Genomic DNA, 65,728 nt, shown 5'->3' on the forward strand with positions numbered 1-65,728 from the left:
ATAAAATAGAAAAAAAGGGGGGCTATATTTTTTATTGGAAAATCAGAGGAGTTATTTGACAATCTTTTCCTTTACACGTGGTTTTCATCCCATTACCCCTTTAGGTCCCCTTCCTTTGAATCTTTGGATGACATTAATCTTGAATCCTTTCTGGCGTAGCTTTTTCTCTCGTGCAGACATGATGCAATGGGCCAATCAAATGGAATCCAAGCAAAGTTTGGATGAATGTATTGCTCATCGGTGTATTTGGCTTTGAAGAAATAATGGGATCTTCAATGGTGCCAATACTTGGCATTAGCAGATCAAGATAGGAAGCTATGTCAAATTAAAGTCCTTGGGACGTATGGAATTTATGTTGGAATGAAAGGATGCAGATTTTCTATCAAAAAGTGAAGGGGAAGTTACTGTTCATATTGGAAATACACGTTAGATGACTAAAATTCACCATAAATAATTTTTTATGTGAAGTTTAAGATATTTTATTAACGTTATCATGGTCAGTTGCTCATTTTTGTTTCCCAATACTTTCTCTATTTTTATTCTACCAGTGCATCTAATAAAAAACTGTTCTTATTTCTTTTCCTATCTTCTATGTATATTTCAAATTACAAATCCTATTCTACTCTCTTTTATATTCCCATTTTCATTCTATTAAAAATCTTTGCATTCAACCAACCACGGACGTGTTGTTCAATCATCTATAATTGATTTTCCGCTTTTGACAGGTTGATTGCAGTTTTATTTATCACACCATGTCATGCTTCCGTTGTGTTTCAATTTTAATTTTGTTTTAGTGAGTTTTGTTTCAATTTTAATGCCTGTAGCTGTAATTAACTTATTTCCAATCACCATTCACCTTCCCACCTGATTGATTGATTCTGCAGTCTTATTAATGATATCATCTACAAATAATATCAGTTGCCTCTGTAGGGTTTGCTGCGAAGGGCGCTGCGAGGCGGCAATGAAAGGTAGAATTGGAGGTATTTTTGTCGGTGTATTTTGGCTTTGGAAACCTTCATCCTATATGCCAAACATGGCTTTCATGTTAGAAAGATCTGGGATATGGCTCGTGTCTTTCCATAAAAAATGGATGAATCTTCGCTTCTCAGGTTGGAAATACTAGTAAAATGACTAATCCATCCTAATTTTTTAATATCAAGTTTAAGATATTTTTCATTATTTTTTATTGAGGTTATTATGGTCAGTTGTTCTTTTTAATTCCCATTACCTCTCTATTTTTATCCTATCAATCAAATATATAATAAAAAATATTTTTATTTTTTTTCTTATTTACCAAATATATTTTAAATTGTAAAATTCTATCCTATTCTCATTTTCGCTCCATTAAATGTGATTTCTAGCCTTTGTGGCCTTGCTTGTTTGATTGCTGTATTTTTCGTGATATCTTATCATATTAAATCATATGCATAACAAAAATTATAAATATTGAATTCATCTCAATTTTAGAAACCAGTAACAATGCAAATTTAATGGCCGAGAATATTTGTATTAGTAATTTATCAATTATATTTACATTTTTTTATCATCCAATTATATTGATCGGCACTGCTTATGCGTGACGAAAGTCGAAAGCACGAGGCGCGCTACGTGACTGCAATGCAGGGACTCTTGTCGCGGATGTGATGCAATGGGCCAACTAATGGAATCCAAGCAAAGGTAAAATGAAAAGAATTGAGCAGGGGGTCACTCTTGCAATTATTTGTCAGTGTATCTGGCCTTTGAATAAATAACAATGGAGTCTTCTATCGTGCCCATACTAGCAAATCGGAGGCTCTGTCGGATTAAGGCCGAAGCTATCAATGGAAGCTTAGACTGGAGACACAAGTGGGATATAGTCTCGGCGGCTGCCGTGGGATAGTCCGAAACCATGAGGACAACATGACACGGAGATTCTGTGTTATTTATCACGCTAAATTGATTATAATTCTTAAGAATTTGATTGAATCCCCTTTTTATTGTCCCTCTTTTCAGTCTTCTGGGACCAATAGATAATATTTGTGTCGACGTTGGGGCTTAATTTACAGATGACCGTTCAGAAATCAGAAATATATCAGCGAACATGGAAAATAGTTATTTTAATATATTCAATCGTAGACTTGTATTCTTCTAAATTATAAGATTTTAATATTGATTAAAATATATTTTCAGCTAAATTTTAGCTCTAATTCTTTAAAATTTATCTAAAATTTTATGAATTATTTTTTTAATTTGTTTATTAAAACATCATTTAATTTTATCAAAAAAACTTTTGCATTAAATTTTTAAATATTAACTAAATATTATGAAATATTAATATATTAAGTTTATTTTTTAAAATAATAATGATTGACAAAAATAATTATTTAAAATCAATAATATTTGAATTAAAGGATTGAAAATATATTTTATAAGATTAAAAATAAAATCTTTTTAAGCATCAAAAATCAAAATACACTAAAATAAAATCTTTTTAAGCATCAAAAATAAATTATTTTTTTTCAAGCATCAATAATATGTGAATCCAGAGTTGCTGAGTTTGGAAGAGAAGCGAAACGTTGCTGTCCCCTCGGCTGCCAGCACCTTTCTCACTTGGGATTGAGAGGAAGCGACGGAAGAGGGAAGAGAGGGAAGAAACGACTACAAATTGACGATGGCGGTGGGGAAGGAAGAGGTAGAGATTTTTAAAGCTCGCTCGGACAAGAGGGATTACAGAAGGATTGTTCTACGGAATTCGCTTGAAGTGCTTCTCATCAGCGATTCCGATGCCGATAAGGTTGAATCATCTCCCGACGCTGTTTTCTGTTTTGAATTCAAGTCTTTTTTAAAATATCTGTTTCTGTTATTTTTCCAGTGTGCTGCTTCCATGGACGTTGGTGTCGGCTCCTTCAATGATCCAGACGGTCTTGAAGGCCTTGCCCATTTCCTGGGTATAGTTTGACATTTTGAGGCGGTCATCGTGTTTTGTTACGTTTTTTATACTTTGAACGACTTCGATTAGGGGAGGGGGCCTCTCCCTTTCCTTACCTCCTTTTTCGACAAGGAAAAAGAGAGGCAACTCTCCCCTTCGATTACTTTACCCCCGCCTCCCGGGGGGCGGCGCGGCTTGACTACTACTTTGATAGCTTTTCAGTTTTGAATATTTTTATTTTGCTAGCTGCATTGGTAAAAACTCGATATTGTTGGAGAGTTGCGTGTTCCAATATACTTTAAAATTAAAATTACTTTTTACATGAATAATCAATGATTGGCTTCCAGCTATTGTCAAGTTGACTTTAACAATAGATGGCTTACCACCGAAGGGGAGACAAGAAACAAGGAAAACGATAGACCTGATCTGGTTACCAAGAATTCAATTTATATTTTAACATTAGATTACTCACCTTAAGGGCGCTTTATCTGAGGATGTGATTGGAATGTTACTTATTTGAAAAATTATTACGTGATGATCAGTTGATTTTTGTTGCTTGCAGAGCACATGCTTTTTTATGCCAGTGAAAAATACCCGGTAGAAGATAGCTACTCCAAGTATATTACCGAGGTAAATGCTGCTATTATTTTTTTGACTAACGCCAGGTGAGCAGGACCACTGGTGCCCACTCAAGTATTGGGTTAACGCTGCCATAATTTTCAGATAGCTGAGACTGTTTAATTCCTTGAGCTGCTGTAGAATTTCCTGTTCAGTTTAGTACTTTAGTTCCGCATTTTTTATTTTATTTACAATTGTATGAAATTGGAGAGACTAAAGGAAATCTTTGATCTCTCATAAGGCTTTTGAAAATTACTGGAAAGTTTTTCAGACCTGAGGCAAGTTAGAGCTAGCCTTGATATAGAATGATGAGCTTATTGCATTTCCTTGATCAGCGCATTAAGCTCTAATAATGATTTAAAGTTATAAAATGATGAACTGAAAGGCAAGTTTATGCTTTTAATTGGCGAGTATTAACAATTAACATTTGGTAATTTGGTCAGAGAGGCTCTAATCTCTTGTCAATGACTGCTTCAACTCAAAACTTACGTGATAGTTCATAATTATTTTTAGTAATATGTCTAATTGGTGCCTCTATTTTTGTGTGTGCATGTGTTGGAGTGTTAGGCCTTTTCATCATTTAACTCTTCTATCTAATGACATTTTTATGAGTGGTGGAAATTTCTAGTGTACAGTTCTTCATTATATCATTTGGCAGTTATGTGACTTCACCCTTGATAGTTGTTTCTTCAATTGTTTTCTAATGACTGTTGTTTTGCCATCACTGTGGTTTGTCTTCATGACACAGCATGGAGGAAGCACCAATGCTTTTACATCCTCTGAGCGCACCAACTATCACTTCGATGTTAACACTGATGCTTTTGAAGAGGCTTTAGACAGGTAGATCCCACAGTTTTGGGTTCTTTCATTTATTATTTCTTATGATAACTTTCATATAGAAGATCTGATGTTTGGCCGTGGTTTGCCTGCCAGATTTGCTCAGTTCTTCATTAAACCATTGATGTCTGCTGATGCTACGACAAGGGAAATTAAAGCTGTTGACTCTGGTTAGCCTATATTTTTTTTAATATTGTCCAATGTCTTGAGCTTTCCCCCCTACCTTCTTATCTTTGTACTCTTCCTTTCTCCTTTTGACAGAAAACCAGAAGAACTTGTTATCTGATGCTTGGAGAATGAACCAGGTGACTATTCTTGGCTTTACTGACTGTAGGGTTGCATAGTAGAAAATGGTAGAAAAGCAAAGTCAAAATTTTATTTTATTACGACATTTATCCTTAAATTTTATTCAATTGGAGTGAAATATCTCGTTTGTTTAGGAAAAGAAGCATTATAGTGTTAATGATCATTTCATTTATCAAGGGAGCTCTTCAGGACTAAACATTCTAAATTGATCTAAAATAGCATTAGATTTACCTGCAATGCTTCAAATGTGTTTGGGGCAAGTGGGCAGCAGAAATAATTTTTGCCAATACCTAAATGAGCTCCCATGGATGTGCTTGCTTCTCCAGTTACTTTAGTTGTGCTGCATCAATTAAAAAGCTAAGACGTGAGGTCAGTCCCTTTTTAGTGGTGAATCTATTTTTTCTGATTCTTTGCCTTTAGGATCCGTTTTCTTGAATTTTTCTGGCCGTTGATTTCACTTGTCTTTGTTATCTGGCTAATAGTAATTGCTGAAGTGACTTTAGTTTGTTGTGTCTTGGATTACTATTGGACTGTTTGAGACTGAGTTTGCACTTACTATGCCTTGGGGCCCAACAAAAATCACTTGGACTATGCATTTGTCAAAGAATTGTGGGAGAATTTTTTGGCTTGTATTCTGGGCTGGGTGCCTCCAGCTGGACATGGTTGGGACTTGGGAGGAAACTATTCTCTATAATTGACCATTGGGGATCACCATTTGTAACTCTCAACCTATGCTCTAGATTAATATCGTTTGGCACTTGTTAAAGCTAAAAGAAATTATTCTGATCTATAATTGTTTGTTCATATGTATTTGAGTACTTTAATAGCATCTATTACCCTCTCCCCCCTGCATGAAATTGCAATCTTTTCAGCTTCAGAAGCATCTCAGTTCTGAGGACCATCCATTTCATAAATTCAGTACAGGTTAGTATTTTATTTCTTTTATTTTTAATAGTGCTAAAATTTGAGTAGTTGCTTTTTATTGGGTGCTTTGTTTATAGATAGTTTTTTTTTTTTTTTGGGTTGATTGGCATGTTGAAAACTTTCTTCTCATTGGTAAACTAAAGCACCCAATTGTGTTTTGGTCTTGCCTGTTTCCTAACCGAGAATTCCTATGAAGTAATGCTTCTTCAAATAGGATTAATTTTTCTCCTTTCTTGCTCTCTTTCTGCTTTGTCACGTTTTAAATAGATACATGAGATTCTAATGGTTTCAAAATAATTGTGAGTTACATAGGGAACTGGGACACTTTGGAAGTTCAACCAAAAAACAGAGGATTGGACACAAGAAGTGAGCTTATCAAGTTCTATGAAGAAAACTATTCAGCCAATTTGATGCGTCTAGTTGTATATACAAATGGTACTAGATCTTTTCTTATATCAGATACTGGTTCTGCTTTTCTTCATATGGCTCTGAATACCACTATTTGTGCCTGAGTATTTTCAGAAAGCCTTGATAAAATTCAAAATCTGGTGGAAGAGAAATTCTCAGATATTCGAAATATTGACCGAAGTTATTTCCGTCCTCCTGGTCAGCCATGCAAATCAGACCATCTGCAGGTATAATTATACTATTGCAGATTACGTAGTGTTTGACTGATTCAGGGTTTATGCTAATTCTTGTTTGGCTCGTGTGTGTTAGATTCTTGTCAAAACTGTCCCAATCAAACAAGGTCATAAATTGAGAATTGTATGGCCAGTAACCCCTGAGATTCTTTACTACGCGGAAGGGCCATGCAGGTATCTTGGTCATCTTATCGGCCATGAGGGAGAAGGATCATTATATTACATCTTGAAAACTTTGGGTGGGTTTTATACATCCCTTACATATCTTACAATTAATTTTCCTATAACGTCACCTGGCCTCATTTAAAATAAAGATAAAGAATATTGAGTTAAGGATTGGTGTAAATCATTTTCTGGTAATCCTTTCACTATAGGATGAAAGTGGAACTTAAAGAAAGAGGTGATGCTGGTTTATTGTATGTGGTTTTGATGTCATTAACTTGATATTAATTGTCATAAGTTCTGGTGTTTAATGGAATATTTATATTTATGTTTCATCTTTCTTTGTTTCCTCCTCTAGATCAAGATTTCAACCTTCATTTCTATTCTATCCCTCCCTTTTCAAAAAATAACAATCATCAATGCTTAGGTAAGGAGCAGTGGATTTATCAGATGAACTATCAGGCTCCAGCCTATACATTTGAATTTTTAATTTGTTTGAGAACCATACATGAAGGAACATGTAATATCAACAAAATCAGGCTCTAGTTATCATATTTATATTGATGGTAATTCTTTGTGGTGGTATTTACATTCTATTGGTTCTTTTTTAGGACTGGTTTTGTTTTTCACCTTCTTTTTTCTTGGGAACCACTTTTGTCAAATTGAGTTCAGTGAAAAGTACTATAAAAAAGAAGCGATTTGTGTGCAGCAAAATCATTTGTTAGCTCTTTTATCCATATTATTGCATGGCTAATTTTAACTAATAAATCTCCTTTTACTGACAAATTACTTAAAATAATATGTATATAGATTTGACTCTGTAGTTAATTTTTTGATGGATAAATAATTTTAAATTTTCGTAAGGGTTAACTGTGATTGAGTCAATTTTTTATTTTTCAATCTTATTGAAATGAGGAAAGGGTCAAAATAAGTTTATAGAATGTTTTAATAAAAATAAACACATATATAAAATAAATATATGAAACTAGCTGTGGAAGGGTAAGAGAAGAATTGAGAAAAGAAAGGAGTGAATTTGGCACCTAGTGGAGACTGGGTAAAATAGAATAAGGGATGATATAATAACTAGAAATTTGAGTTAGGGCGTTTTTGTATCTGAAAAGTATGGTTTTTTTTGTGGAGAATCAACAAAATTCTGCTTTGTTTCCACAGTAGAAAAGTTGCTTTTGCTATTACCTAAAAGCAGGTTATGGAAGTTGCTGAGCAGTGAAAAATTGAAATTAGGTATCTTTGGAAAATCAGCAGCTTATTTTAGAAAATATGTGGTTAAACATTGTTCAATTCATATGTAAAGATTTCATCCTGTGGATAGCAGTTTCTTAATTCATTTTAGCTTCTATATCTTGTGAGCTGTGTGATTTTATGAGAAGGATTCTGTTTGCAGGATGGGCAACAGGCTTGTCTGCAGGCGAGTCAGATTGGAATTTGGACTTTTCTTTCTTTAAAGTTGTAATTGATCTTACTGATGCTGGTCATGGTTAGATTTTCTCACTCTTATCTTTACCTCTCTTGCTGTACACATCTTATCTCTTTTGGTATTGTCATGTTCACTTGTAAGTATTCAGAATGTGAAGCTGTCATTTTTTTTTTTCAGATTACTGAACAAATCCTAGGTGCGATGTATGTTGGTTTATGGATTTTGTAAATTTATTGACATCTCTATGTTTGATTTTTAGATCACATACAGGACATTGTAGGGCTGTTATTCAAATATGTTGAGCTTCTACAGCACTCTGGTGTTTGCAAATGGATATTTGATGAGGTATTTGATTTTGATAATGGATGAATATGTACAGTAAAAGTGAAAAAGAATTGGAAGGTAACAATAAAAGTGAAAAAGAAGGAATGAACAATCTAGGGATAGGTCAATTTAGAGGGGATACTATGTATTCTCCAGAAGTCACTGTCTACGTTATGATATTCATTAAGCATCAGAAATATGTGTTGAGATGGCAAGCCCCATTTCCACAACAGCTAGCTTTGCCACATATAAGGTGCTACTTTAAGGAAAGCTTTTTGTAGTACCAACCTCTTTGGTTGCTCCCTTAACAACATAGATAGTCAAATGGTTTCCTACTATTAAATTGTAGAACGAAGTTCAATTTTAAGTATTGTGGGTGTTATGTCAGATGTATCATTATCTACATCATATGGTGATGATCTTTTGCATCTAACCATCTTCCTGATGGTTTAAACCCATTTTGAAATATTCTGATGTAATTGAACGTGTTTTTGAAGCTTTCAGCTATTTGTGAGACCAAGTTCCATTATCAGGACAAGACTCCTCCAATTAGTTATGTAGTTAATATAGCATCAAATATGCAGGTATCCCATCAAATATGTAAATATTTTTCATGAAATACTTTTCATGGAAATATTCTTATTGATGCATTTTGTTACCATGTAGTTATATCCCCCCAAAGATTGGTTGGTAGGGTCATCTCTGCCTTCAAAATTTAGCCCAACTGTTATCCAAATGGTGCTGAACCAGCTTTCTCCAAACAGTGTTCGGTAAGTACACTAGAACTGTGTTAGCATTGTATATTATTCAAACTAATGTCATATCAGATTAATTAAATACACTCAAGTCAAGGGGAAAGATTACTGGGTCTTATGAACTTGGAATTGTTCCATTTATTTGTATGGTGTCAAATTCCTGGTTTAGGAATGCTAAGTGATAATTTATGGACTGTTTATGTTGTGAAAAATGTGTTTTGCATTTCAATATCAATTGTTAACTGTTAATTGAGCTTCTGCATGCTAGCTCTTTGCATTTTTTATTAATGGAAGAAAATTTATGGAAAAAGCAAAGAAGGTTGATCCATATGTGAAAACTGGAAACTATTATGGGGAGAATGATTGATTATTTTGTGATAGAAGACTAAACAAAAGCCCAACACAATGGATATAATTAGGGCATTAGATTCTAAAATAAATTCTATAACTTGATGAAATTCAATCGAACACGGCCTATATTGTGACTGTATGATTTTGATACTAGCTAAATAGTTCGATGATGCTTATTTAGTAATCCATTAAACTTCTGATTGAACTCACTATGCTAGGAAAATATTTTAATTCTTGAATTTTATAAACCAGTTAACCTGTGTTTGCTTCTGCTTGGAGTTAAAATGACAATCTCATTCATTAATGTTTCAGTTGTTGTTGGAAAATATCTTTCTTCTTCATTGTTGTTTGTATTTATGATCATTGTGCTTTTAAGGATGAGGCCGTTATTTTGTTTGGTTGTTGAACTGATTTGTTCTCTTCTGTGCAGAATCTTTTGGGAATCAAAAAACTTTGAAGGGCATACTGATAAGGTGGAGCCTTGGTATGGAACTGCATATTCCATTGAAAGAATTACTAGTTCCACAATCGAGGTCTGTGTTTCTCTGAGCAACTGTGCGAAATTTTTGGAGTAAACTAATTTTATTTTTTTGTTTATTATTCAATGGAGTTCGTTAGGCCTTTTTATGTATTACTGTGTGGAAAATTTGAAGTTGTTTGTCCAATATGATTTTGCACTTGCAGGGGTGGGTGCTTTCTGCTCCTAAGAAAGACCTGTATCTTCCAGCACCTAACATATTCCTTCCTACTGACTTGTCACTTAAGATTGTGCAAGAGAAGGTACAACGTGTATGATCTGATTTAACGTAACATAATTATGATTATTGGTGTCTTAAATTTTGTTGAAAAATATCTTTTGGAACAGGTTAAGTTTCCAATTCTATTAAGCAGGTCGTCATATTCAGCCTTGTGGTACAAGCCAGATACAATGTTTTCCACTCCCAAGGCTTATGTAAAGATAGATTTCAATTGTCCATATGCTGGAAATTCCCCTGAAGCTGAAGTTTTGACTCATATTTTCACGCAATTATTGATGGACTGCTTGAATGAATATGGTTTGTTGGTTTCCTAACAACTGGACCTTGTATAGAGCTTTTTTTCTGCTTGAACTGTTATTCCTAGTTGTTATATAATTCTATAAATGGAAGGAGTTCTCACTGGAGCTCATTTTTCAGCTTACTATGCTCAGGTAGCTGGTTTGTATTACGACATAAGCCACACAGATAGTGGTTTTCAGGTATTATTGTCCAATGTTAATGTTAATTTTGTTTGCTATAGAGAAATTTATTTGCAGAGTACAGTAGCTTTCCTTTCGTTTTGCTAAAATTACAAAGACCTCCTCTTTATTTTCAAAACTTACATTTCAATCCAATTTTTAATACCGTTAGGGATATTCTGTAAAAGATTCTAAGTACTTGATTGTTTAAAATTTTAAAATTATTATTTTGCCCTCATAACCTAATTTTCTACTCTCCTAATTTAAAAAACTTTAAATAATTAAGTTTGCTGATATTTAAATAAACATTTTAAGATTGTATTAAAACTCATAAAATTTTTAAAAAATAAATATAAATTATATTGAGTAATTTATTATATTAAATCATTATTTCATTGATTTATATTGAGTAATTCTTTGTTGAAATATTATTTTAGCCAATTTACGTATTTAAATTTTAGAAAATGTTACTAAATAAATTTGCTTATATAACTGAAAAATTAAAATATAAATAAAAAATTAAAAAATATATTCATTAATTTTTTGCATAATTTGAATGATTTTTAGACAATGTTTACATTTAAATAAGGGGTATTTAGGTCCAACATGTGTGATTTAACAGCTAACTAACGGTTAGATGGAGGGAAATGAAATCTTAAAAATAGAGGGGATGTTTGTGCTTTGTAACAATTTATATTAGGGTAGGTTCATGTAAGTTTCAAAATTAGAAGGGAAGTATTTATAATTAAGGTAAAATGGGCATTGAAATGTGTTAGGAAATCTTGTCTTAGAAGCTAGCTATTGAGATAGGAAAACCATCATAATTATTAAATGCTGTATTCTATATCACTTGATGTGAGACTTAGGGATCCCACATCCATATCAATAGTTCAACCATGGAAAGTCAATGTTTTGATGGTGTGGCACTTCGGTCGACCTTCTTTGGGTCAAAACACTTTGCACGTAGCCTTTTAAGGATGCTAGCCACCAGCTTTGATGCCAAATGATAGGCACCAGGCATATGGGTAAACCATACCCCAAGAACTAACCATTTGAATAGGAGAATCACCCCACTTAAGTACTCACCATTGAGAAGCCATATTGCTTGGATTGTGATTAAAGTTGACGTGCTACCTGGGTCCCTATCCGTATGCTTTTGCAATTTTCTTCTTGAACATGTGCATTTAATTGCAAATTTAGATTTTACACATTATGATCTATGAAAAATAACAGGCATTATTTTGAAGTTTAAAGGTGGTGGGAGAAATAGAAGTGAGGGTTTAATTGCTCAATAACATGATTAAGTAATCAACAATCTGATTAAGAAAGTACATTGTTGAAACGTAATTTGGAAGAGTTTTCGCTCATTCTATTCTGATGGTCAAGATTTCTACCTGCAGAGTATTTATTTATTTATTTATTTATTTATTTTATTGGTAGAACCTGTGGAGGTTAACTAACAAGAAAGTTGAGTGAAGTGTCTTCAAGTAAAGTATTGTGAAGTGTAGCTATTAGGATCTCTACCATTCAAGGTAGAAAAAGATGTATAGTGAGGTACTTAGTTGGGTTGACTTTCTCACATCAGTAGTAAGCTTTTGGGGAAAAATTCCTCATCTCATTTTTGTGCTCACCAACTTTTAATTATAAACATATGAACCGAGGTTACCTGATGTGATCTGAGCCATTTGACGAGCATTACTGGTGCATCCATGCCTATATTTCTTTTTCCATCATGTCTCATGTTTCCTTGCATATCGTTTATATATCATGTTTTTTCAGGTGACCCTCCTTGGTTATAATCACAAACTAAGAATTCTACTTGAAACCATAATTCAAAAGATTGCCACATTCACATTGAAGGAGGACAGGTTCCTAGTTATTAAGGTAAACCTGAGATGCATTTCCCAAATGAGCTTTACTTCAGTAATGTTTTCCCCTAATGGACTTGAACAGAATTTCTATTTTGTTAATCATAGAGGAGTTTGCTTCTACATTTTCTTTAAAAAAAAATGCCTGATTAAGAATTTTATCTAATTATGGAAGAATGTTTCAGTTAGAACTCTTGTTGTTAGTATTTAATTTGGAATTTTAACTATGTGTTGATTTTTGCATTTATTTTTAGACAGATTATGTAGTTACTTTCTTTAACGATTTTATCAGGAAATGGTTACCAAGGAGTACCAGAATTTCAAGTATCGACAACCCTATCAGCAGGCTGTGTACTATTGCTCATTGATACTACAAGATAATACTTGGCCTTGGATAGAAGGGCTTGAAGTACTTCCGCTTCTTCAAGCAGAGGATCTTGTCAAATTTGTACCAGTGATACTCTCAAGGACCTTTTTAGAGTTTTATATAGCAGGTAGTCATGGCTCAAATGTCAATGACTTGTTACCTTTTTTTTTTTTTAAACCAAATTGGATAGAGATCATCTAATCAAACATATCTTTACAGGAAATCTTGAAGACAACGAAGCAGTGTCAATGGTTAGGCACATAGAAGATACTCTCTTTAAATGTGAAAACTCTCCATGCAAACCTTTATTCCCATCTCAGCATTTGACAAAACGGGTTGTTAAGCTTGAAAGTGGCATGAACTTTTTCTACCCTTCAGAATGTCTCAATACGAATGATGAGAATTCTGCTCTTGTGCACTATATACAGGTAAAGTTGCTTGTTTGTAAAAAGCAACTATAGTCGCTACGGCCCTACTTTTCTAACACTCCCTTTCAAGTTGAATATCATTCAAATTTCAATTGTTACAAACAAAAGCCAATTAAAATTTCTCATTGGTAGCAAATTTAAGCTCAGTCTCTTTTCACCTTCCATGGTCCATGCTGCCTCTAATTAACCTCTCCATCATTTAGATGTGAAGAACGAAAATATCCATTATGACTTAGTAGTATAAGTTTTTGTGAAGCAACCACTGGGATTTGTTGCTTTAAGGAAGTCTATCAGTATAGAGTGAATAAATTGTTGTGGAAAAGTAAGAAGCAAGATGTTGTAGCTCAATCTAAGTCAGGAGGCTGGATAGTGTTATAACTTAAATAACATGAACTTTATGTGGGTAAAACATTTGGCATGTCAATTTTTTGGTGTCTTCCAATGGAGTTATTGCGTGACAATCAAGTCACTCTGCATATCTAATCCAGACCTGTTTCATGAGAGAAGGAAAAGCATGTTGAAGCTGATTGTCATATTGTTTGTGAAAAGCATCACCTTACCACATCATATCTGTATAGGAGAACAATTCACGTGTTCACCATAGCCATTAATGGGGCTATGCCATGATACTTTGGATCTCTACAGTCACAAAAAATGACTGCATATAATGCATTTCGGGAAAGAAAAAGGAGAGAATGACTGTAAAGGGAAGTGGATCTCATATTAATCACACTTATTTGTGTCATTTTCTCTATGAATGTCTGATTGTAGATTCACATTGGACTACAATTTTGCTTTTGATCGAGGGTGAGTGTTATGAGTATATGGGCTTTTAGGTTTGGGCTTATGTTATATCATCAATTTATTCTGGAGGCTAGCTAATTACTTCAATATCATTAAAATTCTCACTCCGATGAGACATTTTTTTAGTTGCCAAGGACTTCACAATTTCCATGCATTAAATTCCATGACTGCATTACTGAAGTGACCAAACCATGTTGTAGGTGCTTGTTTCAACTCATACATGGATTTCTTCAATCTGCACACCTTCCCAAAAATATAGACTACTTATTGTGTTACGTTGTTAATTTCTTTTAACACAAAAAGATGTGCTTTCTTTTATTTTTAACTTTTTTATTTTGGACTTGGTTTTCCCCAACCTTTTGGTCTGTTTATTTGATTGGATAAATTGTTTTGAGCTGGTATACCTTAAGTTGATTATGCAACTCTCATGATTAACTTGCAGGTTGGTCGTGATGACTTCAAGATGAATGTTAAACTTCAGCTTTTTGCACTTATTGCAAAGCAACCAGCATTTCACCAGCTTCGATCAGTTGAACAGCTTGGATACATTACTGTGCTCATGCAGAGGTGAGTTGGACTATTCTGTCACTAGTATCCTCCTCAGCATGGAAGAACTACTTTTTTTCACTTTAGTTTTCAAAATGTGTAGGAATGATTCAGGTATACGGGGAGTACAATTTATCATCCAATCCACAGTGAAGGTATATGGAACTAATCTCTGATAATTTATACTACGTGACTTCGTTGATTAATGCTATCATTCTGCTTGGATGACAGGGTCCTGGAGACATTGAGAAAAGAGTTGAGGCGTTTCTCGAGATGTTTGAGAAAAAAGTTCTTGAGATGTCAGTTGAAGAATTCAAGGTTTGATGGATAGGATACACTATCTTTTGTATAGTCTTTGCCTAGTAATAGGACATTTTTATACCCTAATTATTATTGAAGCAAACGTGTTTTATTGTTTTCTATATTTTGGTTAAATATGCCATTGTTACTCCTCGTATTTGAGTTTCAAATTAACCGCTTATGGGGAGGATGAAACAAAGTGGATAACGAGCATGGTAAATGATGTCCTCAAATAGAGTACAGGAGTTTCTGTGCTTTATAAAGAGGGGTTGTTGTCCCATCATAACATTCCTATTCGGCAAGCATTAAACCCACCTTTGCTTACTGAAACTGTGCTCGCCCTCAATTTTGTTGCTGAATCTCAAATCTTCAGTTGATGGATATTTCTTGAATAGAAATTATTTAAGCATAGCAAATCTCTTTTACCAGTAAATATTGCTATTTTCATTGGGTCATTTCACCATTATTTGAATCATAGTGATTGTTGAGTCAAATTTAGGACTATAAAGCTATTGATGATTTGTTTTATATTTTATAAATTTGTTAAATCCTGCTAAGGTCATTTTCCGTATTCATTTTTATTAACTGGATTATTGGATTTTGGGTTGGATTATATATGTTTCTGTAGGTCTTTGGGTTGAACCTTCTGTAATTTTTTCAGTGAACCTTAATTAACAATGATATTGTGTTAGAACTGTAACTGATTTCTGAAATGCTTGTTTAGGAGCATGTAAACGCATTGATTGAGGTGAAGCTTGAGAGACACAAGAACTTGCGAGAGGAGTCAGCATTTTACTGGCGAGAGATTAATGATGGAACTCTGAAGTTTAATAGGAGAGACCTAGAGGTATTATTGGGAGCTTGTATTATGTATATTTATATCTGTTCTTTATTTCTGTTTCCTTATTATCCCAGTTCGCTTTTTTCCCCCACTAAAGTCTAAACAGAAGGGTAGTAAAGAAATGCTTATGGATTTGGTTGAGTTGATTAGTACGCTCATTTAAGTCAAAATCATGAATTTATGGATTTGGGCTGAAAAATGGATATTAGCTATGTGGCATTGCTGAAGTGGTGATTCTCTTGAGTGGTTTTGGAACAGGTTGCAGAATTAAGGCAGCTCACTCTTCAAGAACTTGTGGATTTCTTCAATGAATATATCAAAGTTGGTGCTTCACGAAAGAGTACATTAAGTGTTCGAGTATATGGGAACCTTCATTCTTCGGATTTCAAAGCAGAAGCTTCGGATCCACATTCAGCTAAAATAGATGATATTTTCAGTTTTAGAAAATCCCATCCTCTGTATGGTTCATTTAAAGGACTATCGGGTCAGGTGAAGTTTTAGAAAGTTGTATCAGGACTAGGATTGTGAAACTGCCTTACCTATTATTTTGGTGAGAAGATTCTAGAAGATTGAAAATACCCAGCCTTCTCATGTCAGCATGAAAAAGAAGTTACCTCGTTAGATGCTGTGAGGGCAAAGGCAGCCATGAATAATCTCAAGCTGATAATGGTATGTTAGTTAATTTTTCCCGGTTTAAACGAAATTGCAAGTTTCTTTTTTCTGACAGTTCGCATCTTCTGCATGAAGTATCGTTCAGTCATTTATCTTCTTCCACATTTTGGATCGATAGATCGAATATCTGCTGCATAAAGAGTAGTTTAGTCAAACTTTTTTTTTTTAAACTTAAATTATCTCTTATGGTGTGTATGAGAGTGAAAAGATTATAGAGGGAAAGAATTGAAATGAATATTTAAATTATGCACGATTACTTAATTCGTTTTCAGGATTAGAACACGCCACTATCATTAGTTATAATATCATCGCTGGTGGTCTTCATGTTTCTATGGATAAATGCGATTGTCATTAATGTATGATGTCTCTAATTATCATTCATTTTCAGGATTAAGACGTCATTATTGATTATACCATTAGATGATAATTATCGTTGGTGCTAATTTTAGTATTGTTTCTCAAGGGCTGCTTTATTGACAAAACGCGGTAGCAGACAGGCATTAAGTGCTTGTTCGATGCCCCTAAAACCACATTTTGTCTAACTGGCTATGTTTCTGAATCAACATTGTTGATCCTCCCATGGATATCGAGTCTACATTTTTCTCTTGCTATTTAAAAATTTTACCAGCTCTTTCAAAATATAGGTCTTTTCAGGAGAAAAAATGTTTCATTGTCTCTTTTAAGAGTTCAATGCATAATTTATTGATGTTTTCATTATGTTATTATTTATAATCAATTCAACATTTATAGGCGCACTTCTTTCTTTACTTTCTTCCTATTAATTATAAAAATAATTGAGGACAAATTTGGAGGTATGAAGATAATTTTGCTTTATTTTAGTAATTATATTTCTTAATCTATATTTTTTTTACTTTAATTTACTTATATTTTAAAACAAGAGGATTATTTTGTTACTCAGGATCGATTTTTCTTTAGATATATTTATTATTATTATTAGACTTCTTAAATTTTTTGTTTAAAATATAAACTACATAGTTTATGATAGATCTATAGTTTCAATTGAAAGCTTATGATTTAAATCACGTGTATGATTTTAAACATCATACTCGGTGCCTTGTTTAGCGCATTAAAATTGTTTCAATCACATCAGTCGAAATAACACCTTGCAAGTGGCTGGTAGGTGACTGGGGACACAATTGTGCATGCAATCTGCCCGTTACAAATTGACATGCTTTAAATTTTGAGAAGATGTAAATGTTAATGAAATATTTCAAAATATATAAATGATAATAAGGTGTATGATAATTATTTTAGTTTTTACAAATTTGCTTGACATTTTGATTTTTTGTGAAATGTCATATTTGCCCCCTTGCTGTGTGTCTGTCGCCAGCCCCTTTCCTGTCCCTTCAATATCCTCACTGTCTCCCTTCCATAGTTGTCGCTCCCTAACTTCCTGTCCTCCATACTCTCCAACCTCTATCCCTATCTGCGTCTCTGATTTCAGCGAGCCCTGGTGTGAATCTATTTTGTACATCTACAAATGGTGGTGGTGGAGCAACGAAGCTAGCTGTGGTGTCACAACACACTAGTGCGGCGGCGGCAAGATGTCAAGGGTGCGCTGTAGATAACGATGATACCAGTGTATGTCACTGATGGGCGATGGCTATTAAGATTGCTACGAGATTCGAAAGATCAAAGGTCCTGGTTTTTGTCCTGGGGTTCAAAGGTGAGGTTGAAGACTCAGTTGGAGATTTAAATGCATAAGGTCATTCCCCTTCGCCAAATCCACCTAACAATGCAAACAAAGCAAGCAAGATCTGGTTCTTCACCAGATTTGATATTGGCCTTCCATTTTTTTTATTTTTTGGGGGATTTTCTGACGAATGTGAATGACTTTCACTAGATCTGATGATGGCCTTCCACGCTTCAACAAAGCAAGAATGTGAATTTTCTGTTGACGACCTTCCATTTTTTGGGGTTTTTTTTTTTGAGTTCATTAAAAATTGGAGTCTAGAGTATTATTAATTATCAAAGGGAGAGCAACATGATTGGCATGTTTTTCTTTAACTGGGTTGATAGCGTTGAGCAAGTAAACTTCTTGTTCATATGGAATATTCATTGAACTCGAGTTCCAAATGCTTCTAGTTATAATTTGGGTGGTTTGTATTTTTAATGATTGGGTTCGATTGGGCCTGGTGCCCTCTTTTTCTCATGAGAGTAAAATAGTTTTTTTACATTTTTTTTTTTGGTCAAATAGTCTTTCCACATTAAAATTAAGTAACGTACAAGTTCTTAAAGACTAAAAAAGAATTATCGCGGTATTTTATTGTTATTTGAGTATTTTAAAGGTATTTTTTTTATCATTATTCCTTAAATTTTTTATTTTATCTCTTACAGACAACACAGAAAATTTGATTTTATTCTATTCTAGTATTGAAAATTCATTTTTTATTTAGTTCGAGGTGGAACTTTTCAAAATTAAGCCACAAGTTAAAACTTAAGGACTTTACCGTCAATAACATCACATTATATTACCATATCAAAAAAATCTTCAATATTGGTTCGTTCCCAAGTACACATGAATCAATTGTGATAATTCATCAGCATCAATAATATACTCGAGAGATACATTCTCATCCTTACCTGTTCAATGTTTTGTTTTTTAGATGTATATGATAGACATGGACAATGAGGATAACAAGAAATGATCCAATCCGTTTTAAAGGCTGTTGAGATTATGTATATGTACTGTCGTTTCCCTTCATCTACATTACTATTCATAACCATGCTTCGTAATATACCGAGATTTAGTATATTTTGTATGGTATGTATGTTGGCATTCTTGAGTCTTCGCGAATATATGATAATCCTTGAACGGCTACCTACATACGTGTGTGTGTGTGTGTGTGTGTGGATATATAAGCCGCCAGCCCGCTTCTGTCTAGCTAATTATGACAACCTTATTCTGCTATCTGCCAACAAAATTACAGAAGACGAACAAAAGAGAATTGTCCTGAGCTAAGAATGGTATCATCAGGCAGCGCAGCCATCTAGCATCAGCTATTAAACAAATCAATATAAAATCATACTACAAGGAAAAAGGACTTGGGGTAGTATTAATACGTACCTTGTAAATATAGGGGTCATGACGCCCACCTGAGCCTGATCTTTTCACCGCTTGCAGCCTCAGCAGCCTTCACACAATCCATATACATTTTTATCAGGGCGTGACAGTATATATGCCAGGTAGATCCCCGGATTAAAAGTAAGAGAATTTGTATGTGCACACACATGCTCATTTTGACTCCAATGAAAGTACTTCGGGGGGTTATGAAACTAATCACTAGGCTAAAGCCAATTCTTTCTTGATTTAAAACAAGTTCCATAATTCACTAAATTTTCTATGAACAACCATGGGTTAAAAAAATAAATTATCATGAGATGTCAGGTCCAAATTTCCTTTTCTCAAATGAGAGCCGGACTGAATTTTGTTCCTTGTCAATGTGGAGTAAATATACGACGTACAAACATACTGATGTGTGTACATACGACGTACAAATATACATACATACATATATATATAGAGAGGGGGGGGGGGAGCTTACATTCGGAGAGCTTTGCTGGTGTCAGGGCTGTCGCCGAGGAGTTGGCGGATCCTCACTTCAGAGGAATCTCCACCAGAAAGCAACTTCAAAATGGCTTCAGCTCGGCGGCGCATATAGGCGGAGCCGGCAACGTGCTTCTGCTTTGCATGCTGCGCGTGATTGCGTTTCAGCATTCCAACCATTTTCCCGCGCTTGGTTCGATTTATATAGCGCAAGCTTCGCGCGCTAGAGGTACCGCTGGAACCGCTTGACAAACAGGAGGAGGCGTCAGCTGTATAATCGGACAACTTCGATGCCATACTGGTGTTTGGTTTCGGGAGGTCATCGTTGGAGACCCACGTGATCTTCGATCGACTCTTCCTCGCAATCTTAGATAGTAATTCAAAGAACCTCAGTGTGCACATATTAAAGAGTGTAATCTAATCTTGCAAATTCTAAAAATTACAAATAAGGGCTTCGTGACGAATTTTGCTGTCACCGAAAATCCGAACGCTATGTAATGGGAAGTATTTGACACATAACTTGTGCAGGGAAAGCCGTATTCGACTATGCATGTGCATTAAAATTTCGAAATTCAGGAAGTAGGATTATATTTATATGAAAAGGGAACCGACAGGTTAATGATACTGAATCAGTTGCAGAAAAACTAGTCTTATTTGCAGCAATCAAATATTACGTAAGGCAAAGAGAAGAGGTTCTGCGACAAAACCAGGCATATATCTCTCATAAGCTACTAATTGCAATGTCTTAAAGGTAAACAAAAAGTAAAAAGCACTTGACGGTGGGAAAAATGAAGCTCATAATTATTCAGCCAGGACAGAAAAGTCAGATCAGACTATTCAATAAATTGTTCTGCCTACCTGGAAATAGAAGTAAAATCTTCACAACGCACAGAAAACTTATCAGAGCAGAGAATGAATGAGAATTCTACGGAAGCAATAAATATAAATCCGAAACCAAAGCTCAGGACCTTGAACTTCATCTGACGATAACGAGCAACGGCGGAGAAGAACCTGATCCTACGACCTATGATCTGCTCCGAGGATCCATCCTCGCCAAAGAGCGGCGACGACGACGACTTGGAACCACTCGACACGAAGCTATCATCTCTGCAACTCTTGTTTCTGCTTCTCTCTGGCGTCGAATCGCTGGGATCAGTATCAAACCTGTAAAGCAAAAAGAACTCAATGCAGAAGCAAAAAGCAAGAACACATTGGATTGAAATAAAATGCAGAAGCATAAAGCAAGAACACATTGGATTGAAAATAGAATTGGAGATCCGTATGTAGCTTGACTACCTTGTAGGAGAAAGAGAGGGAGAGGAAGACGGAGGAGGGACAGAGAGAAGAAGCAGAGCAGAAGCAACTGTTCGTTCTTGCGAACTCGGGAACGGTGACAATGACATTGTTCGTTTCAGTAGCTCAATGCTTCTGTTTTCCAATTTTAATTTGGCGGGTTTATTTAACTCTTTTCAAATTTCTCACTCTCCTCTACACACACAGTCTTACACACTCAGCGGTTCTCTGATGCGTGTGTGGCGTGAATGTGGAACCTGGGGGTTTGTATGGAAAGGAATGGCTGTTGTAGTCCGATACGAATAATGAAATGGAGGAAATTGAATTGGGCAAAGCGTCAGCCCGATCCATAATTAAGAGCAGCTTAAGCCGCTTGAGCATCAATGTTGGACCCATCACAAAAATTTGAGTAAGAAGCGTGGCATAAATCTCATTAATACTTAAAAATTATTAACATATATTTTTGAAAAAAAAAAATTAAAACAACCCTTATGATGCTGCGTCTTCCCCCCAAACATTTGAAATTAGGTGTTTTCTAATATTATACAATAAAATTTCTTACAAATATTCAATTAAATATATATCGCATTTACTCCCTTCATTTAAAAATATAAAATATTTTTTAAAAATTTAAATATTAAAAAATATAAAATATTCTTAATCTTTTAAAGTGGAATTATTACTTTTTTAAAAGTGCCCCTATTAATGAATAGGTTTATATTTATTATGGGGTATTTAATAGAGATAAATATAAAAAGATAGGGTTAGTTTAAAAGTATGTAACTACTTTATTGAGGGGTGAGATTGGTTAAAAATACCTTATATTTTTTAACGGAAAAAATATATCATATGCTCTCATCTCATAAATATTAATTGCCCCCAGTAATTAATAATTTTACTTGCTTATGCCATTGAATTTTTATTATTATTTTTAACACTCATAATTTTTATGGCCCAAATAAAAAAAACCAAAAATTTTATAGTTATTATTTTATTTATGATTATTTATTTTTTCTAATTGAAACCGACTTTCTGCCTCCCATTTGTTCCTTTCTTCCCGCTACACTTCAATTCAAAAAGGTGAGAAAATCAAATCCCTAAAATAGATCTTTGCACAACTGTACTCCAACGAGATTGACCCAAAAATTTTGCTCAACCAAACAATTCTCTACAACAAGTTTGAATTCTAATTCAGTTTTGCTATTCAACTCAACTCAACCATGTCTCCCTCATAGTATTGGCGTCACTTACTCCAGAGACACCAGATGAGTGATTGTTTGGTTGCTTCCATAGAAAAGGAGATTTTTGACAGTATTGAAGATGAAAAAATAATTCAGCATTACCAAAACGTGAAACCTTGTAGAGAAAGCTTATTAGAACAAAAAAAAAAAAAAAAAAAAACCTCTCGAGGGAAAAACTCATGTGATTCTTTTACTATATTGTGATACATTTTTTGCATTACTGTTGTGTAGATATATAAGTAAATATATAATGCCCCACGGTTCAAAATTTCTAGGCTTGTCACTAAATATACTCATTAAGTATGTGGATTCGTGCCTGTCCAAATCTTATTCAATAGGTTATTTTGTTCCCCTGCATGAATAAAGAATAATTCGGGTCATGAAACGACAAATAATTAAACGTGCCTCATTCCCTGCTCTGATCCGTTGTCTCAGCTTTTGTTTCCGGGTACTGTTTTCTTGAATGATCTGAATTCTTATTTCATCGTCCCTCCTTACCGGATTATCATGACTCATGAACTTAATATTTCACATGATTCATTTTTTTCTGCTTTTTGCAAGTAGTTACGTGCTTTTATTCTGAAATAAATTTCTCAGATTCAGTTAGTTCAGTTTCAGATTTTTCTCTATTTATTTTCCTAATTTGAATATTTTTTTCCCTTTCTGTGATCAACAATACGGGAAGTTCAAAATACTTAAGCAGACGTGAGCAGTGAATTATTCAATAATTGAGCGAAACATCACCGTCGACAAGGGACGAGGACGAGGAATTGGATCGAAAAGGTAATCGTGAAAGTGATACCCGTACTGCTTATCAACCTCTTTTTTTTTTTTTTGGGGCCGAAGAAGTAGCTTAATCAGCTTAAATCAAAAGGGACACCGCAAGAAGGTTTTAACTGTTGCCAAAACACAAGGGATGCAAATTGTTACCAAGCCCCCTATTGCCACGCGCTGGTGTTCATTCCTTCGACCACATAAAATCCCTATTATCTGAAAATAAGGACTACGACCCGGATGACGCGTTCTACATGGATACAGTATATAGCCTCATATCAGCATAATCGAGTCAAAGTATTTCGAGGCAATTGAGAATGCAGAGAGTGAATTTGAGAGAACGTTTTGTCCCATAAGGCAAAGTTAATGCCAGAGTTGACCAAAGAAGCAAGAAAAAGTAGGAGCGTGTGTACGAGGACCATCAGATGGTAGAGGCTCAAGATTGACTATGATATAAGCCTGAAAAGGCTAGATAATGAGGCAAGGAAGATCTTGAAGAAGGTCCTAAAACTTTAAAAAAGAGGAAGAATAGGTTTTTGTATCGATTGCTCCATTTTCCTTGATTTCAATTTCAACTGCAAGCATAGTCTCGACAATCAGGACTTAGGACAGTATAGACAATGTCATTAAACTTTTGTATTCTGCAGAAGTATCTCGACACTGGCGTCACTTTTTACGTAGAACAGCAAGCTATAATATCAGCTAGCTATCAGCTATCATTTTTCCCCCTTGTGCATGTTAGAGCATATGCTTAAACCGAATCTCCCACTGGTAACTTGTGTTTTTCATAACTAGACTGTCCCGTTGTAATGCTCCCAAGAGTTACAATTTTCTCTGCATTTTTGTCAACTTTTTCTTAGAATCTTCATTGAGTATTTAATTTTTAAATTTATTCATATTTCTAATCGATGTTTTAGTTTTTTTTTAAATTTTTTTTCCTCGGTGTACACTGTGTTTTTGTAGATCATGTTTAAGCTGTAAAACTATTAAAAGCTTTTTATTTAAGAAGACTGTTTTTAGTTCACCAAAAAAAAAAGAAGATTATTTTTAAAACTCTTTTAGTTTTTTTTTTTAAATACAAGACAACTAGAGAAGCCTTAAAACCATACAAGCTAACCAAAATTAGATTATGTCAAAAATCACAAGGCTCATACAATTAATAAGCGGACTGCTAAAGAAGTTAAAATCAAAAATTTTTTTGATGCCTTGTGAACCATCAGGTGGATGCATTTATTATTTTGCTTTATAAACATAGTCAATAATGATATCCCATTCTTGCATGGTAAGATTTATGATGTTTATGATAATAGCTAAGAGAGAGTGGCTATGAAAAGAGCTGCATTCAATGAAAGATAAGAGTTTCATATAGAAGTTGAGTAGACGTTAACTTTAGAAATCTTAGCATTCCAACAAAGAGTTAAGACCTTCTAAAATTTCTATTGGTTTAGCTATTGTGTTAAGTCGATAACCAAGATTTTTGGAAAAAAAAAAAACTTTAATCTGGTTGCCCTTATCACATATGATAAGACCACCACAAGCAAAAACTCCATTAAACTTGACAAAAGCCATTAATGTCTAGTTTGACCCAACCCAAATTTGGCAGTTCCCAATTAGTTGTATGGCGAGTGGTGGCTTTGCTCAAAAGATTTAGTCTGGATTAAATTCAGGTCATTAATGATCTATTGAGTACAAGAGAAAGAAATGTCACTATTCAAGATAATATCATCAGAATAGACTTCTTTGCATTTGACTTTTCATATGTTTTAACAAACTTGCACAAAGAGTTTCTGTCAGGATAATCTTTTTATAGATAAATTACTAACTTCGTTTTAGCATTTCAAATTATCCAATCTTGTATAAAAAAAAGAAAAGAGAGTATTATGCCTCATAGTATCAAGCACTTTGTATTCTTTTCATTTATTCTTTTATCTTACATTTTATTTTTTATTGCATAAGATAATAATTTAGCATTGCAATTGTATATAGTAAACATTTTCCGAAATCCTCCATGTAACATAGCTTAACTAACTTTAGTCTGCAATTAAAAACGTCAAAAGCTTCCTTTAAGTTCAGGGGCGCTGGCATTTCTTGCATTCGAAGAACTCCGATTTGGCGCTTTTCGTGATGAAAAAGAACACATTCCCATTACAAGATCAGACAATGTCGAATGCAAGCTTTCCAAAGACGATAATCAAATCCGCACTATTAAATATAAATTCATCAACTTCCTATTTGGGCATGAACGACTTCTAATTTCTTTCGAAATACAATGCACACGGAACTCAGAAAGGGATTAATTACAACGAAAATGACTTGTTAACTACAAATGCCTATTTAGACAGATGAAAAGACAAGTGGGTGCCCAATGTTTGAGCTGGCTTTGTTTAGAAGGCATCGGCTGAGAAAATGGAGAGGTTAGATGGGAACTTCGTGTTGGAAGCAAGCAGAACCATGTAACCGACGATGCAAGGCCCACCAGGCAAATTGTATAATATTGTATGTCGATTTATTATTCTATAACAATGCGAAGTAGTACCTAACCAGTCCAACCCAACCATAAATATATATCTCAGACTCAGCATCAAATAGAAAAGGATGGCTCAGCGCAAGACGGAGTCTCTCACCCCACCAAACTTCTTACAGATGTATTGAAGCCTAAGGAATCACACCCGCTTAATCATACTTGTCGGCAAGAGATGCAGTTGCAGACAAAGTGAGCTCGTGTGCTGCTACAGAGTGGTTTCGATTTTGGTTCACGCTGTTAGAGAAGAAAGTGAGACTCCAAAAGAGTTGATTTGGCTGAAATCAAGCTTGAACTGAGGAGGGATTTGAATCAAACGCTGGTCTGGTGGGAGGAAGGGTGATTCGTTTCGCAGGATCCAATGTTGGTCCAAGACCGTTCAACTCCTAAATCTTCTAAACCCCAGGCGAGAACTGTACCCAAGCTTCCTACAGATCGCTTCTCTGAGTCCAAAAATCTCGATTGCTCCACATGGATGTCTGAGAATCTATACAAAATCATTGCAATCTTGCTCCTAGTTGTCACTGTCGCGGCATTATTCTTCCTTCGCAACGTTGGCGATACGGCGGCGCTGCTGTGCTTCGAAAAACGAGCTATAGACCTCGAAAAGATCGAATTTCCGCATATTAAGTGGAATTCGATTGCTTCAATCTCGGATAAGACCTCCAGATATGCAAATTTTCGATCAGAGCGGTGGATCGTCGTCTCAGTGTCAAATTATCCTTCAGATTCACTTCGCAACCTCGTCAAGATTAAGGGGTGGCAGGTGCTGGCTGTGGGGAACTCAAAAACGCCTTCGGATTGGAGCTTAAAAGGTGCTATCTTTTTGTCATTGGAGGAACAAGCTAATTTGGGATTTCGGGTAGTGGATCATCTTCCTTATGATTCATATGTCAGGAAAACTGCTGGTTATCTCTTTGCTATTCAGCATGGCGCTAAAAAGATATTCGATGCTGATAATAGGGGTGATGTAATTGATGGGGATTTAGGTAAGCACTTTGATGTAGAATTGATTGGGGAGGGTGCCAGGCAAGACGTTATATTACAGTACAGCCACGACAATCCAAATCGAACCGCTGTGAATCCATACATTCATTTTGGGCAGCGTTCGGTTTGGCCTAGGGGGATGCCATTGGAAAATGTCGGTGAAATTGGGCATGAAGAATTTTACACTGAGGTTTTTGGTGGAAAACAGTTTATACAGCAAGGACTTTCAAATGGGCTTCCTGATATTGATTCCGTGTTTTATTATACACGCAAGTCCAGCTTTGAAGCTTTTGATATTCGATTTGATGAGCATGCCCCAAAGGTGGCTCTGCCACAAGGTATGATGGCGCCTGTTAATTCCTTTAACACATTGTACCATTCTTCAGCATTTTGGGCTTTGATGCTTCCAGTTTCTGTTAGCACCATGGCTTCTGATGTCATAAGAGGTTACTGGGGACAGAGGCTTCTTTGGGAAATTGGTGGTTATCTTGTATTTTATCCCCCTACATTGCATAGATATGATAAGGTTGAGGCGTATCCATTTTCACATGAGAAGGATCTTCATGTCAATGTTGGACGTCTAATCAAGTACTTGATTTCATGGAGATCAAATAAACATAGATTGTTTGAGAAGATTTTGGAGTTAAGCTACATGATGGCAGAGGAGGGCTTTTGGACAGATAAGGATGTGAAACTAACTGCTGCTTGGCTACAGGACTTGCTTGCCGTTGGGTATCAGCAGCCAAGGTTGATGTCATTGGAACTGGGTCGTCCAAGAGCAAATATTGGTCATGGTGATCGAAGGGAGTTTATACCTCAAAAGTTGCCATCCGTTCATCTTGGGGTTGAGGAAACAGGAACCGTAAATTATGAGATTGCTAATTTAATCACATGGAGGAAAACTTTTGGAAATGTTGTGCTCATCATGCATTGTAGTGGCCCAGTGGAGCGTACAGCTCTTGAGTGGAGGTTGCTTTATGGGCGTATATTCAGAACTGTTGTCATCTTGTCAGAAAAGAAGGATACAGATCTTGCTGTGGCAGAGAGCCATTTAGAGAAAGCATACAAGTAAGTTCAGCTATATCTTTCTCTTGCACATCTCACCTGAGTTATTTGGTTGTTATTTAATGACTACCGTTATAGCTCGTCCTTCTCTCTTTAATTGCATTCTTTCTTAAATATAGTTTGGATTTCAGGATGCAGAATCCTCATGGAATCTGCAGGACCTGCTTTTTGTATCTTTGCACAGTTTTTCGTGGTCTTGTATTAAAAAAACATGTAGTTTGGATTCTGGAATTTGCACCAAACATTTAGAGGATGGCGAATCTCTAGTATAACAATTCAATGAATAATCAAGTTAAACCACAAGAAGCTTGTCTCTAATATAAGTTGGACATCAGCTGTGTAAGTTATCAAATACTCTTACTTTGTTATAGCCATGATTGTATCCGTTAGGGAGCTGAATATCCCACAATGTTGTTTAATTATTGACGTAAAGACAAGAAATATTAGAGAAATGATCCTGCAAGGTTCAGTGTTGCAAATTCATTTTTTGCTTTCTGCTAATATTGGACATAATATTGTTAAAATTCCATCCTGACTTGTTATTTTTATGTTATGATGTTGACCATAGAAGTCTTTAGATGCGAGATATGGTACAGAATTTAGACTGTTAATCTTTCTTCATAATATAAACTTGCTTCTCTTCTGTTTCCAGGCACCTGCCAAAAATATTTGATCAATTTAGCAGTGCTGAAGGGTTTCTGTTCCTGCAAGACAATACCATCCTTAACTATTGGAACTTGCTACAAGCTGACAAAACTAAGCTGTGGATCACTAACAAGGTATTCCGACTTGTTTACTTTTACCCAATATAGAAAGTCGTATTTTTGGATGATGGTTGCCGTAAAGTCATTCCTCTCCACCCAAAAATAAAAAAATAAAAAACACTTAGAGAGAAGGAAAAAGGCCCCTGTCACTTGAACTTTGCTTTTGTGAGAAATGCTTATCTAGTTACTTTAATGACTTCAGTTGATGGTGTTTTTCCATTGTTAGCTGATTTTTAAAAAAACCTATTAGAGATCTATCTCTCCTTTGACATACTCACTGGCGTCCAGGTTTCAAAGTCTTGGACTACGGTTTCAACCAATGACAACTCTGATTGGTTTTCAAAACAAGCAAGCATGGTCCAGAAGGTTGTTAGCGTAATGCCAGTTCACTTTCAAGTCAATTACAAAGAAACTATGACGAGTGAGAAGAACCTCCTAATATGTAGCTCTGAGGTATTCTACATTCCTCAGCGCTTTGTAGGTGACTTTGTTGAGCTTGTTAACCTAGTGGGTGATCTGGAGATCCATCAGAAGGTTGCAATTCCTATGTTCTTCATATCCATAGATTCTCCCCAGAATTTTGACTCTGTTCTCAACACAATGACCTACAAGAGTAAGCCCCCAACTAACTCCTCCGCTCATTATTCTGCTAAAGTACCTGCTGTTCATCCATGGAATGTGTCAAGCGAGCAAGATTTTATAAAGCTTATCAGAATAATGGCTGAAGGGGATCCCTTGTTGATGGAGTTAGTTTGATGGTAGGAATATGATAAGACGAGAGAGAGAGCGCACGCTAAGGAACATATTGCACTCAAGTTAATTGTTACAAAAGACAGTCTTTTTGTTTTTCCTTACGAAGAAATTCTAGAAAGGGATTATTTTCTTTCCCTTTTAGTTTTCTCTTCATTGTAGATCTACCTTGTATAATTCATTTTTTGTTTTCTCCAAAAGAGGAAATGTATTAAATTCTTTGCCCCAATGTTTTGTGAAAATCTGAAATATGAGAATTTATTTGTATCCAATGTCACAAGTCAAGCTCTCAATTGAAAGCTGCTTTTCGTGTAGCAATGCTTGTTCGGATGTTCTGATTTTTTTCCCCTTTAAGTTGCGAACGTCAGAGCAGCATTTATAAGACATGGTGATTAATCCATTTCCATCATTCTTGCACCTTCACGGAATCTTTACAACGGTATACTGACGTGTTTGGGGAATAAACAAACCGGAGTAGCATTTGTAACTCAATTTTATTCTGTTCTCCTCTTTTAGTGTGTTACAAGGACCGATTGATCGCAAAAAAATCCAAGTAACTGTGAGACAGGTTATGATTAACTTTGAATCAGAAGCTTCTTTTGTTTGCATAGGGGTAGAGCTTGCAACTACACATTGATTGATCCCTGCAAATAAATTAAATTACAACAGGGAAAGAGACAAGAAAAACAAAATGATACAAAAAGGTATCCTAGATAATGAACATCAAAGTGGAGCAAGGTTCCAAATACGGGTGGCAAAGATAAATCAGCAATTTCAGATTTATTCGCTGTTGTATGTTCTTCTCATTCCTCAATCCCTCAATATCAGGCCCGAAATTCAACGGTCTATTCCTTCGATTTTGTCTTCCACTTCGGAATACAATTGCCTGAGCCTCTCAATGTTCTGTTCAGAAGTTTCCCAATAGCCACGTCCATTGGCTTCCAAGAACGTCTGAACCAACTTCCTAAAGGAGTTAGGATTCGTGTTCATAAGCTTGTTCAGCATTTCCTCATCTTGAATGAACGTAGTGTTGGCTTCTTCATAGACCCAATTGTCAACTTGGCCTGAAGTTGCACTCCACCCCACAGTGTTAGTGAGTCTCTTCTCAATTTCACGGACACCCTCGTAGCCACTGGACAACATTCCTTCGTACCACTTAGGGTTCAATAGCTTGGTTCGTGCATCGAGTCTCACAGTCTCGGAAAGAGTACGGACCTGAAAGCAATATTTCCACAAGGTTAGCGCAAAAACAATGTGGCAGGGGAAGAATTTTAGCATGGAAATAGGAGATTCAAATAAAATTTCACCTGCGCATTGGCTGTGGTTGTGTCTGCAACGTACGCACTTGGCTTCTTCTTATCTTTCCTTAGATTTTGAACCAGATTAGTAGGGTCCGAATCAAAGTAGTGACTGACATCGGTGAGGGAAATTTCAGATGAATCAAGGTTTTGGAATGTAGCATCTGCTGTGCTCAGAGCCATCTCAAAGACCTTTCTCTTTTCAGTCATGCCTGAGCCAGGAGCATCACAGTCAAAAGCAAAAGACTTGCGGCTAAGGTACATGTCCTGAAGCTGCTTCTCGTCATTCCACGAAGAGTTCTCCACGGCCAGGTTTATATTTGAGGAGTAGGATCCTGAGGCATTGGAGAAGACCCTGGTTGCTGCTTCTCGAACTTCAATCCCTAGGGCTTGAGCTTGTTCCGATGCATGCTTCCTCACGTAGTTTTGCTCTACTGGCTCATCTAATTCAGCAACCATTTTCACAGCTCTGTCCAGGAGATTCATCTGCAAATGAAATAATTAGAATACGAGCAAAGCAATGGAGCAACAAACAAAATCGACAGGAAACAAGATACTTAATAAATATACTATCAAGCAATAATCTTAGTCATTGAGATGCAGGGCAAGAGGTTCAAGCGTTGCAGGAATAAAGACTAATTTTTAGTATTAAAATGAGATAGGGAGAGCTGAAGTAACCATTTTGAACAATGAGGTAATAATACTTCAACAAACGACAGAACAGGACTAGTAAATTGGTCCAAGTGTTCATCTCCTGAGAAACAGTAAGAAGATCTATACCTGATTGATGAAAAGATCTCTGAACACTCCAGAGCAATTAACAACAACATCAATTCTTGGCCTTCCAAGCTCTTCGAGACTAACTGGTTCCACCCGGTTGACCCGTCCAAATGTATCCGCCACTGGTCTCACACCGATCATCCACAAGACCTGAGCCAGGGATTCACCATAAGTCTTGATATTATCCGTTCCCCAGAGTACAAGTGCAATTGTCTCAGGATACTTTCCTCCGTTATCAGCTTTTTGCCTCTCAATCAACCTATCTACCACTATTTTGGCACTTTGCATAGCTGCTGTTGTAGGAATAGCTTGTGGGTCAAGCGCATGGATATTCTTTCCTGTGGGCAAAACTTTCGGGTTTCTAATGGGGTCACCACCTGGACCAGGCTCCACATATTTGCCCTCCAAGGCCTGTTTTAGACTTCCTAATTCATTGTCAGCCACAACCAACTTCAAACATTCTCCCAAGAAAGAAAACAATATTCTTAGCTTTTCCCTATCTGCTCGGTAAAATTTGGTGTTTGACAAGTACTGAATCCATGGCTCATTGATTCCGAATCCAAGAATTGAACCAAGCCTATCAGCTACATCAACAACTTGACCCTTCTCATTTGTAGTTCGCTTCACAAATGCTGTAATAGCTCCACGTGATGCTTCAGTAATTTGTCGAAGAAGCTCCACGTCCTTCAATATTCCTTTGTCATTCCCTCTGTAAACATCCTCAATATCTCTTCCTACAGTCTCAGCTAGTATTGCTGGGAGTGAAGAAATACCATCTTCAGGACGATCAAGTGCGGCAATGTTCACCAGTGTAGCAACTGCTTCCAAGGCCGAGGGAGGCTCACCAATGACATGAAGCCCGCAAGGCAATAAGCGGGACTCAATCTCCATGATCTTTGAATACACCTTACCAACTACAAGATCTCGTTCTTTTGCTGGGATCTCCTCGCCCTCTTCTGGAAGTTCCACATCCTTGTCAAGATTGCATTGTCTAGCAGTGCTGATAATTGAACTCACAATTTGTGGTCCCCGGCCAGTGTCCTTAAGGGACTGGTAGGAAGAAATGAGCTCGCTTAACTGCTTAAGACCTTTGTAAAGTCCAGCATTTTCTGCTGGAGGTGTCAGATAGCTAATGGTATTCGCATAGCTCCTGCGCTTGGCTATGGTGGCTTCGGAAGGGTTGTTAGCAGCATAGTAGTAGACATTGGGGATATTTCCAATCAGACTGTCAGGGTAACATACGTCACTCATCCCCACTTGTTTTCCAGGCATAAATTCAAGTGAACCATGTGTTCCAAAATGAAGAACAGCATCGGCTTTGAAAATTTTTTCAACAAAAGAGTAATACGCTGCAAATCCATGATGTGGGCTGGCAGATTTGGAGAAAAGCAGCCGCATAGGATCGCCTTCATAGCCAAACGTGGGCTGAACCCCTATGAAGACATTGCCATACTGTTTCCCATACACCAATAGATTCTCTCCATCTGCATTCAAATTCCCGGGAGGTTTTCCCCAATTCTCTTCTAATGCTGAGGCATAGGGAGTCAACTTTTGGTATTCACGAACACTCATTTTATAAGCAACGTTTAGATTTGGGCTGCTGAATTGTGCCTCTTTGTCATGTATGACTTCTTCAATCAAAGCTTCAGAAGTTTCTGGAAGGCCATCGACATTGTAACCATCTCTTTTTAGTTCTTTCACAACAGAGAAAATGGAGGAGAAAACATTGAGGTAAGCGGCAGTTCCTACATTTCCTTTGTCTGGAGGGAAACTGAAAACAGTGATGGCTAATTTCTTCTCTGCCTGCATGTGTGCATAAATGAGCCATGAGAATCTCAGCAATCAAAATCAAACTGCACTAAGCAAATAAAGGAGAAAGATTCTTCAAATTAAACAGTAAGAATGAAATGAACAGAAGTAATATTGTTCCACAATGTAAACTATCAGGAAAACCCTATCACCGTTCCTGCAATACTAGTGGAAAAAGATAATTTATGACTTGTTAGGGAAACAAAAATAGGAGGGAAAGTACATGAATTTGCGACATAGGAAGGAATCATTTTCAATTATGGTTTCTACATCGCTAATTTCCATTCCCTCTTCCATTTCTGAAACAAGGGTTTAGATTTCAAACATGTGGCCAGTTAAATAAATACCGTTACCAAACTAGGAAATCTTTCTATCTCTGAGTCTCTTCTTCACTCTGAGCTCACTCATTCCCTAGACATTATTAGTTTAATTAAGAAAATGAGAGATAAGATTTCTAAAACATACTCGTACTACAGTAGAATTCACTCAGTCTTCTTCAAGTTATTTACAAGTCTACATCTTTTCTCCTTTTTCAAAAAACAAATTATGCAATATGGATTCAAACTGCAGAGCTTCATATTCGATATATTGCTAGCAAGTCATGCCTGGGGTGGAGTGAGCACCAAATAATTATCAGACACTCTGTCTTCCAACACACGGGGGAAAAGTTCAGATCAACAGCGTTCATCTCTATCAGTTTATTTCGACATAAATTTCTTTCCAAACAGGACAGACTTTACAAAGTATATTTGTGAACAAGAAGATAATCAGTTAGATTTTATTAGTACATACTTGAAACTGGATATGTAATTACTTAAGACTCAGAAACCAGCAAATACCTTTGATTTTCTCTTCAATTCAGCCCATCTGATGGCTCTAGTGCAGAGCTGTTCCACCCTCTTATGAAGAGCATGAGATTTTCCTTAAAACACAAAAAAACGGTGAAGAATTTCTTAAACTAAAAGGGAGTGAAATTTTGCATGCAGAAAAAATGTACAACTAAAAAACTTCCTACCTAGACTCATTTCCAAAAGCTAAATTGTCTCATTTTTACCCAAAGATAAATGTCACACATCGAACCAAAAACAAAAAAAAACTGAAAAGCTCAACACGAAGAAAACTTTAAAGGGTGAATTGTTGTTACCAGTTCTAGGATCTCGACCAGCAAATACAATGGGCTCCATGCCTCCGTCTAACTCAGGCAGAGCAACTTGCAGGGCTACCTGAATTGGGTGCAAACCCAATGTACTGTTGAGCCACTCCTCTGTGGTCTGGAACACTAGTGGCAGTGCAACAATATATGGCACATCGAGCCTCCTCAAAGCCTCAACTGCTCTTGGATGATCCTGCCTTGCCGGGCCTCCAACAAGAGCAAAGCCGGTAAGTGATACAACGGAATTTATAAATGGCTTCTTAGTAATCGGATTGATCAAATATTTCTCTACTGGACCGGAAAAGTCAAGCCCACCGGCAAAAATAGGAATAACTTTAGCCCCTCTTGCTTCAAGTTCCATAATCACTGCCACATAGTGGCCTTCATCCCCAGTTACAATGTGACTTCTCTGCAAAATCAAACCAATTATAGGTGCATTGGGACTCTTGAGCTTCTCATTGGCATCCTTTCTGGTTGCATACCAATTCAAATACTCCTTCACATCATCATACATACAAGGAGCCAACGGGTGCCATATTCCACTATCCAAGTACAGAACTGGCTCCGAATAATCGATCTTTGTCCCTTTTAATGCCGGAACATAAGACCCAGAAATCATCTTCAAGAAATTCTGCAGATTATCAGGCGATCCACCAAGCCAAAACTGCAGACTCAGTATGTAAAGTCTGGCATCTTGAGCTTTATCACTTGGTAAATACTTCAAAACCTTAGGCAAAGTTCTTACGAGCTTCAACATACTATCAGCGAACCCAGCTGATTGCTGCTTCTTTCTCTTAAAAAGCTGGAAGAACGGACTCTTGGATTGCCCAAGCTGTGACATGCTAAAAGAACCCAGCTTGTTTAGCCTCATTACTTCAGGCATTGATGGGAAAACCAAAACCGCGTCCAGCCTGTCCCTTTCTTTCTCTACCGCAGCCTTAACTTTGAGAGCAAGCTCCTCCACAAAAATCAAAGACCCGATAAAAATATTAGCGTCTTCGAGATCCTTACAGAATGTTTTGTACGTCGATTTATCTCGAAGCTCCTCCACCAAGTAACCCACAACTTCAAAGGAAGCATATTGTTTGCCACCATTGAGAGCTCGCACAGCAGCCGAGAGAGATGATTGGTACTGAGCTTCGAGGACAACATATACAATTTTAACCTTTGGAAGGTTCATGTCTTTCTCTGGAACTATCCTACGAACTTCTGGGGATGTTTGGGTGAATAGGCCATTGCCAATTGCGGCACATTTCACTCTCATGGGGGACCTTGAATTGCCAAAATTGGCTCTTTTGGGAAGAAAAGAATGGAGAAAGAAATGTTTTTGGGCAAGAGAAGAAAGCTGGTCAGCCTTAGAGCTGGGCAAAGTAGAAGGGGAAGATACCAGAGAAGCCATTGATGATAACCTCAGTACAATAACACACAGAAGGAATGCTGCGTCTCCAAATTAGTGTGTAAAAGGCAGGGGAAAGAGAAAGAATGGGGAATCAGAGTAGATGAATGAATTTACTCACTTACTTTCTTTTTCTCTCTAAGTGCTGCTTGGAACTCAGTTCCAGTGCATCTTCTTCCTTCCTCTGTTCTCTTTCAGAAGGATGGAGGGTTGTGGGTTTTATTAGGTTTGTGTGGAGGGCAATAAAAGAAAAGAGCTCGAGAATTCAACAGTTGGTTTTCATAGTTAGTGGTGAGAGCTAGAACCACGTGGCAAGTCGGGTAGACATTGGAGTTAATGAATGACTGAGGTTTTGATGCAAGCGTCATAGTGCGTGTAGGAGAGAGAACAGAGAGATGTGTTGGTATGATATTTCTATCTGTTGGCCTTTTGAGATGGAGTTTCCTGAATTCTGATTGGCCGAAGAGGATTTCCCGGAGAGGGTAATGGAGGAGTAAGAAAGGTGAAGATGTGGATGATGAGAGAGAGAGGGAGGGAGATTTTTTGTTACATAGCAAGCGTATCGAGGCCTTTTACGAAGGCAAAAAGATTCTTGCTTTTTGAGCTTGTGTCTCACATTGAAAAGGAGTTTCGATATTTTCGAGCGCGAGACCTATGGGCCCAACCGTACTGTCGAGTCTTACGCTTCCACTCAACTTACCACAAGTTCCTCCAATGTTCTGTTCTTGTTATCAGTATATCAAACCATGCATAGCAGTTGCCTCCTGAATTTACCAGTGGTTTTAATCAGAATCGAGCAAAATATGTACCTGTTGTTGATATTTCATTGACGAAAGTGTAAACAAACAACTTCCCTGGTTAAAAAAAAAAAGACCCTAGAATAAATAAATTGAACTTCCCAATTATATTAGTTCCTAGTTAGCTCAGATCATCTCAATTGTTGTGGAGTCTATCTGCTGCCATTTTTTTAACTAAGCATATTAATGCGGTTAACATGTTTTATTAAATTACTTCGTTGCATCATCAAATTTATGAACTTTGCCTCTTTGCCTTGTTAATTAAAAATTATTTATAATTAAGAAACATACCCAATATTGGACTGGAAAGGCAGCATATGATTTGTAATACATTTTTCCCTGTAATTATAAGATAAGCTAATTGAAACTTTACTTGATATTATGAAAAATAATCAAGTCTTAATAAACACAATTATAATAGCTAAAAAGGATAATGAACTATACGATTATTTCAATCTTTTATTTATATGAAAGAATTTCTCTTGTTTCAAAATCTCACTCAAACTTTTTCTCACAATTTCAACACATCACGCAAGAATTTACACAATTAAGATACTTAGAATCAAGTTTATTATTGATTAAAAGTGCCAATTACACTAATTTAACACTTAATCATTATCATTTTTCTTATTCACATTCATTCACACCTTTTACATCTAAGCATTACCCCATTTAAATACTAACACAACCACTGTCAAATTTTTTTTTTTTCAATTTTCTCTCTTAAATCAGGTCAACTTAAGTTTATAACTTTAAAGTTTTATCATTTTGACTCAAATTAATCATAAGGTCTCAATTTAGTTTCAAAAAATCTTTCTATTACTATAGGATAAGAAATCATTCCTTAAAATTTTTAAATTCAATTTCTTATTAATTAAAATTAAAAAATAGGATAAAATTAAAAGTTAAAATAATATAAGACTTACTGATAAGTTTGGAAAAGCAAATGTGGTGCAAGGATCAAGGATGTTGCCAACCACTTTAGAGATGTTCCCATGAGTCTCCATCACAGATTCTTCAGCAGCAGTACGGTATGCCAAACTTTGTAGTTATTGTGAAGTATAACATGAATGGAGTGATTCCTACCCGAATCATCATTTTTCTCCAATTAATTATCCCTCAAGCATGAGAACAATTTTTCCACCATCGTTTTATGGCAATTCTAAGAATTTACAGTGCCATACAATGATATATTTGTATAAGGAACAATGGTTTACCAGTAATCACATCAAAAAGCATATTTTCATCAGCAGTTATATTTTATGGGTTATAATTAATAATTAATTCATTATCAATAATCAATAATATTTGATATGGGAGAAATCCAGTCAATTCCCGCCTCAGCTTGCCTGCCAGGCTTAGAAGTTGAATAATAATGGACTCACGAGGAAATCAACGAGTCAAAAGCCAAATTAACAGAGGCTGGTGTGTCAGAAGCTCACAAGCATGAATAACCAAAATATGTCTTGTCAGAGCTAAGACACTGTTCGGATAACTAAGTAGCTATGAAGTGAAGATGTATGCAAGTTTCAAGTGAAATAGGTACGAAAGTAAAAAAAAAAAAATGAAAGAATTTCATTTAAAGATCACAAAAGTAATTTATCTTCAGATAATTTTTAAAAATTTTTAAAATATTAATTTAATTTTATAAAATTAAATTAAAAATAAATTAAAAGTTAAAAAGATCAAAATATTTTCAGTTCAAATATAAAAAAAAAAGAAAAGAAAAGAAAATCACCAACGACCATCGTCGGTGACCGAAACTTCATCGACGACAATAACCACTGGACCTCTATCGTCAGAGCAAGCCTCCAATTGGACCACTATCATTGGAGTTCTAGCTGGACCACCATCACGGTGGCTGGAAAATTAATTTATCTAAAGGTGGCTAAGGTAGGTGTAGAATCCAATACCTCTTGGTTTACCAAAAACTTTTAGACCACTAAGCCACTCAACACATTTAATTATATAATGCATAAAATTATATATATATATATATATATAAAATAAACCTTATTTCCAAACTGCTTGATTATCATGTTACTTATTAATTGTATAACTTTACTTGTTAATACCTCAAAAGGACTTGTTAATTATTTAACTTTTGTTGTTAACCCCACAAGTCCTGCAACAAAAATAAATTACTTGTTAATTGTGTAACTATACTTGTTAAGACCTTAACAAGATTTGTCAATTACTTAACTCTCCTTATTAAATTCGTGACTCTCACAACAGAGCTATATTACTTGTTAATCGCATAACTATCGTTGTTAATACCTTAATAGGACTTGTTAATTATTTGGCTTCACTTGTTAAATCCATGACTCCTTCAACTAAACTATATTACTTATTAATCATGTAAATTTACTTGTAAATTGTGCTATACTATTTGTTAATTGCTGACTTGATTTGTTAATATCATAACAAAACTTGTTTAATTGTTGTTTTGAAAAAGCAACCAAAATTACTTGTTAATTGCATAATTTTACTTGTTAATGTAACATCCCAATTTAAATTTTAATAGTTAATTTGAGTTAATCAAAATCTTGGAGAATATTTAAAGGTAAGTAAATTAGTAGGAGATAATTATTAAATCTAACTTAGGAATAATTCTAAGTTAGGATTTTAAAGATTATTATTATTATTATTATTAGGAAATAAGAAAGAGAAATATAATAGAAAGAGAGATTGAAAAATGAAAATATATATATATAGGCATTAAAAAATATAAAAAAATGGGGAGGTGGAATTATTTGCTTGCACAGGTAATGTACAAATATATATATATATATATATATATATTAATAAAAAAGAAGAAGAGAAGGAGGAGCGGTTCGTGTGCTGTGATACACACACACACATATTTAAAAAAACAAAGGAAAGGAAAGAAAAAGAAGGTGGGCCTTACAGTGTTTTTTTTAAAACTCACACCCCTTTTCCTTCGTCCATTCAATCATTTCCTTGTGCGCGAGCAGAGACAGAGAGAACGCGAGTCACCGGTGTGGGAGATCTGAGTTTTAAAGGTAAGAGTTTTTAATAGGATATTTAAGGTGTGATTTCAAGCTTTTTAAGACTAAGTAAGTATTTTAAAAATTTTTCTTAGCCCACCCTTTCTCTTTAGTTTCTGATTTTGTGGTTGTAGAAGATCTAAGGTTTGAAAGAGAGATGAATTGATGTTGAATAAATATGGTTGTTGAGGTTGTTAGTAGTAAAATAAATATTCTAGAATATAAATTTATTAGTGAGCTTTGAATTTGAGGCTTATGGATCAAACTCTAAGCTAGATTTTTATTAAATCCAAAAATATATATTGATTTATTGAGATTTAGATGATTATTTGGGATAAAAAATATTTTATTATGACTATAAGATGATGATTCTAAACTTGAGACTCAATTTCTAATTTTTGGGTATTTTAGGTGCGAATTTATAAAATAAAAAGGAAAATTTTGATAATAGAAATTGGTTTAGAAGTTGATTTTAGCTTATTAATATTTATTGATGACTAAAAGAGATGTTAACAATTTTACTTAATAGCACTAACTCTATATTTGTATTAAGATTGAGATTAGAAATTACGTTATAGTCTTTAATCCTATTATTAGAGTTATTTTATTAGTTTTAATAATTAAAAATAATATTATAAATAATATGTTATTTGTAAATTGTGTTGTTGGTAAAGATTGTGGTGGGAGAGAAATTGTAAGGAATAATTTATTGAAAAAGCCACAAGACAATCATGCTTTTAATTTGTGCTTAGTGTTGCTTCAAGTTAATTGGGTAATTATTAAGAAAATTATGAATTGTTGTTGAGAAATTACCTTGTTATGTTTATGAAAAAATTGTGAAATTGTGGATATGCATTTTGAAGTATTTTTGCCAAGTAGGATGTCATATTGTAATATTGTTAAAAATAAAAAAATTATAATATTGTATAATTGTACAATATTGTTATGAATTTGTTTGATTAGTGTGAAAGGTGTTGGGAGACTTGTTGTTGTTGTTGTTGTATGTGCCACATGGTATGCCCCTATTAGAGCCCAATAGGTGGCTTATATGGGTTTGAGCTAATCTACCTTTGGTCGAGTAATTTAGCACCGGGCTACGGCTCGAGGTTAATGGAGGGAGATAAGGATGATTGTTTGTTATGCATTATAATATTTCTTGTATTTTTGTTGGAATTATATGACTATTATTTTCCCACTTAGCAAGTATAAATTTAACTGTTTGTATACACTATTATAAATTAGCATTAGTTACTGAGACTTTTGAGTCTCATTATGTGGTTAACAATTTTCAGAAGAAGAGCCACGAGTGGCACATGAAGGAGTCCCTGAGGCTTAGTAGCATAGATCTACTGTCTCTTTTAGGTATTTAATTTATGATTTTTAATGTGTTATATTGCCAATACTAGGGCCTTTTGTTTATTGACAATTATATGAATGTAATGATGTAATTATGCCCTTCAAACTATTTCTACATTTGGTACACTTTGAATGACTGTAACTTTGATCTCTAATTTATTTTGGATGGTTTGCAATGGCATGATTATAAAGCCAAATAATTGGCTTGTTTTAGAAAATGATTAAGTTGTTAGTTATTGGTTTATGGTTTGCACTTGTTGGGAGTATAAGAATGAAAAATATAGTTTTAGCCTAATGGCATGTAAGAAGTAAAAATTTATTTGAAATGTTGTATTGTGCAAGTTTAAGCAATTATAAAATATTTTATAGTGAATTTATTGATATAAAATATATTGGGTGGCTGTAACCCAACTATGGTTGTAAATGTATATTAGTTGTATAAAATTGTTTAGTATTATTTAAAAAGGAGTTTAATCTTTTCTACCATGGTAGTGTTTTAAATTATAGAATTATTTCAAAAAAATATAGGATAAGTTGACTTCTGCTTATCGTGATAGATACTTTTCTACCATGGTTGAGTTGTTTAAAAAAAAATTAGGTTGTTACAGTTAATTTCTCAACAATACTTGTTAATTATCTATTGTCACTTGTTAAATGAACATATAATTTACATAAAAAATTGAGTTTATCAAATAATGAAAGCGATGACAGTCGAGTCTCCCTTATCAATATTAAGCATACTTGTTAAAATATATTAGGTTTTAATTGTATAATATTTTTCAAACCTCTACTCTGATCAATATTCATCAAACTACAGTTTTGAAAAATTAAAACTCTAGCTTTAATTGTATAAATTAAAGCTCAAGTTTGATAGATACTGATCAGACTAGAGGTTTGAAAAATCTTATACAATTCAAGTTAGAGGTTTGAAAAATCTTATACAATTAAAGCCTAATATATTTTAACACGTATGCTTAATACTGATAAGAGAGACCCGACTATCATTGCTTTCGTTATCTAACAAACTCAATTTTTTATGTAAATTATATATTTATTTAACAAGTGACGATAGATAATTAACAAGTATTGTTGAGGAATTAACAAGAAAAGTTATGCAATTAACAAATAATTTGATTGCTTTTTCGAAACAATAGTTAAACAAGTCTTGTTATGGTATTAACAAGTTAAGCTAAGCAATTAACAAATATTATTGCGTAATTAACGAGTAAAATTACATGATTAACAAGTAATGCAGTTCATTTAAAGGAGTCATAGATTTGACAAGTAAATTCAAGTAATTAACAACAAAAGTTACGCGATTAACAAGGTAATGTAGCTTTGTTGTGAGAGTCACAAATTTAACAAGAAGAGTTAAGTAATTGATAAGTCCGGTTAAGATATTAACAAGTAATTTATTTTTGTTGTAGAATCGTGGTGTTAACAAGGAAAGTTAAGTAATTAACAAGTTATTTTAAAGTATTAACAAATAAAATTACATGATTGACAAGCAATGTAATAATCAAGTGGTTTGAAAACAAGATTTATTATATATATAATTTTATGCATTATATAATTGAATGGATTGAATAGTTTGGTGGTCTAAAACTGTTTGGCGAACCAAGAGGTCTTGGGTTCTATACCCATCTTGGCCATCTTTGGAGAAATTAATTCTCCATAATTCTCCAGCCACCATCGACGGTGGCAGAGCTTTGGTGATGGTGGTCCAGTGGTTGCCGTCACCGGTAAAGCTCCGATCACCAGTGACGGTGCTCCAGCGACGATAGCTAGTGGTTTTCTTTTTTCTTTTTATATTTGAATTGAGGGTATTTTAGTCTTTTTACTTTCAATTTATTTTCAGTTGAGTCCCATAAGACTAAACTGATATTTTAAAATTTTTTGGGAGCCACTCGAAGATAAGTTGCTTCTATGATTCTTAAATGAAATTCTTCCAAAAAAATTAAACACGCCACATGATAAAAATAATAGTTGGAGAAAAGTTGTGTTGGACGCGTGACAAAATATTAGATGTGGTATGCATTATTTTTGATTTATAAGGGATTTTCAGAATTCTTCCTAAAAAAATTAAACGCGCCACATGATAAAAATAATAGTTGGAGAAAAGTTGTGTCGGAGGCGTGACAAAATATTAGATGTGGTATGCATTATTTTTGATTTATAAGGGATTTTCAGAATTCCCTATCCATGACCGAACCCATATGAACTTGAATGCATTTTTACATGATACCAATTGAATTATTCAAGCTGCGCCTTATCTAGTTAGCTCGAACGCAGAAAACTAACACACAAGTTGGCCAACCCATATATTCAGCGAGTCGTCATCAGGAGGAAGTCATAACTTTCATTTTCATTGTTAGCCATCACAGTGAGCCAGGGCAAGAATCAAACTATAAAGTCATTAAAATACGCCAAAATCTAAACAACGAAGCTGGAAACATCAATAGATGCGCGAAGGCAGGGCAGAGAAATAGAAAGAGTCTAACTTACACTTGATCCAATGCTAAGTCCTAATAAAACAAATAAACACACATTAAGCTTGAATTAAGCATGCAGAAGTCATACGTTATTCAGATCATGTATATATAAATGGAGAATGCAACTCACCAAGAGCTATTATTACAGCGTATCTATAACTTCAAGTTTTTTGGGTCAAGAAGAGATGATTTACTAGCATCAATCTGGAAGGACTCTGAAAGACGATGCTCATGATTTTGGAGCGGAAAGCATTTTGGGTCATTAATATGAAACACTTTGGATCGATTGGATTTCTTTTGGCCAAATGCATCGATTGGATTGGATATCGAAAAAAAATTGGAACGCTTATTTTCTCCTAAAAATAAGGTTTAGCATTTCATTTTTTGTGGTCGGTTATATTGTTTGTCTTTTTTATTAAACAAAGGTAATATCTCAGACTGGATCGGGAAAAACCTTTTGAAATTGGGTGATTGCCTTGGAAAAAAACTGTTTGCATTTTTTTTTTAAATTTTACTCTTAACATAATCCCTCCCCATGAAAAAGGGACAATGAGTTGATGGCACAAATTGATAAAATTAATCATTTAGTTCTTGTCATTTTGACCTAATTGTAACTTAGTCTCTTAAGTTTGATTTATTATAACTCAATCTTTGAAGTTTTGACTCAATAATAAATTAATCCCTGAACTTTGCCTCTTATAATTTAGTCCTTAAATTTCAACCTCTTAAACATTAATTTTTATATTTTAAAAAATAAATTTATAAAGATTAAAACTATTTTAAACTTTTAATATTTATAAGGATTAAAGTGGTTTAGTAATTTAAAATATTATAATAAATTTTAAAATATTTTTAATCTTTTTAATTTTATTGATTAAAATATAAGGATTAATATTTAAAAGGTTAAAACTTCAAATATTGATTTATAACCAAGTTAAAATTTCATGAACCGTGTTATAACGAATCAAAGTTTAAAAACTGAGTTACAACTAAATAAAAACTATAAGAATCAAAAATTAATTTTCCCACATAAATATGCTAATATTAGGTTTAAACTGATTTCTTTTAAATTAGAAAGGTGACACTACCTTGAAGATGACTTGTCATTTATATTTAGTCTTATATAGTATTTTTTTTTATAAAAAAGGCATTACTGAGCATCCTAAGCTCTCAACCATTATTCAAATAAAATAATATCTTAGACCCTGAACTCTTTAAATAAGTAAAAACTCTCCTTAACTTGTAAATTTTGATCAAACTATCCCCCACTTGTTTATCTATACAACATTGATAGCTGTGTAACCTAACTAGCATAACATCAAGAAAGGATTAATATCACATCAACATTTAATTGGATCCCGCAAAATAAAAAATATCCAGTTATATGTAGATTAATGGCTGGATAATTTGCTATCCAAGTAAAAGTTTATGATCCAAATGCTCATTTTAAGAAATCATGGTCTAAGATGTTGTTGGAATGATAATTTATGATCCAAGATACTCATTAGCACAAACAAAAAATTAGATATATTATTAATAGATGCCATTTGAATAATGGTTTATGATCGAGGAGTATCAATCTTGCAAAATAATTTTAGGAAGAATTATGTTGAAATTCCATACAAAAAAAATTAATTATTACAAGATTCATTAACAATTGACATAAGGTGATTTACAACTGTGTTGTTAATGAATTTCATAGTAATTAATTTTTTTATGTGAAACCCGTATGTAATTTTTCCATAGTTTTAGAGGGTAATTTTAAAGGGTATGATCCAGGGGTATCAATTTGCAAAATAATTTTAGGAAAAACTATGTTGAAGTCCCATACAAAACCAAAAAAATAATTACTGCCAGATCCGTTAACAATTGATATAAGACGATTTACAACTGTGTTAATGAATTTTGTAATAATTAATTTTTTTATGTAAAATCTGTATGTAATTTTTTCATAGTTTTAGATATATACAGGGAAAAAAATAGAGGAAGAAAGTTGTGTTACGTGGTGATAGTAGTAGAGTTAATATTTTGAGTGAGTTGGGCTTATTTGAATTGAGTTTAAAGTATCATACCCTTTAAAAAAAACTCATATAGTCAAAATCAATTCTAACTTTTTTTGAGCTTGTTTGGATTAGCCCATTAAGTTTTGTTTGATTATCGACTCTACATACACATAAAGCTAGTACTTTCAGCAATCGACTAATTCAAATCGGGCTCAATTCAAGTAGGTTTTATTCAGATTGTAATTAAAGTATCATATAATCAAGCTCACCCTAACTTTTTTCAGGCGAGGTCGGACTGATCTCTCTAGTTTGACCCGAATTATGGTATCATAGTTATGGGCCCCTTCTTTTGTTTTTTTTAAGGGTTTGGTCAGAAAAACGTCTGCTTAATCCAGATCAGGCCCAACCTCAAGTTAGGTCCATAACAATAATGGGTGCAAAGGCTATAAAAAAAGGAAGAAGTCTATCAAAAAAAAAAAGAGAGAAGAAGTGGAGGAGGAGGAAGCAGAAAGAAATTTGGCTTTAGATGGACCTTGAATCAGATGAACCCACGCGCGATCTTCCAACTCTGATCGCCGTCCGTATGCCTGAACCATTGTCACCGTCGCATCGTCGTTTCATCTGTTCCAACTGCTCGCGCCCTGGTCCGGTGTGCCTCTGCCACGTCCTTCCATCGCACCCTATCCAAACCGCGACCCGAGTAGTGATCCTTCACCACCCCCACGAGGCACAGCACAAGCTCTCCACCACTCCAATTCTCACCAAGGCACTACTCAACGCCACTGCCATTGTCGGCCGACGTCTCCATCCTGGCCTCTCCGCACAACTCGACCAATCTCCCAAGGCCATATATCTCTTTCCGCCAACTCACTCTTCGCCGGCCGTCAATATCGATCACCTCAATGCATCGGACTGGCTCCGAAACAATGGAGAAGATGTGGTTTTGATGTTTTTGATGGAACGTGGAAGCACGCGAGGGAAATGGTGAAGGCCAGCGAGGAGTTTCTTTCGAAGTTTGCGACTAGGGTTTGTTTGGAGATCGATGAAAAAGTGAGCGGTGGAAGTATACATGACTCCGAATTGATCTTGAGGAAGGAGCCTTTTTCCGGGTGCGTGAGCACCATGGAGGCTGTGGCAAGAGCTTTGAGAGTGATTGAGCCAAATGGGTTAGAGATTGAGAGCAAATTAATTGAGATTTTGAGGGAAATGGTGAGGCTACAGGCTGGTTATTTGAAGCCAATGAAGCCACGGCCTAAACTGATGAATAAGGTTAAGGAAAAGGAGAAGCAAATGGAAAAGAATGAGAGTTATTTGTTATCGAATACTTGAAGAGGATTGTGACATTCTGACTTCAACAAATGATGCGTACGGGGTATGAATGTGCACAGTTTTGAAAATCTGTGCGGAGGACCTGTCTGGTGAATATATGGCACGATGTATGCTGCTTTAGAAATGTGGGAGATAGATTGAATATGATGCACCCGTGTTATGCCTCAGTAGAACTAGTTCTTGCTAGATATAGATTAATGCTGAATTGCTGAGTACCGTACCTCGGTTTGTTTGGTAAAATTGGACTCCCTGCAGCATATTCCTATTTATGACTTTATGTATTCTCTGGTAAGTGTGATGAAGATCTCCTACAATTTGCTATTCACGTTTTGTCTTAGATTTTTGATGGTTTCATAAGTTCTAACTGCCATTTCCAGAAAATATTATGCCACTGTATTATTCTTCCATACTCTCTGGGTGGGACCACGATGAAAACGGGGGGAGAAAGATATTAAAAGAAATTAGGAATATTATTTTATTCCGTCTTGAATATGTGATCCTTTAACTTATAGGATGAATACTTGCTATCTCAGATTTCATTTTCCTTCTGTTCTTGGATGCAGTGATTGTAGCACTGTAGTACCTGTCTACCTGACTTCCTAGACAAGCATATGATTAAAAAGTTGCGGAGCAGCAATTGGAATCAAATTCATTAGTATCATGATATGTGACATTTATAAATGGCATCTCTTGGGTAGGGTGGTTGGTCTAGCAAGCATGGCTCCAAATCTAATCTTCCAACGAAATTGATAAGTTGATAAGACGTCCAAATTGATACGCAGTTCGTCAAATGCATTGAGCTCCGCTCAAGATGAGACATGTTAACTGAGTTGCATTAATAATTTGTCATCAAGGAAGCAAACATCTTACGACAACATAGGGATTTTAGAGGGGTTTACTTTATTTTTTTATATAAATTTCTTACAAAAAATAAATTAAATTTACTCCGTATACATAAATGTCAATAACACAGGGATTTTGTTTACTAAGTTTTAAATTTTCGTTGATTTTAACATCCTAAAATATGTGCCTAAATAGGTAGTAAAACCTAAGAATGTCAAATTTTTTTTTTTTTCCTTAATTCTGCACAAAGGTAGGATTTTGGGAGAAAGATTAGTGATTTTGAGGATTTGAGCCCCTTGGGCAGAGTCAATTCAGCTTATATTATTCCCCAAGTACTTATTTTCTTAGTGTGATTTCTTTCAGACACTTGTTGGGCAATCTTCATGAATGCAAAACTCAGCTCCTCCCCTTCTCTTCAACAGCATTGAAAACCATGCATATTGCACACATGGAGATTGCCAAGCAAGTGATGAAGGAAATTGGTCCAAGGAAACAGATGCTTGAAACAATGCAGAAGCAAAATTGATTCGGTCCAGAAGGTTCAAATCCTCACCATCACTTACCTCCCTCGTGAAATCCTACCTTAGTGCATGAGATTTTTGGGTTTTACTACCTCTACACGCACATATTTAAGGGGGAGGGGGTTAAAATCGACAGAAAATATTAAACAAAATCCCTATGAACAGACTGATAGCTTATATTTGCATCTGCCATTTATGCACCAACAAAGAAGCTGCCTTGTAAAATTCAGCCTCTATCAAAATTTCTACCTGGCACAAAAACAAATTTGAGCAGAAATTATAATATATGCATTGGGGTCAACAAAGGAGAACCTTGGGCTCTGGGTTTCAATGCATTTCAAAGCCTCCATGATCATGGTGGGTATAATGTCATCTCATGGTTAGGCTACGCAAGTTCCCAATGCCATTCATTCCAAAAGCTTGATCTTTTTACTCGAGTGGTTCGTTGCTAATAAGGTGGAGGGTTTAGTTGGTTTCACTTGGGCATGTTCTCTGGGTGTGTGTCTCAGGGTGAGTTGTGCTGTGGGAGAATTTGAATCGTTGTGGTGGGCCTTTATAGTGGTTCCAGCTCCTGAACATCCGATTCCCATTTCCGCATGGTCTGTGCATGACTTAGCCCCCACTTTGAATGGAGGTATATTGGAAGCCTTTATTCCAGATCAACGATTGAAGGAATGGAATAAAGGTGAATTGTTTTAGAAAGAGGACTTGTGACTTAACCTTTTCTTTTCTCTTCCTTACCTTGATGCGGATTCATAGCTTACATTTCTAGCAAAGAAGACCCAAAAGTGATGTATGTTCTTGTTCCGTGCCTTTTCCTCGGGTAAGGAATAAGGACAGACAAGAATCTAATTACATGCTTTTACTTTGGGAGATTCCTTGGTCGATCTACCTTGATTAATGTTTACAAAAAGAATATTTAACGAAGGAAAGAGCGGACCTCCCCCTCCCCCGCTCGAAGATTACACATTATAAAATTAGCAATTATGCCTGAAGGAGGAAACCCAGAAAAATGCAAAAATAAAATAAAAATATATATGCCAATCTAATGTTGCGAGTTTGTAACTTTGCTTCTTACTGTCTTGGGTTATTTTCTTTGGGGGAAAAAAAATCCCGTAGTGTAATGAAGATGGGGACAGAAATTAATGGGATGATAAAAGAGATAATTAATGTGCGGCTGAACACCACCACCACCACCACCACCATTATTATTATTATCGGTGGCGGCGGCAATAAAATTAATATTACTGTATATCTACAGTAAAAAGCAAAAATTTTATTGTTTTTGAAATCATTTCATTAAAAATATTTTTAATCATAATTTTTAAAAGCATATTTTTAAAAATAATTAACACGATAAAAAATTTTTTAAGTCATATTTTTATTTTAGCTCTTTTAAAATTTTATGAAATTATGTTAGATTTTTTATTTTCAAAATATTTTTTGAATGACTTATAACTATACATGATTTATGGGGTAATAAATTTTGAGATATAATATATTGTTAAAATTTTAAATTTTCATGGGGTTGTAAATTACTAAATATGTTTTCGCATAATTATTTACTCCAAAATTGTAAATCGAATAAGGTGAACGATTATGGGATAAAGTAAGTATTATTTATACTCTTAACATGTACGTTTTAAAATATAAAATATTTTTTAAAAAGTTGGGTATTCAAAAATATAAAGTATTTTTAATTTTTAAGGTATAATCATTATCTTTTTTTTAAAAGTATGCTATTGATAAATAACTTTATATTTATTGTAAGGTATTTAATAGGAATAAATATAAAAAGATATGGTTACTTTTAAAGTAGGTAATTACTTTATTGAGAGTAAGATTTGATTAAAAATATTTTATATTTTTAAACGGAGAGAGTATAAAAATATTAAATTTTAAATTACTTATAAAATAAGTATTATTTCTTACATTTCTAACATGCAATGAATAATAAATTTTGAATTGCATGTTGTTATTAATATTTTTTTTAAAAAATACGTATGAAGTTAACAAATTTAAAAAGATGACCGGTATTATTTAAATTTTTGGCATCATTTTGATCTATTATTTATACTATGACAGTTTGATTTTGAAAAATGAAGAAATATAGTTGAAAGCTTTTAATTGATTTTTTTTTTTTATTTATATTTTTAAATTAAATTTAAAATCTCTTCTTCCTCCTCTCTATTTTTCTTGAATTAAGTAAAATATTAATGTCCCATGAGATCTAATATATTTAATTATTTGACTATCCTCATTACATTACTTTAATAAGTGCATATTTAATAATTAAATAGATATAAATTTTAGTTTTGATTTGATTATATTTATTAATATTTTATATCTATTTAATTAATATTTATATTTATTAAAATTTTATATTTATTTAATTAATATTTATATAATTTTCCTCTTATCACTTAATTATAAGATAAAAATAAATTTTGATATAAAATCTATTCATATAATTCTTCTTTATATTTTGTAGGAAAATAATAGATGAAATAAAAGAGGAAAATGTAATAAAAAAAAAGAATGAAATTTTTTTTTTTATATATGTGTGTGTGTGTGGATGGAAGGAGCAAGCACATCACATGATATGTCTAATATTAGAGTCTCACATCTACAGGGAACAAGAGGAGGAGTCTCTACTTCAATTATAAATACTCTCCTTTAATAAGAAAAAAGTATTCAATTACTTATTTGAGTATCTTAAGAATTTTTTTTGAGATATTTGAAACTCTTAAAAGCATTTTAAAAACTAAAAGCGAGATCGTTGAGGAGTTCTATAATTCATAATTATTTTTTTTTACTCTTTAATTTTGTTTTTGATTGTTTTTCATGATTAAAAATTTTAGAATGGTATTATTTGATTTTATTACATGTTTCTAAATTACTCAGTTGGGATAGGGATGTAACCTAATTGAGGAATTAGTTTTCTAATTTTTTTGTTTTAATTCTTTGCATTTGTATTTATGAATATTTTTGCCTCTTTTAATTATATTTATTTATCTTATTTTTCATATTGATTTAATAACTGGCCATCATTTAATTAAATTTATGGGTAATCTTGATGGACTGGGAGGTGAAAAAAAATTTAGATATAGAGAAATAGACATAAATAACTAGTTTAGGAATAATTATAGAAATTTATGATAACTTAAACTATAACTTTACGATTTAATTAGTTGCTTGGGTATTGTGAAAATGAATTTAATGCTAATTAAAAAGGGACTAATAATTTGATAGAATATTATGACATTTTAAGAATAATTATCACTATAATTGATCAGAGCCAACTCAAAGAATAGAAACTGATAACTATAAGGTGAATCCTAAATCCTAATGCTTTAAGTGATTGTGTTTTCATCATCATCATTTTCTTGATTTATTTTATTCTTTATATTTTCATCAAATTATTCATTTTTTTATTTTTCTTGAACTATTAATTATTTAAATTAGTAAAAGCATAATTTTTTTGTAGATTTGACACTTGAAATACTTCAAATAATTTGTTATTGTGATCTCATGAGAGCGATCATATCTCTCTTTGCTTTTTTTTTTTTGATGTTTTTTTATTTTATAAAAAATTATATATAATAATGGGTTAGAACATATGAGATAAGGGACAGTCACCCACAACGAGTTCACATATATGTAAAATACATGTAATTGGAAAAAATATCTTAAGAATAAATAAAGTTAGAGAGCAAAGAGCAGATTGGTGTGGAAAAAACCACTTTAAAATGAATTAAGATATAACTTTTATTTTCTTAAGCATTTAAAACTTTTCTTATAAACCAAACTGTTCATTGAAATCTTGTTTGTCTCATTTTCTTTTTTTACTATTGAAAATTTCTAGTGATAGCTTTTTTCTCATTTATTAAAAGAAAGACCTATTTCTTTTATGTATCATCTTACACAATAGAATTTACTAAGTTATTATATAATTGCATTTGCATGCTTTAGATATTATAATCATCCTAAAATAATAAAATAATATATAATAAATAACTAATGCTAAATAAATAGGAAAATAATATAGGTTGAAGATTCCATTAAGCAAATTGAAAGAATCATTGTATTAATCTGCAATGAACTAATTTTTCAAAATTATAATATTTTACATTATATATGATAAAATCTTTCCCATACATCACACAGGAGCGAATTCTGGTTGATAAAATAGGTGGATTTTTATATAAGGGTAATGTTAGATATTTAAGATAATTTTTGAAAAGAAAAGATCAAAACTATCCATTACTTATATAACAAACTTTTTCTAATTTGTATGAATTAAGTAAAAGTTACCCTATAAATTGGGTTAGGACTGAGAAGGAGTAATGTGTATTTGCGCTTCATGTGCATAGCAGCTTCTCTTGTGGCGATTTTCTTACTGATACACGATGCCTCTGGAGCTGAGTATAATTTATTTACTAATCTAATGCTGGGATAAATTGACTTCTTTTTTATGGTTGAATTGATGCCATAACATAAATACTTCTTTTTTATGGTTGAAGGGTCGTTCCCCCAGATTAATTATATATTTCATCCATACGTTCTGATATATATTTGATTTGATGTTTAAAGAAGAGTGAAAATATCTTTCTATTCTTAGATTTGATTGGGTGAAAAATATATAAAATGTAAAATAAATAAATAAAATATCAAAATATCGCTTAAATTGTGAAGTAACGGAATCATTTGTAGTTCATAAAAAATGCTCTCTCTTTTTCTCACTTTTGACTAGTCTTGTTTTTTTTTTTTGAAAAAAAAAACATTTTACCTTGAGGTGATGCGTGATGCGTTTGCAAACTTTACATTAGCTATTTAATACAAAGGGGCTTGATTAACATCTGAAGACAACAAACTACAGAAAATTGCATTCCTAAGAGCAGCTATGCGATTACAAATGCACTAATGTTACACGAAAATTACCCATCAAGACATGTTTTATTGATGAAAGTATTTATGATCGTAACCAATAAAGTCTTGTATCGATATATAGCAGAATCTTAACTCACATCCTCGTGAATATGAATCACGTCATCATTACCAAGTAAAATCATTTTCATTCATCTGGTCACTTTTTCGTTGTCTTCGCATATTATTTACACAAACAAAAATGGCACATGTACCATTTACTCAGCATGAAAATTTGTGTACATGTGTCTCCATTGGCTTTCACCTCCTAGAAAATTTGCAAGAATCGATTTTCTTTATTTCTATATGAAAGAGGGATTTCTTGAGGAAGATATATATCCAGCCGTCACCTGATTTGTAGGACTCAGTCTCCGTGAATGCCTGAAATAAACTAGCAGAATATCTGGCGGAGCCAAAATATACGCATTGGGGTCTTCAAACGAAGATATAAAATTAAGCTTTTGGTTCCGATCTTCCTCTTTGAACAGCATGACCAAGCTGCTGGTCACGTTGGTATTTCATGAGGAGGTGAAGCATTCCCAAAGCCACCCATTCCGGAACTCCGATTCAGATCCTTTTGCTCAACATGCTGGTTTGTTTGGATTTGTTACGAAGGTCTGTGAGAGAGATTGCAGCGTTCTAATGTGGTTTTATATACTGCTTCCAAAGCATATTTTGGAACCTTTTTGAAGGCAGGTATATTCAATGGCTTCTGTTATTGGTAATCAGCTACTGAAGGAAAGGAATCAAGCATTATGAGGAATCGCTTAGCCTAAAAGATTAGGTAAATGTTAACCGAATAATAATATTCCTGTCATTCATCTTCGCTTGAGTAACGTCAAGGATCATCTATGCACACAAATTTTGTTCTAATTGCATGCATTTTGTTTTGGGAGACCAATTGCAAATTTTTCACTGGATTGATTCCTCAGCTCTTCATATATACATCTTTTGGAAAGACTAATTATTCGAGAACTTGACATGCAGCCACCTACTCTCATATGTTTTACATGCTTTTTCCGATAAACATATTCATAATATCCATCTTCAGATAACTGTTATTTTATTATTTTATTTTCAATTTTTTAAATTAAATAAAAAGTAATTATGAATTTAAAAATAATGATGGAATATTAAAAAGCTTGTTCAAATAACAAACTGCTCTTAGAAGGAGCAATGGGAAAAAAATCTACGTGGGCGAAATTTATCAAGGCAGTGTTGTTGCAAAAGATGAGGCTTCGTGGGGTGGTAAATATAAACTCCTTCCATTAAAAAATATAAATTATTTTTCAAAACATTGAGTATTTAAAAATATAAAGTATTTTTAATTCTTTAAGATGTAATTATTATTTTTTTAAAAGTATCTCCATTGATAATGACTTTATAATTATTATAGAGTGTTTGATAGGAGTAAACATAAAAAGATAGAATTAATTAAAAAGCAAGTAATTATTTTATTGAGGGTGAAATTTGATTAAAAATATCTTATATTTTTTAATGGAAGAAATATATATATATATATATATATTGTTGGTGTGACAGTAACACAGTGACAAAGATTGTTTTTCTTCACGGCAAAAAACGAAAAGATCTTCTAAAATGTTCGTGCGCGTGACTTCAAAGGTTATGAATAGTTATAATGCATAAGTGGTCATACAAATTTCTCTGTTTCAAGTTTGGGATGAGAGGAAAATAGAAATTTTAAAAAATTTGAAAATAAAATAAAAGGGACATGACTGACATAAAAAGGTGAAAAATCAGAAGAGAAAAAGGTCAAAAAAATATCTTTGTCCCGTATTTTTTTTTAATTTTCTCTCTTTCACATATTTTTTTTCAATTCAAAACACAGCGAGGAAACAATGCTATTTTGAAGCATACGATGTGGTACAACATTAACAGAGAACGGATAAAAACTTGCTGTTCATATAATTAGATTGAAAATATGCATACTAGTATTTTTAATTCACATTTTTTAATTACATACGGAAACGAAAGTTTACAGGGAGAAAAAGGCAACAAGAAGGAATTCAAGCACAAGGATAATATCGCATTGATAGATTGATTACACATGAACCAGACCATGGAGCGAGAGAGAGAGAGAGAGAGAGAGAGAGAGAGAGAGAGAACAAACTTGGAAAGATTAGAGTGACGAAAAGATAAAAATATACAAGTGAAGAAATGGTATCGCCCAGACTCAAACTAGATGGAGACCTTCAGTGTTTTACTGACGTGATAACCAACTAACGTGATAACCAACTACACCACCACGACACCTTTCCCAACATAAATCCTAATATCTTTGTTCACAGCAGCCATTTTGGATAATGAATACCTAAAAAATATTTCCTCCCTTTAAAAATATATAAGAAATTTTTTGAAGAGTTAGATGTTAAAAAATGTAAGACATTTTTAGTCTTTCGAGATATAATCATTACCTTTTTCAAAAGTAACCCTATTAATAATGACTTTATATTTATTGTAGGTTTTTTAACAGGTGTAAATGTAAAAAGATAGAGTTAATTTAAAAGTAGGTAATTACTCTACTGGGGGGTTAGATTCAATTAAAAATATTTTATATTTTTAAATAGAAGAAGTAAAACATATGATGAAGTCCTCGAGATTAAAGAAAAATAGAAAAGTAAAATTATTCCAACAGAGTGAATAGACCATCGATCGCCTTATTTACATTTGATATATAATCAATCAAGCAATTAAACATCATTAAAAAAAAAGAAGGAAACAACACACCATTAAGTACATGTTGCGCACCAATTATTTTATTAGTGATGGTGCTCAATAAATTAACTGGGAAACAAGTTATCAATCAAACTTCAAGAGCAACCCAAACCAATTGATGCTGCTCATTCGAAGTAGCTTGAGCATCACCCACGTGTCGCCATTGAAAATTCTTGACGAGCAGAATCAGAAAAACCAGACACATAGCAAATATTCTCAGATGAATGCTTCCCATTCCCAGCAAGCCCACGTGCAACGTTAACGTAACAATGGAATCCAACAGGGAGAAATGATGGCCAGGCGTTAGCAGATTGATCAAACAAATCGCATCAACATCAAGGAAGATACACGTTGCCAACACCGCAACCTCGTCCGATCCATGACTTCGATGCTTGTGTCCGATTTCCAACATCAGACAAGACACCAGAACAAGAACCACAACTTCTCCGAGCGATTTCAACGCGTAATGGTGACGATCCACGGTGCAGAATCTGAAGAAGAGGACTAAGATCAGCCAAAGAGAGTGGCATACTAACGCGGCCACAAAGAGAAGCTGTCTTGGATAATGGCTTGATTTGTAGAACTCAGTCTGCGTGAAGCTGCCATAAGCTAACAAGGAGCTCATGAGGCCGAGGGAGAAGAAAAATATACGCATTGGGGTCAATGAAGGATACACGTTTTGGCCTAGCCATGCTTGAAGTGGCGCTGGGGACTCGCGATTATTGATGCTAGAACTAGAATTATTACTTCTTGGAGACAAGAGGCGAAACAATACTTCTCCAAAAGTGACCTTGTGGTCAGGAGGCTGCAGTGATTGAGGGTTTGAGGAGCTTGACATGAAGATCTAAATATGTATATATATGAGAGGAAGATTTAATGGCAACGAATTATATTTGAGAGCTTTTTGTGTCTTGAGGTCGTTTCGATTTTGGACCATGCAGAGGGTCCCTTTTGTGTGTGCGTGCATATATATATATATATATATATCGCGGTTTCACATGAATAACGAAGAAAGGCAAAGAATAGATAAATTATTCCAACGTAACTTGACTCATCGGTAAAGACAGGCACCTGATAGACCTAGCAGGTAGAAATTGTCCAAGAAAGTAATATCCCTTTTCTACATATATCTCCGTAGTTACATATCCACCCCAGTAGGTAATTTAACTTCACCGTTGATTCGCAACAGCATCCACCTTTTTTTTTTTTGGCGGAGTACGTGTTTATATATTTTTGTGATTGAGACGAAATTATTTAATTATAAAACTTTTTTCTTACTAACTTAAATATAATTATCTATAAAACTAGCAGGGAGAACTCTGCATATGATATACATTTAATATGTGCGTGTGTGTATAAACTAGCTAGAATCATCCCGGTTTGTAAATAGCATTTTCGGGTTATTCACTCTTGGCAGGTCAAGCTCCAATATAAGCCAACTGTAGAATGGGACTTTATCATGATACTGAAAAAGTTTGGGTTTCTAAGTGTAACATGTGTGGGCTCTTACGTGCAATTTTCTCCTACATATTTGAATTACTGTGGCATAGTAATTTCATGCATGAAGCGCAAAATCCCAGTTGTGAGTGGTTTTTATAAGAGGCCAGTGTGTGAAAGCCAGTTCCATCTGCATTCTCAGAGCACCAAGACTTCCCTCCCTCACTCTTCTCTCTCTCTCCCTCTGTTGTGAGTCCTAACGGAGTTTTGCCATAACTTTGTCCTCCCATAGTAATCCAATGCGACTAACAGTTATGGTTTTTGCGTTTGCATTCGTGCTCATCACCGAGCGCTCATTATTACGTAGCCAAATCGTGGCCTTTCATTTCATCTTGAAATAATCTCAACCGTTCATTTTAAATTAATTTTTAAATATTTTAAATATTATGTTTATTAATATAAAAATTATAAAAAATCTTAATGTTATATCTGGACTGTCTTCTATACTCATTCAAGAATGAGAATCATGATACCCTTAATATTTGATGAGATCTGGACCATCAAAATTTAAATTTTTTTATTTTCAATTACATTTATCAAAATATATTTTTTTAATTAATTTATTTATTATCAATCTGACTAGTACAAATTTAATCTGAAAGGTCTAATTTAAAATTAAAATTTTTCATAGTATTTATAATTTGACTGTCTAGATGTACTCTAGACAGTTTAACTATAGTATGCATGACTCAGTTTAGTATTAAATATTTCTATTATTTTTACATATCATATAGACATACTCTAAATAGTTCAAATTTAACATCAAAATTTTTTATAATTTTTATATTAATAAATATAATATTTAAAAATTAATTTAAAATGAACAGTAAAAATCATTTTAAGCTAAAATCAAAAGTCACAATTTGGTCACGTGTGATGAGCACTCAATGTTCATCGGTGTGATGAGTACCAAATGCGAACGTATGATTTTCACCTTCATGTTTGGAATTGGTTTCAGTGCTCATCCTAAGATGAACACTGTGGTGCTCAACACCAAAACACTACTGTTTGGTAGTGTTTTTTTTTTTTTGCTTTTTTAACCACAATTTATTATAATAATAATAAATAAATAGTATAAAATTATTATTTTAATATTTAATAAATAAATAAATATTAAGATGTTAAAATTAAATCTAAATAGTTTAACTCATTAAAATTTAACCTAAACAGTTCATATATAAATTTTGATTATGAAAAAAATTAAAATTGTGACCAAAAATATTTTTTATTTTATTAATTTTGCACAGTTATTTATCTATAAGAGATAATATCATTCAAGGCATGATCAAGTATTAAATATAGGTACTTCTCTTAATAGAAATTCAAATATTAATTTATTAGAGTGTAAAAAACTAGCTCATTTTACTAAAGTCAATTCCTATTTTAAATTATTCAGATCATTTTTTATTTTTTTCAATACAGTTCTCAATGTTCAAATCAAAATTTTTATTTGAACTATTTAAATTCAATTTTAACATTTTAATATTTATTTTTTTATAATAATTTATAATAATTATTTATTATTATAATAAATTAATAATAAATTTGTGGTTTAAAAAAAGCAAAATAAACGAAAAACACTGCCAAACGGCAATACACGGCGTAGAGCACCACAGTGCTCATCCTAACCGAGTCCGAGATCGGCATGTTTGATTTCTTTGTGGCCCATGAATATAATTGAGAGGGAGATAGGCTATCTATTGCCCTTAAAACTAGAAGTGGCCGAACGAAACTCATAGCCCGATAATTTTTTCTTTTTTCTTTTTTTAATACAAAGGCAAGCATAACGCTTGAGAGGAATTACAAGGTAAAAATAAACTAAAACACCAGAAAACACGGCTTAAGAGTTGCATCCTAAGTCCTTCTGCATCAGTTCCCCACAGCTATCAGGGGTTGAATGAATCATCAGCAAATTGTTGCCCACTCCATTGGCATTAATTCTTCGCAAGGTAATCTGCCACGCTAATACTCTCTCTATACGTATGACGTATACTAACCTCCCAATTGAAATAGAGTCCAGTCCTTGTTATTTCCAGAAACTCTCTGAATCCGTGATCTACGCCCCATCAAATTTGAATCCAAAATTGATCTCGATCATGCAAAAATCAAAATTTACACGAAAAAAGTTATGATACTTTTGGCTGCCCTAAAGAAGATAAATTAAGATCCTGTTTATTTACTGTTTTTAAAAACTTTTTTTTGTTTTTAAAAACAGAAAAACTTTAAAACTTTGTTTGGATAAGTGAATTTTATTTAATTTTTTTTCAAAATTATTTTTATTTTTAAAAATAAAAAAAGAAACAATTTCAAGTTATTTTTATTTAAATTTTTATTTTTAAAATACACTACATTTTATTATTAAAAAATTATAATTATCTTGATTAATTTTTATTATTAATTATCATCATTAATTATTTATAACCATCACTATCAGTTTATTTTTAAATTTTTAAAAATTTTTTAATTGACATAACTAAATGATTTTTCATTTCATTTTCTTTTGAAAAATAATTTTAAAAATTGCATTACAAAATAATGTTTAAAAATAAAAAATGAGAATAGAAACCAAACATACCCTAAATCACTAACAAATATTAGGTTTAGCCGATGAGATTAGTTTCTTCTGGACGAATTAAGATTCAAATTAAATTACATCATTAAAAAAATATTTATATTTAATGTCCAATTATATCTTGACATAAGAGAGACAAGTCAAATCCAGCTTTTCAACTTTCAACCTTTGCATGACACAGGACTCTCTTATTCGGAAAGAAAAATTGGCACCCCTCTACCAAGTCAGTTTGGTTATTTCAAGTAGAAAATATAAAACAAATAAATATAAACTCAACGTGGATGTGTCTTTGCCTTGAAAAATCTTCATCAGAGAAAATAAAAAGTCTACGAGCTATCGTCCGGATAAGCCAACAGTTACTAGCCGCCGGGAAAGAGGCAGGGAAACGTGAGCAAATATGTTATTTTAATTTACAAAGCATTATAATCATCAATTCACTACTGTTGTAAAAGGGCCCAAAAGCGTCAAATAAGTGCAACGTGACGCACACGAGGACAGGGTCAGGGAACGTGTAGGGCAGTGTTGCGGCAATGAGGAATAGCAAAAGCAGAAATGCCACAACCCTACACGGTCTTCGATCCTGAAAAGCTGCCATATCTGTCGGTCCCTAATCCCTCACGCAAACATTGATTAATCATAAAAAGATTAATGTGTTCGGTCCTCAAAAGTGTACTAGCAACGGAATCCAAAAAATAATTTGTAATAAGTGAAAAATTATTTCATTCAGATTGAATTATTCAAGCGTCGACGTGTTTCAGCTGTCCACATTTCCACAAGTTCCTAAATTGATATTTTATGGTCTCACTACAATTTTTTTTTTGGGCCCTTTCTATCTAAATTACTGATCCCACTGCTCTATTACAAACTTTAGCTCAAAGATATGAATGATGTTTCGATATGATAAGAAGTAATGGAATGGAATTTTCGACCATGAAACAGTGAAAAAAAAACCATCCTGAGAGAATTTTATGAATTTTCATATGTTTTTCTTTTTATTTATTCCTTTCAATTTTCAAGGGGAGAAGTCAGAATTTTGAGACTTTTATTGAATTAAATGTCACTATGAGCGAGAAAAATTGTCATTTGTCACTGTAAAGGGTGAAAAGTTTTTCTATTGATTATTGTTGTTTCCATTTGAGCAGTTACGCTGGCCTGTCATCATCGAAACTTCGTACGGATTTATATATTTTGAGGTTAGGAGTTTTCAACTTATATTCTTGCCAATTGGCTTAATTTTACCTCAATTATATTGAGACGGGTCTTGTTTGAATTCAAAAATAATTGAGATGAGGCTTTGTGAGACGAAACAAAAAAGAGGTTTGAGATGTGACAGAACATGAGATTATTTTCAGGATGTCCCGAATATTACATAGATAGATATTATTTTTTAAAAAATATATGCATTAAATGCATTAATTATATTAATATAATTTATATTTATATTAATTATAATTTCTATAATTGCTATTCTTATTTAAAACTAAATTTTTTATGTTGATAATTTTAATGATATAAAGTAAGTAATACATGTTAATATCTTTTTTTTTACAATATATTAATAATATAATTTGTTATTATATCTACCTAGTTAATAACTTTGGTTTATATCATATTTTTTACTTTTTTTAGGAAAAGTCACTAGCTCAATATATTTTAATTAAAGAAAAAAAACAATGACTTGATGTTTTGCTGGACTTGTTTGTTGTTATTGCTCTTATAACTTAGAGATCACTTGTAATTGTTATCATAATGCATTACATCTCATGTATACTTAGCTTTAAGTTGCACATTTGTAGTTGTGATTGATGTAATTTAATAATTGTTGTGATTTATGTACATGTATTTTTTTTGGTTTTAAATTTAATAAGTTATGTGATTTAAAATTTTAATTAATGAATGTTATTATCTAAATTTTTTACCTAAATTGTCTGTTTTATCAGCGCAATGGGACGTCCTGATACCGTTCCCATTTCTAACGAGATAGGATACAGGATAAAAATTCAATTATGATAATTTTTCAGGATGGGACACAAGATAAGGGTGTATCGGTCTCATCCCATCCCGTGAATACCTTTACTTAAGATAGTTAAAGATGTTTTTACAATTCTAAGCTTTTTGAATTTTTGGAATAATTAAACAAATTTAAGGCAACATTTTGGTAGTTGGCATCTAAATAAATGACCCAGAGCTTAGTAGCAATTAGAGATTTGATATGCACCCACATTAACTAGATGGAAAAAATTCACTCAAGGACCCCTTAGATCATATTATTAGTAAAAAAAGATCCTAAAATTATAAATTCTCTCTATATACACATGAGCAAGGTGGTAGGTCATCATCAATTGAATTTCATACCGAGAAGGCAAAGTAGTGATAATATTATTATGGTTCAGGAGATAATTCATTTAATAAAGAATTTGAAAAGGAAAAATTCAAGAATGATGGTGGTTAAGGTGGATCTTAAGAAGGTGTATGATCCAATTGAATGGACTTTTGTGATACTTTATCTATGTTGTGAATCGACAATGATTTCTATACTTTAATAATGTCTTGTATTAGAATAGCTAATTTCCAAGTCTTTTAGAATGGTGAAACTTTTGATTCTTTTGCTTCATATAGAGGTCTCCATTAAGGGGATCCATGTCTCCTTATATGTTTACTTTGTGTATGGAGATATTGCCTCATTTAATATGATATGAGGTTGATGCTAAGGAATGGAGACCAGTAAAGCTTAATAAATAGGGATTAAAGATACCTTACTTATTCTTTACAGATGATCTAGTTTTGTTTGTGGAAGCTTCTAGAAACTAAGTTGAAGTTAATAGTTGTATGAAGAAGTTATGTGATTCCTTAGGCCAGAGAATGAATAAAAGCAAGACTAACATGTGTTGTTCTAGGAATGTGCGCACTTTAATAATACACTTGCTCTTAGCAGACTATTCCAAGTAAGATTTACATGAGATTTGGAAAAATACTCAAGAATCCCACTCATCCATAAGAGAGCTTTGTTTTAGCTCTTTTCACCAATTTTAGATAAAGCTAAAGGAAGACTTTCCAGTAGGAAAAAGGAATTATTTGAATATAGTTGGGCAGGCTGTGCTAATCAAGTCAATTGTTACTGCGTTACCTAGCTATTATATACAATCTATCTTAATCCTAAAGAAACTCTTGTTAGATTTGGATAAGCTGTGTAGAAGTTTCCTTCAGGATACTGATAAAGAAAAGAAGAAATTCTATTTACTCTCTTAAAGCAAAATCCTGTGTGATAAGAAGAATAGTGAGTTGGGTATAAAAGCCCTTGACAAGCAAAATAAGGCTTTTATTTTTAAATCGTGCTAGAAGCTTTTGTAAAATGGGAATGCTTTGTGGATACAAGTTTTAAAATCCAAATATAAGTTTGGAGTGGCACATGTTCTTGTAGTAAAGAAGAAACAAGCAGCATCTCTGACATGGAGAAGTATTTTTACGTATTGCAAACATTTTATGGAAGGCATTGGGTCAAGAATTGGTAATAGGCTTAATACCAAATTCTGGATAGACACTTGGGCTCCTTGTGTGGCTCCTTTTGCTTATATGTTTTTTAATCGCTTGTTTGATTCGGAGGAATGTGTTGCTAATCTTATAACTGTGGATGGTGTTTGGTATCTGTGAAGAATGGAACTTTAACTTCCTATTCACATTATACAAAATATAACTAGTACCCATATTTCAAGAGTTTAGAGAAGTGAGGTTATGTTTATCTAAAAACCATCAAATGATGGTAACTTTAATATTCATTTTGCATATGATTCTTTTATTGTAGCTAATGATAATCTGATAAGTGGAATCTAGAGCAAGATTTGGCATTGGCATGGACTTGAGAAAGTTAAAGTGCTTTTTTGGCTAGTGGTAAATACCAAGATGCATGCAACAGAGTTGAGAGCTAAGAGAGGATTTCTTGCTTCAAACACGTGTCCCCTTAGCTATGATTCAAGTAAAGATGTGCTACATTTCCTTTAAGATTGAAGCATGTTGAAAGATAATAGGTTGGCTGGTAAAACCAGAACTCTGGGTGCATTTTGAATCTCTAAGCAGAGAAGACTTGTTGCTATGGAATCTCAAGCATGAAGTTGGGAAGGGTTTCACATAACAGGTACCTTAGCATATTCTATCTGGGTATGTCTATTAGGATAATTAGTACAGTAGATGTAAGAACATTTTAACATTGATGATGTGGATAGAATATGGTCGAGTCTTGCTACACTCTAAAAAGCACAATTAGACCTTAATGTTTTATAGGTGTCTTACACTTTAGGAAAAAAGGCAAAAGGAAATGTTAAGAAAAGGGTTAAACTTAAGATGGGTGAGGACGGTTAAATGGTGATGGATAATTAGAAATTGCAATGCTAACTAGGCTATTAGATTTAATACATGTATTAGGACTATGCTAGTTACCTTAACTAAATTGATGGAAATTTTAAAAGGGCTGCAGCTTTGCTAGAATAAAGGATATAGGAATATCAAAGTCTTCACAGATTATGCTAAGGCCATTAACCTTAACTACAGAAGCAATAATGACTACCACCCTTTTAGCGACATTATTAATCATGTTAGGTTGTTGTTGAATGGACCTTAGTTTGTTTCTATTAATTTTATGTTTAGGTAAGCAAATTTTTTAGCTCATTTTCTAGTTAGAAGTGCTGGAACAGTGATAAGATCTTTTGTTACCTTTGATCAACCAGCCCCTTATTGTGTTGGGATTGATTTATTTAAAACTACTAAATAAAGAACTAATTTCTAGCCTAAAGTAAATGATATGAAAATTCCCTTTTAAAAAGTTGGAACCTAGAAATTAGTTGATGTTGGAATCCTTATCTCCTTGATGATTAAGCTAATTAATTCTATTCCATCCCTCTTGACTGAATTGTATTAGCCTAAAGAAAACTATCGCAAGCCAATTAATCTAACTAGTTCGATTCTCTAAGCCTTAGATTAAAGTTCTTATTTCATTTCACTAATTGGTGCAAGTGTTGATCAAGTGTCACAATTAAAATTTTTCCCTTATATGTCACAACTAAGAACAAATTATAAACAGTTATGTAAAGCTACTCAAGTGCTAAGCATCCTTTCAAGATTATATGAAATCAGCATAAGAAATTCACTAAATGATAAACACAATATTATGCATAAACCACTAAGTGATTGAATCAAACCAAGAACAAATGAGAGAAAATTCAATATTATTGGCATCTTCTCTTTACATAAAGATAAATTCAAATTATAATTGCAAAGCTATGATAATCAAATCCTCAACTAAGGTATTTAATCATCAAGTTAAAAAAAAAGAGCTAGGAATTTAGAAAAGATTGGTCATGAAGCTCATGATTTTCACCCTTTATCTTTATCTCTCTAGGATTCCTTAAAGGGGCCTAATCTCACATCTCTATCTCCATTGTCTTCTTGATCTTCATGAGGTAATTGAATTCTTTAGCTATTAAAATGAGGATTTGAAGTTTGAAACTTAAGAAAAATGGATGGGAATGAAAGAACTCAATGAAGGGAAGAGAGTGGTATGAGTTTTGTGAGAAATTATGAAGAAGAGGAGGTGGCTAAATTGGAAGAAGTGAAGAATAATGGAAGAACTAGTGAGAGAATGTAAGAGATTGCTTTAATGAATGAGTTTGATTTGATTTTCTAATGAGAATGACATGCATGTTGCTTTGTTTCAGTTCTCCAACTGATTAAATAAAAAAATAAAATAAAAATGCAAGTAGATTCAAGTCACACGAAAGAGGCTTGTAAGGCAGCATACACTCATTAGCATGTTGATGATTCCAAAGTGTGTCAACTTAATCCCATGCATCATCAACAATTTAATTAGATCTACTCCCACCAATTATAGCATTAAGTGCCACATATAATCAAATATGTTCTCCTTGAAGTTTTGACACACTTGTCTAATTAATA

General features: G+C 33.7%; 5 protein-coding genes across 6 annotated transcripts; 3 read left to right on the top strand and 2 right to left on the bottom strand.

Annotated features, from left to right (window-relative positions):
- Positions 1 to 2,512: 2,512 nt before the first annotated feature.
- LOC129311874 (insulin-degrading enzyme-like 1, peroxisomal) lies at positions 2,513 to 16,357 on the top strand. Of its 2 annotated transcripts, XM_054954347.1 has the most exons (26): positions 2,513 to 2,773; positions 2,852 to 2,927; positions 3,471 to 3,538; positions 4,275 to 4,366; positions 4,460 to 4,533; positions 4,625 to 4,668; positions 5,542 to 5,593; positions 5,906 to 6,028; positions 6,116 to 6,228; positions 6,311 to 6,473; positions 7,799 to 7,891; positions 8,091 to 8,176; positions 8,653 to 8,739; positions 8,822 to 8,925; positions 9,692 to 9,794; positions 9,946 to 10,041; positions 10,127 to 10,316; positions 10,437 to 10,498; positions 12,257 to 12,361; positions 12,638 to 12,839; positions 12,932 to 13,140; positions 14,387 to 14,511; positions 14,594 to 14,645; positions 14,722 to 14,808; positions 15,515 to 15,637; positions 15,890 to 16,357. In XM_054954347.1, exons 1-26 carry the CDS (start codon positions 2,651 to 2,653, stop codon positions 16,130 to 16,132), a joined length of 2,895 nt encoding a protein of 964 aa, XP_054810322.1. In that variant the 5' UTR covers positions 2,513 to 2,650; the 3' UTR covers positions 16,133 to 16,357. The 2 variants fall into 2 exon arrangements, with proteins under 2 accessions (XP_054810322.1, XP_054810331.1); XM_054954356.1 differs by lacking the exons at positions 2,513 to 2,773; positions 2,852 to 2,927; positions 3,471 to 3,538; ... (3 more) ...; positions 5,542 to 5,593; positions 6,311 to 6,473.
- Positions 16,358 to 19,029: 2,672 nt separating this feature from the next.
- LOC129306919 (uncharacterized) lies at positions 19,030 to 21,395 on the bottom strand. The gene is made up of 5 exons (XM_054947733.1): positions 21,168 to 21,395; positions 20,840 to 21,035; positions 19,870 to 20,237; positions 19,392 to 19,458; positions 19,030 to 19,236 (listed from the first exon to the last, which is right to left on the bottom strand). The coding sequence occupies exons 1-5, from the start codon at positions 21,272 to 21,274 to the stop codon at positions 19,225 to 19,227; spliced, it is 750 nt and encodes a 249-aa protein (XP_054803708.1). The 5' UTR covers positions 21,275 to 21,395; the 3' UTR covers positions 19,030 to 19,224.
- A 4,236-nt stretch (positions 21,396 to 25,631) lies between these two features.
- On the top strand, positions 25,632 to 29,606 carry LOC129319128 (probable glycosyltransferase STELLO2). The gene is made up of 3 exons (XM_054964142.1): positions 25,632 to 27,755; positions 28,405 to 28,531; positions 28,805 to 29,606. Exons 1-3 carry the CDS (start codon positions 26,062 to 26,064, stop codon positions 29,270 to 29,272), a joined length of 2,289 nt encoding a protein of 762 aa, XP_054820117.1. The 5' UTR covers positions 25,632 to 26,061; the 3' UTR covers positions 29,273 to 29,606.
- A 235-nt stretch (positions 29,607 to 29,841) lies between these two features.
- On the bottom strand, positions 29,842 to 35,908 carry LOC129319112 (magnesium-chelatase subunit ChlH, chloroplastic). Its single transcript, XM_054964141.1, has 5 exons — positions 34,298 to 35,908; positions 33,993 to 34,075; positions 31,345 to 33,147; positions 30,574 to 31,050; positions 29,842 to 30,481 (listed from the first exon to the last, which is right to left on the bottom strand). Exons 1-5 carry the CDS (start codon positions 35,703 to 35,705, stop codon positions 30,104 to 30,106), a joined length of 4,149 nt encoding a protein of 1,382 aa, XP_054820116.1. The 5' UTR covers positions 35,706 to 35,908; the 3' UTR covers positions 29,842 to 30,103.
- A 9,939-nt stretch (positions 35,909 to 45,847) lies between these two features.
- Positions 45,848 to 47,440, top strand: LOC129305545 (tRNA-uridine aminocarboxypropyltransferase A). The gene is given in 3 exon segments (XM_054945548.1): positions 45,848 to 46,302; positions 46,305 to 46,975; positions 47,251 to 47,440. Coding segments are annotated over 2 exon segments (801 nt in total). The 5' UTR covers positions 45,848 to 45,884; the 3' UTR covers positions 46,688 to 46,975; positions 47,251 to 47,440.
- The last annotated feature ends 18,288 nt before the right edge of the window (positions 47,441 to 65,728 follow it).

The sequence above is a fragment of the Prosopis cineraria genome, unplaced genomic scaffold (genome assembly GCF_029017545.1).
Source record: "Prosopis cineraria cultivar Desert tree isolate PC_DT_omini unplaced genomic scaffold, ASM2901754v1 PC1, whole genome shotgun sequence".
Classification (NCBI taxonomy): Eukaryota; Viridiplantae; Streptophyta; class Magnoliopsida; order Fabales; family Fabaceae; genus Prosopis; species Prosopis cineraria.

Bases quoted from the DNA above. Each gene is read 5' to 3' on its own strand.
- LOC129311874 (XM_054954347.1), top strand. From the start codon at position 2,651: ATGGCGGTGGGGAAGGAAGAGGTAGAGATTTTTAAAGCTCGCTCGGAC. The intron at 4,669-5,541 runs GTGACTATTCTT...CAATCTTTTCAG, and splicing joins ATGCTTGGAGAATGAACCAG to CTTCAGAAGCATCTCAGTTC. The intron at 14,512-14,593 runs GTGAGTTGGACT...CAAAATGTGTAG, and splicing joins ATTACTGTGCTCATGCAGAG to GAATGATTCAGGTATACGGG.
- LOC129306919 (XM_054947733.1), bottom strand. From the start codon at position 21,274: ATGTCATTGTCACCGTTCCCGAGTTCGCAAGAACGAACAGTTGCTTCT. The intron at 20,238-20,839 runs GTCCTGAGCTTT...TTACTATCTAAG, and splicing joins ATCGTCAGATGAAGTTCAAG to ATTGCGAGGAAGAGTCGATC. The intron at 19,459-19,869 runs GTAAGCTCCCCC...GATTGTGTGAAG, and splicing joins ACCAGCAAAGCTCTCCGAAT to GCTGCTGAGGCTGCAAGCGG.
- LOC129319128 (XM_054964142.1), top strand. From the start codon at position 26,062: ATGTTGGTCCAAGACCGTTCAACTCCTAAATCTTCTAAACCCCAGGCG. The intron at 27,756-28,404 runs GTAAGTTCAGCT...TTCTGTTTCCAG, and splicing joins CATTTAGAGAAAGCATACAA to GCACCTGCCAAAAATATTTG. The intron at 28,532-28,804 runs GTATTCCGACTT...ACTGGCGTCCAG, and splicing joins AGCTGTGGATCACTAACAAG to GTTTCAAAGTCTTGGACTAC.
- LOC129319112 (XM_054964141.1), bottom strand. From the start codon at position 35,705: ATGGCTTCTCTGGTATCTTCCCCTTCTACTTTGCCCAGCTCTAAGGCT. The intron at 33,148-33,992 runs GTATTTGCTGGT...GCACACATGCAG, and splicing joins AATTGAAGAGAAAATCAAAG to GCAGAGAAGAAATTAGCCAT. The intron at 30,482-30,573 runs GTGAAATTTTAT...TATTGCTTTCAG, and splicing joins CAACCACAGCCAATGCGCAG to GTCCGTACTCTTTCCGAGAC.